Source organism: Hylobates moloch, unplaced genomic scaffold (assembly GCF_009828535.3).
Source record: "Hylobates moloch isolate HMO894 unplaced genomic scaffold, HMol_V3 SCAFFOLD_3, whole genome shotgun sequence".
Taxonomy (NCBI): Eukaryota; Metazoa; Chordata; class Mammalia; order Primates; family Hylobatidae; genus Hylobates; species Hylobates moloch.
This window is the reverse complement of record NW_026652278.1, coordinates 73,207,167-73,279,255: the sequence shown is the minus strand read 5'-3', so window position 1 is coordinate 73,279,255 and position 72,089 is coordinate 73,207,167.

Genomic DNA, 72,089 nt, shown 5'->3' with positions numbered 1-72,089 from the left:
TCCTGCCCCCTACCACCCTTTGAATCAAGTCCAAGCCCCTCCATCTGGCCAGCATGATTGGGTTTTGCCCAACCCTCCATCTTTTCTCTGGAAACTACTTCCCAGGCCTTTCAGAATGATTTCAAGCTTTTGTCCCTCTCTGTATAAATTATCTTTTTACCCCCTTTGGCTGCTTTATCATGTTTTTCTTTATCATTGGTTTCAGCAATTTGTTTATAATGCATCGTGCCTTGGTTTCCTTTGTGTTTATCCTTCCTGGGGTTCATTGACCTTTTTGGGTATGTGAGCTTATACATTTCATCAAATTTGGAAATGTTCAGCCATTATTTTATGCATTTTTTTTTTTTGCCTCTCTCCCTTTCATGCTTATGTTTAGCTGTTTGGTGTTGTCCCATAGCTCACTGAGGCTCTGCTGGTTTTTCAATATCTGTGCTTCACTTAGGATAAATCTATTCTCTAAGTCTTTAAATTTACTGAGCTTTTTCCTGGTAATATCTAATCCATTGTTAATTTAATCTAGTGAAATACTCATTTCAGATACAGCAATTTTTATCTTTGGAGGCTTCTTCTTGATTTCTCCTACTTTTGTCTTTGTTGTGTCCCTGTTTTCCTTTAGATGGTTGAACACAATAGCTGTTTCAGAGTCCTTGTCTGCCGGCTCCATCATCTCTGCTATTTCTCATCTCTTTCTTTTGACAGATTTTCCTTCTGGTTACAGTCCGCACTTTCCTGCTTCTTGGTATGTCTGGTAATTGGTAGTGGATGATGGACATGGTGACTTGTGTGTTGCTGAGTGTCTGGATTTTGTTCCGGAAAGCAGTTGAGCTGCTTATGGATTATTAGATTGCTTCCAGCCTGCTTCTGGGAGTTGCCAGGGCAGGCCTGGAGTCACCCTCACTCTTGGGATGGTTTAGGCTGAATGTTTAGGTGCAATTCCTCTGAGGCCCCACTGAATGCCCCAGGTGATCACTGAGGACTCTCCATTCTCCTTGCCAGACTTCCAGTGTCTCTCTGCCCTGTGTGAACTCTGGGAGTTGTGTGGTTTACGACTCCCCATTGGTTGTTTGCCTGGTTTTGTGGCATTTCATTCTATGCAAGCAGGCCTAGTACACATCAAGGGGATGGCTCTGCAGATTTCTGGAGCTTTTTTTTAGTTAGTTCTTCTCTTCTGGAAATATGTCCTGCAACTTCCAGCCATTTCAGCCTTCCTGAACTTCCATTTCTGTCTCTTCAATTCAGTGAGGCTATGAAGTCTGACTTCCTCCTGTGCCTCTGATCTGGAACTCATCTCTAGGCGGAAAGCGAGGGGCTCATAGCCAGAAGGCCTGGATAATTACGGGATTCACTTCTCCCCTGCCCTACTCTCAGGAATCAGTGCCCTTGTCTCATCCTAGAAAGTGTTGTTTCATATATTCGTTCCATTTTCCTAGTTGTTTACAGCAGAAGATTAAGTCTAGTCCCTGATATTCCACCCTCCCGCAATGACAGGGTTTTGGTAATATTCCCTCTGGCTAGAACGCTCTTGTTGGATTTTACCTACCCCACCCCCCCAATCATTCCCCCCAGTGACTTCAAATACACTACATCATTGGAGACCCCATCTTTAGGGACAATTCCCATCACTGGAGGGTTATGCCCAACCTGAGCTATAATCTGATTCCCAGAGTTCACCACACTCCCAGGAAGAGTTAGAGCAAGGATTGTCGCTAAAAATCTGAGCAGCATGCTACAACAGACTTTCCTGTCTTCTAAAGTTGTTTTCACAAAAGGTTTGGAAGGCAACTGAGAAACAGAGGCTCAGAAAGGCTCAGCTCCTGCTCAAGTAAGTGGCAAGATTGACTGATCAATCCCAGAGCCCGTACTTTAGGATTTGCCACCAGCAAAACTTAAGCGTCCCTGTTTCTGATCCTCTACCCCATCCCCAGGGGTGTTTGTGACAGAAGATCCCAGCAACCTCTCCTCCATCTAGTTTGCTGCTGCACAGCCTGCACTCTACCTGCCAAACCCATGAGCTTCTGTTTGTTGTGACATTATAGTTTTGTTTTGTTTTGTTTTCTGAGGCAAACAATTCTGCTATCACAGTAGCTTGTTATGACTGTGGCCGGGGAATGGGTGGTAGGAGCCCAGGAATCACTGAGGAAGGGAGCGTCTTTGGCAGGCTAGCCTGTTAAGAGCAGTCATAAAGGATCCTGCAGATGAGATGGTGGGTGGCGAGGAAAGAGCGTCCCTCTGAAGGCATAAGCATCTGTCAGTCACTCAGGTGGGCTACAGCCTCTAATGCTGCCCTGGTGTGTCTAGGGTGGATCAGAAAGCTATAGTGGTGCCTGGAATGAAGGGGATTTTTATATAAACGGGGAACATTCTCTTTATCAAGCATTCACTCTACCCCATGGCAGAAACTGTTTGAGGAACTGTATCTCCTGTCATTCTCATGGTGTTCTCTTTGGGGGAATTAAAAAAAAAATGTTACAATTGTATACGCTCACTGAGAGGAAAAAGTATGAACAACCCAACAACAAAATAAACAAATCATTTTAGGATTAAAGAAAACAACTTATCTGCATGCTATAGATCTGCTATAGTTTGGATATTTGTGCCCTGCAGATCTCATGTTGAAATGTGATCTCCAGTGTTGGAGGTGGGATCTGGCGGTGGGGGCGGTGTTTGGGTCACAGTGGTGGATCCTTCATGAGTGGCTCAGTGCCCTCCCATGGTAATATGTGAGTTTTCACTCTATTTGTTCATATGAGATTGAGATCTGATTGTTAAAAGGAGCCTGGCACCTCCTCCCTTCTCTCTCGTCCCTCTCTCGTCATGTGACCCGCCTGCTTCCCCTTCATCTTCCACCAAGAGTGAAAGCTTCCTGAGATCCTGCCCGGAAGCAGACGCCAGGGCCATGCAATTACTTTTGAACCAACCTAACACATTAGCCAAGCTCAGGTATGCCTTGATAGCAGCACAAAACAGACTACTACAGTAACCTTTCAGAAACACTTAAAAATAGCATTTGGAGGTACAATTTACATACTATAAAATCCACCCATTTTAAGGGTACAGTTGGATAGTTTTAGTAAACTTACACAGCTGGTAACTTCTTACCACAGTCAAGTTTTAGAACACTTCTATCACCTCCGAACTTTCTCTGTTTGTCCCTTTATAGTCAGTCTCAGCTCCCACACCCAGCCCCAGGCAAACACTGACCTGCTTTCTGTCTCTTTTGGTCCCTTTTCTAGAAATTCCAGGTAAATGGAATCATAAGATATAGAGGCTTTTGTACCTGGCACCTGAAGTTTCTGAGGGTCACCATGTTGTTGCATGTATCAGTAATCCATTCCCTTTTCATTGTTGAAAAGTATTCCACAGAATGAATGTACCCGTTTATCCATTCACTAGTTGATAGACATTTGGGTTGTTTCCAGTTTTGAGCTATTATGAATAATACTGTGGTGAATATTCTTGGACAAGTCTTTATGTGAACGTATGTTTTCATCCCACTTAGGTAGATGGCTAAGCACAGAATTGTTGGTTTGCATGTCAGATGCATGTTTAGGAAACTGTCAAACTGTTTCCCCAAGTGGCTGTACTGTTCTATATTCCCACAGCAATGGATGAGGGTTCCAGTTTCTCCACATTCTTTCCAAAATTTGGCATTGTCAGTCCTTTTGATTAGAGCCAGGCATGTAGTGATATCTTTTAATTTAAATGTATATATTCTTAATACTAATGATGGGAGCCTATTTTCATATGATTATTGATAGTTCATATATCTACATTGGTCAGGGGTCTGTTAAAATATTTTGCCTTTTTAAAAACTATGTTGTTTACCTTCTTATTAAGTTGTAAGAATTTTTCTTATACTCTGTATACATGTCCTTTATCAGATATGTGACTTGCAAATATTTTCTCCTAGTCTGTGGATCATATTATTTTCACAATGGTCTTTAGAAGGGCAAAAGTTTTTTATCGTGAAGTCCAGTTTAACAATTTTTCTTTTTGGAATGTCTTATGTAAATATATTTTAATAGGACTGCAAATGTACAATCATGTTTTCTCTTATTACTTTTAACTTGATAAATTATGTTAATGGATTTCAAACCTAGCATTACCATATTACACCCTACTTAATGATACTCCATGATTTTTAATATACCTCTGAAATCTGAAATATATACATATTTATTTAGCATTTTTAAATGTAAATTCACTGATGATATTATCCTACAGATTTATCTTTTTTTTTTTTTTTTGAGACAGAGTTTCACTCTTGTTGCCCAGACTGTAGTGCAATGGCGTGATCTCGGCTCACTGCAACCTCCGCCTCCCAGGTTCAAGTGATTCTCCTGCCTCAGCCTCCTGAATAGCTGAGATTACAGGCACCCACCACCATGCCCAGTTAATTTTTAAAATATTTTTAGTTGAGAAGGGGTTTCACCATGTTGGCCAGGCTGGTCTCGAACTCCTGACCTCAAGTGATCCACCCACCTCAGCCTCCCAAAGTGCTGGGATTACAGGCATGAGCCACTGCACCCGGCCGATTTATCTGGTTTATTTATGATTTTTTCAAACATGGTTGGGTTAGGCCATTCTTGCATTGCTCTAACGAAGTAGCAGAGACTGTGTAATTTACAAGAAAAGAGATTTAATTAGTTCACAGCTCCACAGGCTGTACAGAAAGCATGGCAGCATGTGCTTCTGGGGAGGCCACAGGGAGCTTTTGCTCATGGCGATGGCAAAGCAGGAGCAGGCACTTTCCATAGTGAAAGCAGGAGTGAGGCTGTGGGTGGGAGGGAGGTGCTACACACCTTTAAACGACCAGATCTCCTGAGAACTAATTCAGTATCTTGAGAACAGTGCAATGGGATGGTACTAAATCATTCATGAGAAATCTGCCCCCGTGATTCAATCACCTCCTACCCAGCCTCACCTCCGACTTTGAGGGTTACATTTCAACATGAGATTTGGGTGGGGACACAGGTCCAAACTATACCGATGGTTATTAATCATATTCTAATTTGAAAAAAGAATTGGGTTTCGTCTTTTTTAAAATATACTGTAATCGTTTATATAGCTTGAAAATTACTTATTCCCTGAAATTTTGAAGGAAAAAAAATACTCTATATAAAACTATTTGAGCCTTTTGCTTTTTTAAAAAGATGAAAATTGTTTAGAGCTGTAATTCAGTGAATTTTTCCCCCAAATTATTCCAGACTTTTGTCTGACAAAATTTTTATTTTTTAAAGTTAATTTTAACAACTTATATTTTCATAGAAAATTGTGCATTTGATTTTGACTTCAAATTTTTTACATTGTTGGTATATGTAATTCTATATTAGTCTTATAACATCCTCCATATGATACCAATGGTCATATTCCCTTTCCCAATTCTAATTTTGAGTACTGTTTTGTCTTTATTATTTTTCATAATTGGGCTAACTGGGTACTTATTTTTCTATTTTGTTGGTTTCCATTTTCTCCACTCCCTTCACCCCCACCCCGGTTTTGATCATCTCATTTGGTTTCTAAGATGGGTCAGTTGACAAAATTTTTTAATGCTAATTTCTGGAAGGCACAGCAGTACTTTCAGGCAGTTGTCATTTTGCAGATGAAGATACTGAAGTTCAGAGATGTCACAAAGCAAGGGAATTGGAGCTAGGATTGGATTCAAAGCCAGTACTTCTTCTTCCAGACCATGGCTCACCTCTGAGGAATGACGAGGTTGCTTGGGGGGTGAAATACACCACAAACACACTAGGCTATTCATAAAAAACTGTGTTAGGACAATTACCCTCATCTCAGAGGGGCACGAGAAATCCCACATCTGCCTTCCCTATGTATGGTCTCTGATGATTATCCCAGCCTTTCTCCCTGAGGCTGCAGAGCCAAGACTACTAAGTCCCCAAGCTATAAATATGCATATTGAGGCCAAGAAGTATCAGGCTGCCCTCTTTTCCCTTGCTGTGAAGGATGTGATGTGGGCATGGTGTGGGCACGTGTAAGCCTGTGTATGTAAACGGAAGGTAGAAAGCCTGTGTTGGTCCCCGTCAGGACTGCCCAGAGAAAAGACATTGACCCCATCCTTGACAAATATCATGATCTCTGAGCGATATGCTCTGGTAGGGAGAGAGAGGGGCTATACCACCAAACTCTGCCCTAGCCTGCACCTGTCTAAACCCAAGACCCCCTCCCCACAATCACATACTCCCATTCCAAGCTTAGCTAGAAACCTACCAATTACTTCTGTGTTTCCCAAGTTTTTTGACATTTGAATAATGTACATGAACAGTTGTGGAATTCTGCTCCCCACTGAGAATGAATACATAGTCCTTGGACTTCTAAAAGAGTCAGAGAATCCCCAAAGCTCCAATGCAGCCTCCTCCTTGAAGCTCTCTCAGATCCCCCAGGTGGAGAATCTCATCTCAGCCATCTTGGGGCTGTTTAGTTTTACCTTTCTGTTAACTTGCCTCAGGGTCTGCCTTGCATTCATTCGTTCATTCTTTCGTTCAACATCATTGAGCTTCAACTGTGCTATGGGACAGGCTACAACAGTGTACAAGGTGGGCACAATGCCTGCCCTCAGGGAACCTGCAGTCCAGTGGCAGAGGGAACATGAGCTAGATGACAAATTGCGATAGGTGCTCTGAGGGAAAGCAGTCGGGTGGTAGCTCTGTCAGATGAGCTGAGCTAGGAGGACCTGAAAGGTGAAGTGACACAGCCACCTGAAGCGCCGTAGGAGCCGTGCCACGTGGGAGGGCCTTTGGGGAGTGACTGACCACAGGCCCCTGTGGCTGACGTGCAGTGAGTGAGGGAGGGTAATGGGGGTGAACAGAGAGGGATGCCAAGGCCAGCTTGTAGCATGGCTGTTGGTCTTGTCCATCCTGTGGCACAACCCTGTCAACACCCAGATTTTGTTAGGAGTCCTCCCCCAACTTGAGAGTGGAAGCTCCTTTGGCACAAAAAGGGGTTCTGTGTCATCCCCCAGCCCCCAGCCCTGAGCCTGGGTCTGGATCTGAACTAGACCTCCATGAATGAATGCACAGCATCAGTGGGGATCCACCATCATGGGGATACAGGAATGATTTTCCAACCAGATTACAGACTATTTCAAGCCCAGCCAGAGCCTACTAGGCCAACATTCCCCAGGCTTGTGCCTCTCTGAGCCTCAGATTGCTCATCTGTCAAACGAGAGCAGCTCTGCTGGTGTTTCCTGCACTCTAGGGTCCTTTTTAAGCTCAGTCTCCAGCTTAGAGCGCACATTGAGAGGCTGGTGCACCCCAGAACCACATACGTGCAACAGAGGGTGGTCCAGGCCCCTTATTGGTCCCCATGGGGTTTGAGAGAGAAGCCTCCAGACCAGCTCAACTTCTCCCTCATCTCACTTAGGCCTTTGCACCCAGCTCTTAGGAGGTTGTCAGGTGACAGTGCCCATTTCTTTTCTCTTCCCCAGAAATGATGTGGGGGACACCTGCTCAGACAGGACCTTCATGAAAGCCAGGCTGCCAGGTGTGTTTGGGAATGCATAATTGATAGGCCGTCGTTCGGAGGCCCTCTTGGAGGACTAAAATATAATCAGCAGTGGCCAGCTTGATCACGACAGGAATTCCTTTTACATCCTGGTGCGGCCACAGACCTGGCAAGCAAGTCCCCCTGGTCATTAAGAAGCATCCTGACTTCAGCAGGCCACCTTAGGTCACTGCAGCCACATACATCTTTGCTGCTGGATTCGAAGTAGGCATCGGGCTTGGATTTGGGCTCTGGCATCCTTGAGGTGTGGGCGGCTGAGTGCCCAGTCCCTTACCCACTCCAGCAGGTCAGCTGGGGAAATCCATCTCTCCCACGATAAGGGAGTGCATAAGCTTCAAAATGTGAAAATGTGATATGGCTACTTTCACGATGAATTATTTACATATCAAGATGAATTATTAATCCATGCTTTGAATTAATTTTATTGGGTTTCCAAAAAAAGTGAGCATTTCAGAGGCAGGAAGGAGATGGCAGTACCCTCTCTTTTCCCCAATTATTAAGGGTGGGACACACAGGCTCCCCAATTCGCTTAGAAGATTTCATTTGTTTCTGTGTAGGAAGGTGACTCATGGGCTATACCTACAATTTTCTTTTTGACCTTAATAAGAAATTACAATAGTTCTAATTGCCCTGGAATCTTCCCTTGTGGTGGAAGTAAAAATTTCAGATGAAATGACTTGGCTTCTTCCCCGAGGTTGGCAGAGACAGCCTTGTAGACACGATCCCTTTACACTGGGACACGGAGAAAAGGATGGAGACGGATGGCCCCATCCTGCCTGGCCTGTGCACACCTGCCTCCCTGGCTCCCACTCCTCCTGGCTGGCTCCTTGACAAGTTCATTGCTGTGCTCACCAGAAAGTGGTCAGCAGAATGTTGCTTCTGGAGAAGTTAAGTGCAGACTAGCCACTCCTCAGGGGTTCAGTGGATGAAAGCCTGCAAAATAGGGTTTGGAATCGCTTCATAGACAGGGCCCATGTCTACACATATGTCAAAAGAAGTATTGTTTGGGGAAAAAAGTTGTATCAGAGGCTTTGGGAAACACAGAGAGGTTTTGCAAGAATTTAAAGCAGGACATAGGAAAGAAAGCATGCAGCCAACGTTGAGTGCATACAATGTGGTAGGCTTCCTGCTAAGCCCTTTTAAGTCACTGCTTCATTGAAGCCTTAGGAGCCTAGGGGACTGGCTACTCTTCCTAACCCACAGAGGGTAAATAAGTCTCCTGAGGCCACCCAATAGGTAGGAGAGCTGAAAATCAAACTCAGCCCTGAGTGGGCCTTGTAGCCCGTAATTTTAATCTGTGTGCAGCTCATGTCTGAGTCTGTTTAGGCTGCTATACAAAATCCTTCAGACTGGGGAATTTGTAAACAATGGAAATGCATTGCTCACAGTTCTGGAACTGGGAAGTCTGAAGTCAAGCCGCCAGCAGATTTGGTGTGTGGTGAGGGTTCACTTTCCTCCCCAAAGGTGGTGCTTTCTATGTGTCCTCACCTGGCAGAAGTGGGGAGCAGGCTGCCTCTGGCCTCTTTGCAAGGATTCTAATCCCATTCTCCTAATCACCTCCCAAAGTTCCCACCTCTTAATATGATTACACTGGGAATTCAGTTACAACATACGAATTTTGGAGAGAGGCAAACATTCAGAACATAGAGATCATAAGGATTTGTAGAGAGGAACATGATGCAGTCCACACTAACTGCAATAACGACAATCAAGAACAAAGAACAATAAAGCCTGGAGCCCTAGATTCATGTCCCCACCCTCTCACCAGCTCCCTGGAACACTTTGCAAGGGTCCCTTTGCTGCCTTCGTTTTCTCATTAGTAAGACGGTAGATTGACATACAAGACCCGTTAGGCCCAATCCTGTAAACTTCTCCTTTCCCCAGTCCACCAATGAAGACAGTTGGCTCAGGAACAGGGTCACAGAATTTTGGGGCCAATCTGGTCTAACAAATCACAGGGAACTTGAAGTCCCTTGACAGCACACTCAGAAACCTCAAGCCTGCTGTTAAGGTCCCCTACATGGAAATGAATTAGGCCCTAGGCTGCTCGTGCCACCTTCAGAGAGGGCTGAAACAAAGTCGGCTCCCCGCTAGCCTGGAGCACTGTTGGTGTTCGATACTTATTTATTGAGCAAGTGAAATATTTTTAGCATGACTTCCCTAAGTCCTTGCCACATGCCAGCACTGGCAGCTGCACTGAATTCCTGCTTGTCCGCGTTGAATTCTCTCCATCCAGAGTCACTGGGATACTCTTTGACTCCTACAGGCTTGGCCATCTCTGCCCAGGAGATGAGGGGATTCAGAGGAAGACTTGACTCAGTTTGGTGGAAAGAAACTTATTTCTATCAGTAAACAGTTGGAGGGAGCGGAAGAGTGTAAGACAGAATAAATTGCATGCAATACAGTGCCTAGTCATTTGAATAGATTCTGACACTTATTGGCTGTGTGATTCTAGACAAAACCCCTAACATCTATATCTCTTGGTTTTCCTCTCTGAATAATAGAGATATTAAAATCTAGCTTGTGGAATCAAAGCACCCAAAAGGAAGAGTGTGTGTGTGTGTTCAGGGATGCTTATTACACCATTGTCTGTCATGGGGTAGGAGCTGAGCTAGCAAGGTGAGTGCCCAGCAGAAGGGGAATGGGTGTAATCCCAGTTGAACCTCTATTCTATAGTGTGGAAGGCTCTGCTACCATTCAAAAAGCATGCACCAGTTGACCTGGAGAGAGGGGTTTCTAACGCAAAGAAGGGTGTAAAATATGATCCCATTTCACAAAAACAAGAGTAGAGGTACATTTATATATGACGGTATATGAGCCTTGAGGATGGCATGTGGAGGACAGACTTCAGGTTATTAGTACTGGTGGCCTGGGCTTTGGAGAGATGTATTACAAGGCAAAGTCAGAAAGCAGGAGGAAAGGAGAGATGTCGGAGACAGAAATAAGTAAAAGGGGAAAAGTGAATTAAGGTGTCCATAAGCAAAACAGCATGTTTGTTACAGAATTTGCATGCATATATGCACAGAGGGATGGATGAAAGAATGCTTGATAAAACGTGACTCTCCTAAGTAGGCTGCTAATAATGCCTGTCTTAGAGGGTTGTCATGAGGGTCAGATGATGTCATCATATGTCAGGATGAGAGAACTGTCCAAAGTCACATCGTGAGAGGACATGAAAGACTTAAATTCTAGTCTGCCGACATCCAAGTTTATGTTTTTCCTTCAAGCTGCAACTGCCTTGCTAAATAATCGTGAACAAGACATAGCTCAGTGATTGACTTGTTGAACAAGAGACATTGATTATTAGTCATCCTCTCAGGCTAAGAGCGTGAATCCAAACAGATGACAATCCCCTCACTTTAGGTGGGAGAGTTTCACCCAATCAACCACGAGCACTATAATCAAGATGTCAATGCAGCAATCACATTTCAGCGTAAAAATAACTGGGAATGCCCACTTGAAGTAAACATGTGACAAGTGTGAAGCTAACAGGTAGTACCAGTTGGATGATTTTTGACATAAAGCTGTAGTCAAACACGTGGACTCATGCCTGTGAGAGCCAGAATATAGTGGACTTGTGCTAGGTGTTTATTTTGTGCAAAGCATTTTGCATACATTATTTGAACGAACACTACTGAGAACCCCATATTAGCTTCCCATTTTACAGATCAGGAAACTGAGGCTCAGGGAGGTTGCGTAACTTACTCAAGGTTTAAAAACAGGTATATGGTAAGATCAGGGTATATGGTGAGATCAGGGTTAAAATCCAGGACTCCAGTACCCACAATTTTAATCCTACACTACGGTGGTGCAGCTCCAAATTGGGAGACTGTTCAGGCTTTGTTAATCTAGATTGCTGTGTGTGTCCATAGCGTTTCCAACATAGGTTTTCAAGCCACCAGTGGTAGCTTAATTATGGCATGCCTTTTGATATGGCTGGAATATGACATTATTCGATGTATTCATCTGCAATGGGATATGACTCGTAGGTGTAATTTATGTGTCTTTTGGTGTGTTATTAATGTGTGCTCTCAAGGGAGGTTTAATTTTGGAAATGGTTTTCTGTATCATGGTGAAGACTTGAGAGATAGTGGGAGTGGCACCCCTTGAAATGAAAAGCGCCCTGCTGCTCTCTCAAAGGTCACCAGCGACCCCTGAGATGCCAGACCAGTGGACTAGTCTCATTCTACTTCCTCCTCCACTTCCTTGCTGCACAGGACACTGTGGCAGTCTCCTCCTCCTACTGTCATCTCTCCCCCTCCCACCTTGGGTCTTCTGGGAATGAACTTGTCATAGAGACTCAGATGTGTGGAGGCAAATGGGATCTTGGTATAGTCATGACTTCTCATCACTCAGCCAATGTTCAAGCCTCCTTGAGAAAACCTCTGATAAGCTGGTGTCCAACATCTGCTGGGATACCTCTGCTTGTGGGGAACTCACTTCCGCATTTCCTTCCAATGCAGTTGTTCCAACTCTGGGCAGCTGTACTCTTGTTCTTTGGCTCAAAATATGGAAAGACACAAAATAAGGAGGATTTGATGCTAATTTTAACCCTTGGGCAGAAGACACTGTGTTTACTGCCTTTCACTTGAGAGTCCTTTAAATAGTTGAAAATAGGAATCATGAACCTTCTGAATTTTGTTCAAGCAGAGCAGCAAAGCTCCCTTCTACTCTTGTAATTATATCTGAGTATGTTTGAGATTGTCAGTTTTCTTTCTCAATATTAGAGCTGAGAATTGAATACAAGACTCAGGTGAGGCCTGACTAGGAAGTCCTTTAATGGAAAGTTGACCTTCTTTGTTCCACACTCTCTACTTCTGTTAATGCAACCTCAAGTTGCTTCCACCCCAGGAAAAGCTAGAGAACAATGTTTGTAGGTACTGAACAGCTGATGACCAAAACTCTCTTCTCTTGCTCAGGCTGCTCCCAAGACATAGCTCTCTCACCCTGTGCTTATATAATAAAGGTTATTGGACACAATTGCAGACCTTTTTCCCCATTATGTTTTTTTTTTTTTCCTTATAAGTTTTGTTGCATCACCACAGCCCACTGAGGGCTTTGGGATTGGAATTCTCCCATCTGCCTGGTTTGTTGTCCCCTCCCAGTTCAGTGGCATTCACAGATTTGATAAAGAACTTTCTATGCCTTCATTCAAGTATTCGTAAAATTTGTTTTAACAGGAGAGAGTCAAGGACAAAGCCTTATCTCAGGCCCCTGGAGAGCTCCTGAACTGACAAGCCGAACAGGAATGAATTAATCAGCAAGCCCTGAGTACGATTCTTGAAGTGGTTATAAGTCCACCTTCCTGAATGTATTATTACCTTAGCTAGAATTTTTCATGTTACCCAAAAGGATATCATGAAAACTTTAATATATACTTTCTTGAAATCCAAATAGCCTGTGCCCAATTGCATTTTCCTGCTCTATGTGATAGTTATAACCCACACACACACACACACACACTCGTGCATGTGCAAAAAAAGGAAGGAAGGAAGAAAGAACAAAAGGAATAAGGAATGAAGAGAAAATCAGATTTCTGCAGCAGGATGAGTCTTTACATGGACACTGTGATAGCTAGAAACCAACAGAAGGTCATGGACAATGGAAAACCATTACTTTAATTGCTGTATGATTGCTCAGGAACAACACCTGACATGACTGTTTAAGTGTTGCCCTCATGTCATTTTTGAAATCTAGAATAGGTTGGCTCATCTTCATTCATTCCTCAAAATTTTTCAGGGACCTGCTCACTACCTGGCACTGGGCCAACAGCCAGGGTTCGGAGGAAAGAGAATTCATGGGCCTGCATCATGATACTCAGTGTCTTCCTTTCTCTCTCATTTCACAACTCCTTCAACATCTCCAGCCAAGGATGAGTGACTCCATGTTCAAGCTCTCCTTTTGCCCAGTGGTTGGAGGTCTCGAATTAACATCAGGCTGTCAGTTGAGTTCCTCTTACCTCTGCAGAATGCTGAGCTCTCCTTTCAGTTCAAACGGCATCATCTGGACTGGAAAGACAAAGGTCATTTCCATCATCGTGATTGCATTATCTTGTTGATCTAGAAAAGCAGGTTAATTTCTTCTTCATCCTTCTTGCTCTTAGTATAAATTTAAAAATTATTTCTGGCAGGGAGCAGTGGTCATGCCTGTAATGCCAGCACTTTGAGGGGCCGATGCTGGTGGATCACTTGAGCCCAGTAGTTCAAGACCAGCTTGGCCAACATAGTGAGACCCCATCTCTACAAAAAGTACAAAAGATTGGCTCAGTGTGGTGCTGTGTGCTTGTAGTCCCAGCTACTGGGGAGGCTGAGGTGAGAGGATTGCTTGAGCCCAGGAGGTCAGGCTGCAGTGAGCCATGACTGTGCCACTGCACTCTAGCCTGGGCAACAGAGCAAGAAAGACACTGTCTCAGAAATAAATAAAATAGGCCAGGTGCGGTGGCTCACGCCTGTAATCCCAGCACTTTGGGAGGCTGAGGCTGGCAGATCACGAGGTCAGGAGATCGAGACCATCCTGGCTAACATGGTGAAACCCTGTCTCTACAAAAAAAATACAAAAAAATTAGCTGGGCGTGGTGGTGGGCACCTGTAGTCCCAGCTACTGGGGAGGCTGAGGCAGGAGAATGGCATGAATCCAGGAGGCAGAGCTTGCAGTGAGCCAAGATCGCACCACTGCACCTCTAGCCTGGGCGGCAGAGCAAGACTCCGTCCCAAAAAAATAAAAAAATAAAAAAAAAATAAAATTCATATTCTCCAGATCTCATTCTACTCTGGGCTGTGGCCCTTCTGATGCTAGTGTATTTGGATACTTTTATTTGCAATGATAGAGAACCAAATGCAAACTAGCTAAAGCAAAACAGGTAATTAATTGGCTCTCATAACTGAAAAGTCTGAGGACAGACCAATCTTCAGAAATTGTCTTGTTCAGGGATGCACACATCATCATCAGCAACCAGTCATTCATTCTATTTATCTGTTCTCCTTGGCTTTATTCTTAGAGAGCATCTTTGACCTCCAAGAAGCCCTAGGCTTATATTCTTCACTGCTGTAGAGCACAAAAGAAAAGCCTCCTTCCAGAGCCTGTAAGTGAAAGTTCCAGGGTTAGCACTGATTGGAGCCTTGGCTTGGGTCATATGCCTGCTCCTGAACCAAGCACTCTTGCAAGGCAGTGCTAAGCTCTGATTGGCCAGGAAGAGTCACATGTCCACTCCTGGAGCTGGGGTAAGGGCCAGCTCCACTTGAACTGAGTATGGCAGGTTTCCAGAGGATGATTTGGGGACTGCTGCTGAAAGAAAGAGAATAAATGCTGAGTTGCAAAAACAAAAACAAAAAACAAACAAAAAAACATAGAAGAGCACCTCAGTGGTGGTAAGGTATCTGACATAGAGTAGTTATTCCATAAATCTCTGCTGAATGATTTAAAAACTACTGGCATCCATGATATGCTTCTTCCATGCCCATCTTTCGCTAATGTTTTTACCAAAGGTGCCAAAGTTGATGCTTGTGGTTTTCTACAAAAGAACCATTTTCCCTTTCTTGCTTATAAATAAAACCTGATTTAGATGAGATATTAAGGGCTCTGCACATCAGGGAAGAGGATGCCTGGGGGAAAACCAGAGCAATCTGAACTCATGGTTCTCAAACTTCAGTGATCTCAGACACACCTCGAGGGCTCATTATAACACAAATTGCTTCCCAGCACAGGGGTCATGTTTTGCAAATCATGTTCTAGAGAGACCAGTCTCGTGCAAGGATGGAGGACAGCTAGAAGGTGCAGAGGGCTTTAAGTGGGAAAACCAGATAAGAGGCCATCATCACAAGGTTCAAAGTGAGGGGAAGGAGAAGCAAACCAGAATACTGGCCACGGCATGAACTGAGGGCCATGTGGAAGATTCCTGTCTTAGAGACAGGGGCAGTTAGACTTGTCAAAGGATTAGCTATGGAAACTGAGAAAGGAAACAAAGATGACCCCCAAATGTCCACCTTGGGGAAAGGGGAATGGAGAAGCTCACAGAAATAGGGAGCAGAGAGGGAAGAGAACTTTCCATAGAGGTGAGCTCAACTCTATATATAGAATGTGTAGTGCTGGCTGCCATATCAGTGGAGTTGTCCAGTGGACACTTGGATAAGTGGAGGAGAGTATTTGTTCTGATGCTGCTAATAAAGACATTCCCAAGACTGGGTAATTTATAAAGGAAAGAGGTTTAATTGACTTACAGTTCCACATGACTGGGGAGGCCTCTCAATCATGGCAGAAGGTGAAGGGGAAGCAAGACACATCTTACATGGCAGCAGGCAAGAGAGAGCTTGTGCAGGGGAACTCCCATTTATAAAACCATCAGATCTCATGAGACTTGTTCACTATCATGAGAACAGTACGGGGGAAACCATCCCCATGATTCAATTATCTCCGCCCGGCCCTCCCGCCCCTTGACGTGTGGGGATTATTACACTTCAAGGTGAGATTTGGATGGGGACACAGGCACACCATATCAAGGAGAGAGGCCCAGGTCAGATAGATCGATGTAGTGCCAGCAGCCTGTAAATAGCCACTGGGAGGCAGAGATGTTTGAAAGAACAAGAAAGGGTTGAAAAGAAAGAAGAGGACACAGAATAAAGCAGCAGTGGTTAAGCAGCAATAAAGCAAACCATAGAGTGTATATTGTGCCTATGAGGATGGCTTCAGCTACAAGCAGCAGAAAACAAGGTCTGAATGGGCTTGAACAATAAGGCACAGTCATTGCCTCCCATGCTAAGTCCGTGGGCTGGGATTTGCAGGGATGGCTGATTTCATGTCTCTGTGCCACCATCAAGGATCCAGGTGCTTTCCAGATTTTTTGCTCAGTGAGCTGACTTAGTCCTGCTTGTTCCCCTCACAGCTGCAAGATGGCTTTAGCAGTTCCAGGTGTCATATCAGACATGAAAATCTCCAGCGGGGAGAAAGCACCATCTCCTCCTTGGTTCTCTTCTTTAATACTGAGAGATCCTTTCCAGAAGCCTGCAGCAGACTTCCCACATTGCATGTGCCCCTCCTAATCTCATCACTGGTAAGTGGACTGGGAATTCCATGTAGTATTCTCCAAGAGTGGCCACAGACCAGTGGTACCAGCAGCACCTGGGGACTTTGTAGGAATGAGAATTCTCTGGCCCCACCCCAGACACATTGAATCAGAGTTGCTGGGGTTGGGGCTTTCTAGCTGATTCTGGTGCAGGCTAAAGTTTGGGAACCTCTGCCCTGGAAAAGTCAAACAAGCCAACAAACAAAAAAACCTGAATTGGATGGTGCTAATATGTCTCGGCTAAGAAAAGCTCAGCAATAGCCCTTATGCAGTCACAAAATAAAACCCCACTTTTCTTCACGAGGCTTTCGTGGCCATAGCTTATCTTTTAGCTCCAGCCTCCCCCATATCCCTGGCATCTCTTTTTCCCTGGCCATGTAGAACCTTGATTTCATGGATTTATGCCTTTGCTAGAGTTCTGGCCCATCTTGTTCATCCACTTATCCTTCAAGGTGAATCTTTCCTGAGAATTCCACCCTGACTCCCTGCGACAGGAACCAGGGATCTGCCCCTCTCCTGTGAAATGCTTAAATAGCCAAACCACACACTGCATCATCGTGGTATGTCTCTCTGTCTGGGACTCGGCTTCTGGGGGCAGAAACACCTGCTCTTCTCCTCATAACCCAGCTCCTAGGGCAGTACCCAGCACTAAGCTAGCCCATACTGGAGATAACTTGAATGAATTAAGTTCCCCTAGAAATAATGTCTTTCATCTGTATACGCTTCACCCTCCTGAGAATAAAAAGCCCTATACAAACAGTGGCTCATAAATAAGGCATCCGAATGGCCACCAAACATCTAAACTTATGTCAGGAATTCCAAGGCCAAGAGCTTAATTGTGAACATCAGACAAAACAGTATTTGATCCTGGCTCTGCCTGGTTACTAGCTGTGCAACCTTGGGCCAATTGTCTAATTTTGCTAAGTATTGCTATTCTCATCTGTAAGTTGGGAATATTAATAGCATCCAAATCAGTCTTATGATAATGTGAGTTGAGGCACTGATATGGGTTGGCTGTGTCCCCACCCAAATCTCACCTTGAATTCCCAAGTGTTGTGGGAGGGGCCAGGTGAGAGGTAACTGAATCATGGGAGCAGGTCTTTCCTGTGCTATTCTCGTGATAGTGAATAAATCTCATGAGATCTGATGGTTTTATAAAGGCGAGTTTCCTTGCGCAAGCTCTCTTCTCTTGTCTGCTACCATGTGAGACATGTCTTTCACCTTCCACCATGATTGTGAGGCCTCCCCAGCCACGTGGAACTGTGAGTCCATCAAACCTCTCTCTTTTGTAAATTTCCCAGTCTCGGGTATGTCTTTATCAGCAGTGTGAAAAGATACTAATACTGGCACCATGCTTGCCATGTATTAAGGCTCTAAAAATGCTGGCTCTTATTATTATTGGCTTCTGACAACCGTTCAAGTATTGCAAGCAAACAGGTGCAGCGACTTGGTCAGTTCTGGTTTCAGTTGCCTCATTTCTAGGAGGCAATCAGCAGAAGATGATAAGGGGGCTCACATAATGTGGCTAGAGGCCTCTGAAGCTGCCTGATGTAGCCAGCTGGACCCAAATAAGAAATTTCAATGTGCTTCCCAAATTTGTTCTAGGCAATCTCCTTGTGTGTGTGTGTTAGGGAAGAGAAGGAACAAGCCACCAAGGAACAAAGACACCTGCTCTATGGAGACCCCTTCTGTCTGCTTGACAAGCTCTTCTTCATCCCTCAAAATGTAATCCAGACATTCTCTTTCTCCAGAAGCTGTCCCTGTGTCCTGAGTGGTCACTCAGCTTCAATGTCTCTTCTGCCCCTGGCTCTGACACTTGCTTTAGCCTTGTTGCACTGTGTGCCATGGTTGCTGACCCATCTGTCTTCAGCAGTAGACTATGAGCTCCCTGGGCCTAGCCCAAGGCCTGGCACAGAGGAGGGTGCAAAGTTAATGGTCTTTCTCCTTCTCTAAAGAGTGTTATGTCTCTTTGGAGGAGCCTCAATTGACCTACAAAACAACCACAGCAAGCTTTCAGTATGGTGCTTACGACCTCAGCCTGGGCTCAAGGGACCTCAATCCTGTCATCAGTACCCTGTGGATGATGGGGCTCACAACATGGGTGGTCAGAGGAGTTGGGCAGCCAAAGGATGAATGCATTTATGGTGAGATAGGAGTCGGCACAGCCAGGAAGACAGGACAGCCCAAGAGAGGGCAGGGAAGGGATCCACAGAATGGTGAGAGCCTTGGCATTGTGCCCCAGTGAGGCTGTCCCAGACTCTTATCACAGCCTCAGGGCAATCAAGGCACCTATTCCTGCAACATCCCCCAACCCCATCCCACATGGCCAGAGCACAAATCCTAGTTAAAAATCCCCATGGACTTTGTTTACTGGGCTCCAGCTCTGGCTCTGGCATCAGCAGTTTTCATCTCTGATTAGCAACATTCTTATGATTTCTGTCCTACATCGGAAATGTAACAGCAATGTGGCAAGGATGGAGGCGGCCCCCCACCCCTCCCCGTGTCTGAAAGCTTCCTCAGTGCTCGGTGGTGTTGCTGCTTCTGCATGTTAACTCTTCATCCTACAGGTCTGGACAGCGAGGGTGTGCATACAGAAGGAGGAAGGAGAACCAGGAAGGAGTTTCTTACCATGGCAGATCATAATATACACACCTGAGCCTTTTCCTTAATCCTTCATGCCCTAGTTCGTCCTTCATTTTCATTTCTAATACTCATGGCTTACTCAAAATGCCAGAAGTCCACACTGCCATAAAAACCAAGAAAAGGAAACAGAAAAACAAGCCATTTCTTCTTTCTTATCAACTCAACAATCCCATGATTCACTGTATGTGTTTTTAGGGAAAGGATCACAGAGGTCAATCCACATATCAGTGATCCTGATGTTTCTATCAAATGAATCATTTGAAATGGGATCTTCAGTTTATTTGAGCAGAATCACATCAGCGCTGCTCACAGTGAAAAGTGTCTAGGCCATGTGTTTGGATGTGAAGAAGTTTTTATCACAGCGAAAGTATAAAGGCTTGTATTACAACCTGGTATTCTCAGTGGCTTCCAGCTTTTGGCTTAGTTGGAGTCAACTTTGCTTAAATAGAGGAAACCTATGTATAGTCAACCTAATAAATGAAAGTAGCCCAGCCCAGTTTCCAAGGTGGTAAAGCAATACACCCACAAGCCACAAAACCCCACTCTGGGAAAAAATGAGGCAGACTTTTGGCCTATTGTGATTTTTATCCTTTTCTTTCCACCCCTCTTTCTTTCCCACACACCAGGGGGGTGAAAGACACAGTGTCATTTGTACGGATCAAGCTCTCTTCTTGTAAGTTTCCAGTTAAACATTCTCTTGTAGCTGACACCTATTAATAATTTAAAGTGCTTGCTCTTTTGAACAATGATCAAAATTAAGCTATTACCCACAGGGGGATATTTACATACAGTTAGTCAGCAGCTGTTTAACAGCCTTTTCCATTCAAGATTTCTTGTGACCCTCTCTATCATTACTAAGCAGAAGAATATTTGATGATTGTATGATTTTTTTCTTCTGTATATTTGACAAATGACCACTGGGAATCACTTAGGAAGTAAATAAGGTAATTCTTTGTGATTTCTGCAGGCTGCTGAAGTTATGAAAGAAGGGCAATTACTTTTAGATCCATCTACATGCAATTTACTAATAAGCCACAGAAGGCAGAAACATGTAATTAGTAATTACTATAGTATGTAGTGATTCGAGGCTTACCCAGTCAGTCTATAGGCCTATAATCTAGTAGTAGAAAATGAAATGAGTTAGTTCACACAAGCAAGCCCCAGTATATTTAAAGCAAGTTGCTGACAATAAAGCTAACTGATGTTTATAGAGACCATGGCAGTACATCACACGTTGCTACATCCAGCCTCTTGCCTCACCCCTACCCCTGGGCTGATGTAAAATAGCCTCCTTGCCTCCATTTTTAATGAGGCCAGACTCAAAATGTGTTGAGGGGTTTCCTGAGATCACAGGCTAATGAGGGGTGGGCCCGGATCCTGAGTTTCAGGTTGCGGGCCCATTGCTGTCCACAACATCATGATGTCACCTAGTCATGCTGCCAGATCGGTGACTCACATCCTAGGAGTCAGACATATACAGGACTCAGAAACCAAAGGTGCATATTTATGATGGAGTTAGAGGCTGTGAAGAGAAGGAAGAAGAACAATGGACATGAGACAAGCGCCTAGTTTTGAGGGCGGGACACTGGATGCTTAATGCATATTATCTTCTTGACAATAGCTAGGCATTATTGTGCCTATATTACCTCCTATATTTACAGGAGAGGAAATCAAGCTTCAGTGGGGTCACTTGGTCAGGATCTCTCAAAGTGTTAAGTGGCGGAGCTGAACTATGATGCTGGGTTAAGTCTGATTTCAATAGCAGCAATCTCTCTCCCTCACACCTGGTGGGTGTGACTCCTTATTCCAGCAAACGAAGTGTATCTTCATCAAGTATCTCAAAAAGAGTAATTTGGAGCAAATAAGCAAGCTCACAGATAGCAGGATCTTAAAGCTGACTGTTTTGTCCCAGAAATCTCAATTTTAGGAATCTATCCTAAAAAAAAAAAAAAGGCAATCCAAAAAAAAAAAAAAAAAAAAAACACTGCAGATAAGAGTTTATGTGAAGAGATGTTCAACAAAGATGCTATTTATAACAACAAAACCTTGGAAAAGAATTCAAACACCCGGTAACACAGTAATAGAGAATTAAGTTATAGTTGTAACTATATGATGGAATATTAGTCAACTGTGAACAATAATATCAATGAAGTGTTTGTAATAACACTGAAGAGCCTTAAAACCTAATGGAAAGTAAGGCAAGATACAAACGTCTATATAAGTTAGAACTCATTTATGTAAAATAATATTTATGGAAAGAGAGATGTAGACTGAAATTGTATATGGTAGCTTCATGGGTATCATATTTTTAAAATAACAGCTTAATTGAGATATAATTCACATACCCAAAAAATCCACCCTTTTAATGTATAATATTTTTGAGTTTTAGTATATTCACAGAGCTGTAAAAGCTGTAAGATCATCACCACTCTCTAGTTTTAGGAAGATCCCATAATCCTGTACCTATTCACAGTTGTTCTCATTCTTCCCACACCCAGCCCCTGGTAAATACTGATGTATTTTCTGTCTCTATAAATCTGCCTGTTTTGGACATTTCACATAAATGGAATCATACAATATGTGTCCCTTTGTAATGGGCTTTTTTCACTTAGCATGATGTTTTCAAGGTTCATCCATGTTGAAGTGTGTATCAGTACTTCATTCCTTTTTAAGGCTGAGTAATATTCCATTGTATGGATATAACACATTGTGGTTATTCATGGATAAGTTGATAGACAGCTGGGTTGTCTCCACTTTTTGGCTATTATGAATATTGTTGATATGAACATTGATGTACAATGTTTTCAGATTCTCTTGGGCATATGCTGAGAAGAGAAATTACTAATAACTCTATGTTTAATATTTTGAGGAAATGTCAAACTGTTTTCCAAAGTGCCTGCACTATTCTACATTCTCACCAGTAAAAAATGGGATTACAAGTTGTCTATGTCCTTCCCAAAACTTGTCATTATCTCCCTTTTTCTTTTTCACCACACCAGTGGATGTGAAGTGGTATGTCATTATGGGTTTGATTTGCATTTCCTAATACCTTACCACTAGCCATGTTGAGCATCTTTTCATACGTTTATTGAAAATTTGTGCATTTTATTTGGATAAATGTCTATTGAAATTCTTTGCTCATTTTTAAATAGGGTTATTTGTCTTTTTGTTATTGAGTTGTGTGAGTTCTTTATGTATTCTGGATACTAATGTCTTATCAAATATATTATTTGCAAACATTTTCTTCCATTCTATAGGTTTTGTTCTCACTTTCTTGATAATATTGCTGACAGCACTTAAGTTTTTAATTTTGAAGAAGCTCAATTTATTTATTTTTCCTTTTGTTGCTTGTGTTTTTGATGTCACATATAAGAAACAATTGCCTAACCCAAAGTCTTGAAGATTTATTCATATAATTTCCTCTAAGAGTTTTATGGCTTCAGGTTTTACATTTTCATCCATAATCCATTTGCATATAACATGAGGTGGGAGTCCAACTTCATTCTTTGGCATGTGGATATTCAGTTGTCCTAGTGCTATTAGTTGATTTAACTGTTATTTCCCAATTGAATTGTCTTGACATATTTGTCAAAAATCGATTGACCATAAATGTAAGGGTTTTATTTATGGACTCTGAACTTTATTCCATGATCTATATATCTATCCTTGTGCCAATACCACACTGTCTTGAATACTGCAGCTTTGTAGTAATTTTTGAAATCAGGAAGTGAGAGTTCTCCAACTTGTTTCTTCTTTTTAAAGGTCTTTTTGGTTATTTTGAGTTCCTTGCAATTCCATGTGAATTTTAGGATTGGCTTCTCAATTTTCACAAAAAGGCAGCTGGGATTTTGATAAGGATTGCACTGAATCTGCAGATCTGTTTGTTAGGGATTGCCATCCTGCGAAGGAAATGATGGTGGTGCCTACTTTAAATCCCGTGGCTTATTCTGTGCTGTAAGTGAATGCCTTCTTCGACTGGCAAGAGCAGTGCAGCTCCATAACGTTAAGGCGGGCTTGGAAATGACATCTCTCTGGAGAAGACTTATTAGGGCACAGCATCTGCTCCCCTGAGGCCAGTTCTCGGCCACTCCATACACCACACATTTTCTATTACTTAGTCCAGCAAGGCTTTAAATACCTCAGGGCACCCCCTCTGCCATTTCCTGTGGAATACTATTTCACAGTCTAATAGATCTTCCTAAGGGAATTTCCCTGTTACTTTGCCCACATTTCCTTTTAAGTTTAAGTCCATTGCTTTCTCAGGACCACGCCATTCCAGCCTGATCTGCCTACTTGGGATTCCCATATTTCATCGCCCCAGAGGTCATATTCTTTCCAGGATGTTGGGTAAACTCTGAGTTTGATAGCTGTGGGCTTGAAGAGGAGGTCTCTGGTGAAGGCTAACATGGGGTCCCCTTAGGCTCATGAAGCCCAGAGCAAATATGGCCGATCCAAAGAAACCCAGGGGCCAAGGCCCTCCTGGCCAAAAACTGGAAGAGCCCTCTCTGCAGATTAGGGAAGAATGATGTGCCCCAACTTTTGTTGTATGAAAGCTGGGGTTCTAGCTCTCCCCGGGCTCCAGCAAGAAGGGCAAGGTACAGGTGCCAGCCAAGTGCCTGCTTGGTAAGCTCACAGGAAAGCCAGCCCCCAGGGCTGCAGGGGCTTCCCTCATCACTGTAGAGGGAAGACAAGGGAGAATTAGAAGGAAACTCAGAAGAGAGAGGAGCCAGACAGGACAAGGTGAGGAATGAGCACGTCTGAGTGCCTCCCGTGTCCAAGATCAGTGTCTGTGTCTTTCCTGCATTATCCACTCGATCCTGCATCAGCCCATCTGGCCTGGGGGTCCTAAGGAGGAACTGTGATGCAGAGATGAAGCCACCAGCCTGAGCCATGCAGCAAGCAAGGGAGCAGGCCAGGGGCTCAGACCCACATTGGTTTTTCTCCAAAATCTACATTACTTCTGGTGCATAGCTGCGCCTCAGTTTCTTCATCTATGAAATGGAGTTGATGCAATATCACAGAGCTGCTTAGAGGACTGAGTGAGAAAATCTAGATAAAAAAATTCGAGCTTGATAAATGTTATATTGCTTTCTTCCTTTCTTGCTTCTGGATGGCTGATCAGGGCCATTTCTCCAAGCAATTTAGCAAGGTGAGTGTCTGCGGTCCCTCTCCTCCCCGCCTCCTGCCCTGCACTGGTAAGTTTTATTAGCAAAGAGGGAAGGGATTTTCTATGACCAAATTTCTTCTGAGCTTTTCAGGAGAAATTGATGGAGCTGGCTGGTCCCTTGGCTGGCACTTCATCCTGGCGGGATTTCCTGGCCTGAGGGGGGCGGGGCGAGGGCTACAAAACCTGTCTGGCTTGAGGAGGGAGGGCCGGACAATATTATTCTTCCGAAGGGGAAAATCATCATTTGGATTCTTGGGTTTATGTACCCTGGGCGCCAGGGAAGCAGCTGGAATTTGCCTGGAAACCACAGTGCTGTCTGTTTGGTTCTCAATGGGCAGTTGGGGACTGCATTTGACAGTTTCTCACCTGCCTTTCTGTTCTGCATAATAAGAACCAGTTCTCGGGGCGTCTCAGTGGCTCTGCTGAGCTGGGGCTGCTGCTGGGTTTCCTGAAAAGGGCTTGTGTGTGTGGGGAGACATGTATGTGCCTGTATATGTATGTACATATGTGGGTATGGGTAAGTATGTGTTTGTGGGCATGTGTGTGTATGGATACGCATGTGCCTGTGTGTGTGAGTGTGCATGTATGTGTTTGTGTGTGTCAGTGTGTGGGTGTGTCTGTGTTGGGAGCACAAGTATGTGTGAGTATACATGTGTGTTACCTAAATGTGTTGATGTGTGTGTGTGTGTGTGTGTGGATGTGCATTTGTTTCTGTTTCCACTAAATGCCAGATGTGGGTCCCAGGAATGCCCATCGGGATGCCCCACTCAACCAGTTACCTCAACCTCCCTTGAGAAGCAGTGGGTGCCCTGGAAGCCGCCTACTCTGAGTCTTGTTCTGCCTCATACCAGTCATGTGTCCCACCAAGGCCTTCTGTACCCTCACCCTTGATCCCACAAGTTCACTCACTCATTCTTGAAGGTTCAACTCATGTCATTCTCTACCTCCTCCTGGAAGCACTCTCATTCTGACTCTCTCCCCATACCTGAGTTGAAATCCTTTCTCTGAGCGTCCACCTGTGTCAGCACTGAAATCTACTGTCTTCAGTAGATTCTACCCTGGGTAGCACATGACTCTCTACACATCAGCTTCCCACCCTGGACCGTGAGCTCCCTAGGAAGGGGCTAGTGGTTGGTTCTCCTCTGTCTCCTGGAGTCTAGTACTATAAGACACCTCTTAGACATTCAATTCATGTATGTGGAATGAGAAAATGAATGAATATTCCTCATGTCTCAGTGCTCTCACCTGTAAATTGCAGGAACAATATTTCACATGGTTCCTTGGAGGATCACATGAGATGAAATGTATGAAAGCATGTTTTAAAATGTCAAGCAACACAGCAATGCAGCTCTCTTGGGATCAGGGACACCCAACAGTTGAACAGGATAGCAGGCAACAGGCATGGTACAGAGAGAGCTGACTTTGGAGTCAGAAGGTCCTGTTTCAAATTCTGGCTCCACTATTCAGCATCTGATTGACTCTGGATGAGTTACTCACTCTCAGCCTTCATTTGTACAACTGTAGGAAGGAGCTATTTATACTTTTCTTATTGGCATAAGAAACAGCCTATGCAAAGGGCATAGCACCCTGTGACATCCAGTGAGAGTTGGTTAAGCAGAAGAATACTCACAAGGCCATGGGCACCGACAGCAGAGGTGGTGTGTGTGCAGGAGGTCCCAGGACCTCGAGCAGTTGGCAATGAGTGTGCCCTAGAGGCGGGAGTCTGGAGCCGGGCTCAGGGAATGGGGCTATGACAAAGCAGGAGGGGCTCTGCGGGGTGAGTCGGAGTGGGTACAGGATGGAAGAGAATGGCTATGTGAATTGGGGGTTGTATTCTATTCATTTGCTGTTGCTGCTTAACAAACTCCCAGAAACTGAGTGGCTAAAAACAACATTTGTCTGCAAAATCTCATACTTAAGGTCAGAAGTCTGTACAGGGCTCAGCTGGGCTTCCCAGTAAGGGTCTCATAAGGCTGAAATCAAGGTGTCAGCCAGGCTGCATTCTCCCCTGGAGGCTCAACTTGGGAGAGATTTGCTTCCAACTGTCCTTAGGTTGTTGGAAAAAGTCTGCTTGCAACTCTGGAAGTGAGGTTTCCATTTCCTTGCTGGCAGCTGGCCAGGGATCTCTCTCACCTCGTAGAAGCTGCCATTAGATTCTAGTCTCATGTCTCTCTCCCAACGGAGCAGCCAACCTCTTCCTTCCTGCTTACTCACGTCCTCTTTCAGGAGGGGCCAAGTCCTTCTAGCAAGCACCTACACCTGCTTTAGCTAGGCCCACCCAGGATTATCTCCCTTTTGATTAACACAAAGTCAACTGGTTTGGGACTTTAATTACATAAAAAAGTCCATTCACCTTAGCCAAATATAGCCTAATTGTAGAAGTAAGAGCCCAACATATTCGCAGGTTCTCTTTTAGAAAGAAAGGAGATCATACAAGTCTTGTGTACTGGGGGGGTGGGAGGTAGGGGGAAGCGGCCCTCTTGTAATTCTATGCACCAGAGGGTTATCAAGCTGTTTTTTCTGGCTGTGCTGTGAGGCTAGAATTCCATGAAGGAGGGTTTTGCTGTCTGTTCTCTATCCACCCTCACAGCTGACAAGACCAGCAGCGGAAGGGTGACCATATGTCCCTGCTGGCTTACATAGTCCTGGTTTACGCCTGGTTTTTTGGGTGTGATTATCAACAGTACCCCCTTTCACTCTCACAACTGAACCAGATTGGAGGAAAAAGTATGTTGTCATTGGGGTTAAAGGAAGCAGCTGCTCTCCAGAGTGTCCCAGGATCTTTGGGGAGAAGGAAGTTGGAGGCGTGTAAGCTGTTGTCATGGGCAACATGAGTGAAACTGCCCCAGCCAAGGAAAAACCTTAAAGGAGAAGGTCCAAGGAGATCAGTGCGTGCAGAGGCCGTGCTTCATGCCAGGTGATTGGGATAAGGTCTCTTATTGTGTTCTAACAACGATCATATGGAAACGACAGTATTGCCCCAAATTTATGGCTGAGGAAACTGAGGCTCAGAAGATAACATTGAGCACAGCAAGGTCCCAGGTCACACCACCAGGAAGTGGAAGGCCTGGAATTCAAGTTGACTCACCAGGACCTCACATCAAGTTAGCGGCACCTGTACCCACAAGCCACCTCCCTCTCTGGGGCCGTCCCAACAACACACACTGGGTACCCGTCTTATGGTCATCTGTTTCTTTCCACAGTGACATTTTCCCCTGACTGACAAACAACAAGTTACAAGGCTGATTTCTGGGAAGTGATAAACTCATATCGTGGGTGCTGGGATCTGTTCATCCATGGGAAAAAATCAACCAGCTCTCAAGCATTTGATTTTCTCCTGAGAGTGATGTCAACAGACTCTCTGTACCTTAGAATGGGCCTCGAATGCCAGCTCCACAGGAGGGAAAGCTATGTCTTCTTCATCGCTGCCTCCCCGATGTCTAGCAATGCTCTGGTATAGTACATGGTTCTCACTAAATATTTGTTCAAAGGATGAGTGAATAAACCCTTGACTCAGGGGAAACTTAATTTTAATATCAAAGCCAACTTATCTCTTTGAAAACGCATTTCCACAAAGAATCGGGAGTGAGGTCCTGGAGTCCAGTGTGGGGGAATGTGCCCAACAATTCTTCTACCTGTCTGGCTAAATCTTCTGTTCATAAGACCCAGTGCCATGGGAATGCAATAATACACGTTTTAAAATAACAGCTAAGACCATCGATTTACATGCATTCTCCATGTCTAAGAGTGAATTAACCATCAGTGACCACATCCATCAACTCATGGGGGATTAGCGTGAGAGATTTGCACAGTTTTCTGAACAACACACATGGGTGTGCTAGGTTTGTGCTGACTCAGAAGGCATCACAGTTTGTGTAGTGAGGTCCACATCAAGCTGGAAAACCTGATGGAGGGACTCTGTCTGGGGCAAAGCAATGGTGCTGATTACTCACCTGGCCTTTGAGTTAGCACAGGTTGTCCTGATTGATTGCAGGACGGTGCGGACTAGAGCAGAAGCTTCCTCCTCTGCTGAAGGGGGATGGCGGGGCATCTGATGGCATTTCCCACAACATCCCTTCTGATTCATCAGGTTGCTTTCTCTGGAGAGAAATCTGCCTTGAATGGAGTTATCCTAAACTCCGACGCCCAATGCAAGTAGACTTTTCAGAAAGTGGGTGCCGCTCCTGCAAAGCCAGGCTTTTTTGTGCTGAGAAACACACTTTGTGAGAAGAAAATGGCTGCAGAACAAAGACAAGAAAGCAAGAAAAAGAAAAGCTAAAGGAATTCTACTTCCTGTGCTCAGGGGTTGGGGAAGCCTGTGGAAAAGGCTCAAGGTTTCTTGTCAAGGCGATTTTATGTCAGGGCAAATGCATAATTGTTGAGCTCTCCTAGGCCCAGGCTTGACGCTATTTCTACCACCTATTAGCTGTGTGACCTTACAGAGAGCTGTAAATGCTCTGAGCTTCTGTTTCCTCATTTGTTACAGGGGGAAAATAATAACTACCCAACTCTTAGGGTTTTTGTAGGATGGGATCCTATGCCAAGATGCCTATGCCTCCTCATTTTGGGGTTTGAATGAATGTTAAAGTCTTCACCCATCAGGCAAACCCATACAGCAGTAACAAAAGGCATATGTAGTCTGACAAAGACTATTTTAGAAAATGGTTCTAAATACATTTGTAGGAAAAGTCTTATAGAGGTACACAGATGAACTCACATTGAACATGTTATTTTTATCGAAAATAACAGAGTTTTACAAAACATTCAGAGATCCAGGACACATAGGGCTTCCCAGCTCACATGGACCGCTCTTCTCATGCTGTGGCCATGTGCTCTCAGACCAATGTCTCAGACATAAGTGAGCCAGCCTTCACCTTTAGCAAAGCCAAACTGGGGTGCAACCAGGCCCTGGGCATTTACACCTGAAAATCTTGCCTAGCTTCAGCGAAGAGGCAGCAATCAGAACAGGTTCAGGCTCTTCGGCAGGGCTACCCAGCCTCCACGTTGAAGTCTTTTTCCTCTTGCTTCCCAGTCCCCACTTCTCAGCCAGTTGCTGCTGTCTTCCATTTGTGACCCTCTGCCTTCTTGCCTTGAATGTCCCCTTCCTTCTCTGTACTTGACCTTAGCTCTGCCCCTTGGAATACTGCTGCCTCTGGTCCTTTGAGAACTCTGTATCCTCCATTCAAGGAGAGGAATCAAATAATCAAGGGGTTGTGTATCCCTGAAAAGAAAAAAAAAGCATGTTGCTTTCTGCATTGATCACAGGTCAGCACCTTCTCTTTCATAAGATGGATGAAGCACAGGTCCAAAACCAAAGGAGCCCAGAGAAGCAGCAGGCTCTGTAAAAGGCAGAGTCCCTCCTGGCCCCAGAATATTCACAGCTAAGCCACCCAGATGCCTGCCAAGCAACGGAGTATTTTTTAATCATTATTTCTCTCTTATAGGTGGGGGGAAAGAGTCATTTGTAGCCTGGCAACAGAGATCAGCATGTTCTCCCTCCATGTCAAGCTGTAAACACAGCCTTCCCTCTGTTCAGCCTAATGATGCTAAAAGGCCGGTGACCAGGAGAAATTAGGGTGATGGTGTTGATGGTTGCAGGCGTGGGTGGTGCAAACAGGCCAGTAGTGAGTGTCGCAGAATTGGCACTGTGACCCAGGGGCTTTCAGTAGAACCCAAGAGCTCGTTGGAAAAGTCCCACAAGAAGGGCAAGGAGTTCCTTCTAAACTCAAGGCTGTTTCCTGCACTGGTCAGGGATGAGGTCCTGGAGTCCAGTGCAGGGGAAGTGTGCTATGGGGAAGGGCTGTAGGTGGTGGGGTCAGCCTTGCTGCTCCCTCCTGGGGCACCCTCACTGGTCCCTGCCGATGCCACCTCCTACCTGTCCCCCATGTACTTCTCCTCTGCGTTTTCCTCCGGTCCAGGCACAAACTCTTCTCAGTGTGCTACAGCAGGCTTGAATGGGTCCAAGGAACAGGTTCCTGAAACAAAGGAAAAAACAGGCCAGAAACACTAACTCAGGTGAGTGTACCCCCATCCCACCCCCCAGCCCCACCCCCTTCCCACCCCCTCCCCACTGGCATCACCTTAGAAAGATTATATGAAGGAGTGGCTAAGAAGGTGGCTCTGGGGACAGACTGCCTGGATGCAAATTCTAATTACCAGCTGTGTAGCATGGCAAATGACTGACTTCTGTGCCTTGGATTTCTCCTCTGGGAGGTCCAGGTAGAAAATGACGAGTTAATGGGTGCAGCACACCAACATGGCACATGGATTCATATGTAACAAACCTGCACATTGTGCACATGTACCCTAAAACTTAAAGTACAATAATAAAAAAGAAATAGAAGTTCATGTAAAGCACTGAAAACAGAGCCTAGCGATAGGAGATAAGTGCTAAAAGGATGTTAGCCATTATTATTATTGTTGTTGTTATTACTGCTATTTCTGAAACATCTGACTGTAGGCAAGTAACATATTCATTCAGTTTTCTCCTATCAGTGTTGTGGTCAGGTTTAAATGAGCTTATGCACTGGGCTCATTGAGTACAGTTCCTGGCACCGAGTTGGTTCTGCAATCACTGTTTTCTATGGGTTCCCTCTGTGGGCTGAGCCTGTGAGAGATGTGGCTGTGCCTGCCTGGCAAACCATTGGCCTCTGTTCCCCACACAGAGCCAGGCACACAGCAGGTGCTCAGGAGGACACGTTGTTAGTCTACGAGTCTGTCCTTACCAGTAACTTACTCAGCACAAAGGGAGAAACAGTGATTTCACAGTAGAGAGGCCAAGCAGACACCACCCTAACCAAGGGGTCAAAGCAAACAGGGCCAACATCAGGACAGACCTGCATGACGTGCCCTGCAATGAGATAACTGAGAAGGACACAACAGAACTGCAGTGGGATTCCCTCCTGCCACAGACGTGGAGCTCGAACCCCATCTCGAGAAACGACCAGAGGAACTCAACTGAGGCACCTCTTACAAAGCAGCTGACCTGTCCTCAGAAATGTCAAGGTCAAGAAACAAAAAGGAAGACTAAGGAACTGTTCCAGATCAAAGGAGATTAAAAGATGTGATAATGGAATGCAATGCATAAACCTGGACTGAACTTGGGCTGGATCCACAACTGGGAAAAAAAATGGGTATCACCAACATTATTGGGATAACTGATGAAATTAGAATGTGGGCTGTGGGTTAAATCATATTATTATATTAATGTTACATTTTCTGATTTTGATCACTGAACTGTGGTTATATAAGACACAGTCGTCTTAGAAAATAAACATTAAAATATTTAGATATATACTGAAATATTTAGGTATAAAGGGTCAGGAGTTCTCAAATTCTTGAACAGTTCAGAAAATTGTATATACATATACACACACATATATGTACACATACAGTTAACGCTTGAACAACATGGATTTGAACTGCACAGGTTCACTTTTATAACCAAACATGGATAAAAAATACAGTACTTTCAGATGTGAAACCTGAATATATGAGGAGCTGACTTACTGGAAATGGAGGTTTTGTAGGGTGGACTGCAGGACTGAGTATACCCAGATTTTGGTGTATGTGGGGGTGAAAGAGGGTCCTGGAATCAATCCCTTCCAGTTATCAAGGGATATAATTTATATATAATTAATACATCCTTTTTTTCTAAAGCATATATTTAGTTCAGAATATATATATATATGTATTCTGTGTGTGTATTACATATAGTTTTTTCCAAACCATATATATAATTTTCTCTGAACCATATATATTGTGTGTATATATATGTGTGTGTGTGATACACACACCCCCCCCCCATACACACACACTTATAGAGAAAGAGAGAGGCTATTTCATCCCAGCTATTATTTTCTTAAGGTTATCGTCCTTCTTTGAGCTTTTTCAGTTTTGCTTGTTTTCGGACTTTATTTAAATGAGATCACACTGGATGTATTCTTTGTATCTTATTTCTTTCTTTCTTTCTTTCTTTTTTTTTTTTTTTACAGAATCTGTTGTCCAGGCTGGAGTGCAGTGGCACGATCTTGGCTCACTGCAGCCTCTGCCTCCCAGGTTCAAGTGATTCTCCTGCCTCAGCTTCCCGAGTAGCTGGGATTACAGGTGTGCACCGCCATGCCTGGCTAATTTTTGTATTTTTTAGTAGAGATATGGTTTCACCATGTTGGCTAGGCTAGTCTCAAACTCCTGACCTCAAGTGATCCTCCTGCCTCGGCCTCCCAAAGAGCTGGGATTACAGGTGTGAGCCAACATGCCCAGCCTATATCAGATTTCTTGGCTCAGCATTACAGTTCTGAGATTCATCTGTGTTTCTGTGTAGAGAAGTGATTTGTTCATTTCCACTGCTATACAGAATTCCATTTTTTCTGTATCCGTTCTCCCATTGGTGTGCATTTTGGTTGTTTTCTCTTTTTAGCTATTATGAATGACGTAGCTGTGAACATTCTTGCACATTTTTGGTGAACAAGGTATACATTTATGCTGTGTTGATTCATACGAGTGGAACTGTTGATTTATATGGTATACACGTGTTCCACTTTAGTAGATACTGACAATTTGTTAAGTTTCTTGGACACTTTATACTTCCACCAGTGGTGTATAAGCATTCTGGTTGCTGCACATCCTCGTCAACACTTGGTATTGTCAGCCATTTGAATTTTAGTCATTCTAACAGGTATATCTTATTGTGGGGTTAATTCACATTTCTCTAACGACTATTGAAAGTGAGCCCCTTATGTTTATTGGCCATTTAAATACACTGTTTTCTGAAGTATTTATTCTAATCCTTTGCCCATTTTTTTCTGTGGGCTATCATTTCTCATTGATTTGGAAGAGTCCTTTATATATTCTAGATAGAAGGCCTTTGTCAGATATGCTTATTGTGAATGCTTTCTCCTGCTCTGTGGCTTGGCTTTTCAGGCTTTTCATAGTGTCTCTTGATAAGGAGAAGGTTTCATTTTTATGAGGTCCACATTTCCACTTTTTTCATAAACTCATATTCCAACCTTTATTCTCTTAAAGAATTAAACTGAAAAGACTGTGAAGGTGAAGGGTAAAATCAGGAAGATTCCAATTCTAGGTTCCAGATAGAAGGTCCTGCCCAGGAGGTCCCAAGTTAAACTAGCTCACCCTCCTTCCTCCTCAGGCCCTGCCAGGTATGTGTGTGGTATCGAGGAGTGAGGTGCTTAGGGAAGACTGGTGGTGAGAGGAACAACTCCTCCAGGCAGCACATAAAATCTGGGATTCAGAAGTCCAGGCTCCTTCTCCCCTGACTCCCCCATCCCAGGGCTCCAGGACCATTCTTTCCAGGCTCAGGCACAGTCCTCCCAGAGGGATACCTCAGCATGGACAGAGATGCAGTATTGCAGTTCATGTCTGAGGGTCATCTGCAAAGGTGGGTGCTAAGTGGCTTGGGACCCAGAGGATGAGAAATCACTCTACAGGAGTAGATCAGTGAAGGCTTCACAGAGGAGGGGATTGTTGGGATTGGTTTTGATGCGTGTACAGGAACCTGCCAGATAGACAAGAGGAAGAAGGGCATTCCAGGTAGACAAGCATCCAGGACCCAGAAGGAGTTAAGACACTTGGGGAAACTGTAGGGTCTAAAACAGGGTGTGAGGAAGGTGGCAGCCATGGCCCTCAATTTTCCCATCTGCACATGGGATGTTTGAATCAGCTGATCTCCCTGCTGACACATTGTTCATTCTTCATTGGTGAGTGTGATGGATGTGGAGAAGACTCAGATATAGGCTCCATCTTTGACAAGGAGAAAGGGAGGGGCACAGATAAGAGGTCTGAGAGTTGAGGAGGTAGAATCCTGGAAGGTTGCACTGGAGCTAGGCCTTGAAAACTCTCCTATCCCCTCGGCTGTGAAGGATGCATCAGAGGGTCTTGAAAATCAGAGGGTCACTAGAAAATTCTGAGCTGGTCCCCAGTGTGGCAGTTAGGGCTTGGGACTCTCTTCCTGATTCAAAGTCCCCAAGTGGGGACCCAGTGGAGCAGGGGAGAAGTCTGGGTCAGGTGGGGGAGCTGACCTCTGCTCCTCGAAGAGGACACACCCATGGACTATGCAGCCCTCCTCATGGGCCGTGCAGAAGACGCTTGTATAAATTGCCTGTGCAAAAAGGTAGCATAGGGTTCTAGGTGCTTGGTAGAGAGCTTGCTGCATGGACCCATTCTGATATGCCTCTCACCCCTGAGCAGGGAGGCTTCATGCAGGTCAGTAAAAGCAAGCTCTCTCTGTAGAAGTCAAATACCAAGTTTTCCTGCAGAACACAGTGCCCCACACCTATGTGTGCAAGTGTGCACAGACACAAATATGCACACGCACCTTGCACAGTGTTTCTTCTCCAAGCTTCCTTAAGCAAATAAAGCTTGAAATTGAAGTTGGAATTGAAGGCTACAATGCTTTATCACCCTCTCACCTCTATCTCCTAATGAAGTTGGGTTTAAATTTTTTTTTTTTTTTACCGTTTTAACAACTCATTTTCAGATGTACATCCTCCTAGCAGAGTGTACTTGTCTGTTTCTCTCTCCTTCTTTCTCTTCCTGTGTGTGTCTCCCTCTTTCTTTCTGGTTTCCCTCCAGGTAGTGGGGACAGGACCTGGTCCTGTTGCAGGTGTGTGATGGGGCTGGCTCATTCAGATTTGTGAGAGCACTTCTTTCAACTCCATAGTCGGCAACATAAAGCCCAATAGTGAAAGTGTTTACACCACAGAAATTGGCAAATGTTATGAATCCAGCCTTTTTGTTTTTCTGGGACAGCTCATTGTACAAAGTTTACCACCTGGCTGGGCTGTCACCTATATAACTGGCAGCAGAAGCTGGGCCCTGGTTTGAGGTCTACCCCTCTGTTCCCTTATGTGTTGCCACCCCAGATATTTTGGGTTGGCCACAGATCTTCGTGACATCTATTTACTATAACCACGAGTGTCTCATAGGCAGAGGTTGAATATGCGAGGGAGGGAGTCTGGGTGTGACTGATCTTATGGAAGCCCGATTCCCCGGACACCTCCCTGAGCCAATTGAGAAATCCAGGCAGGTCATAAGTAGTGTAATTTCACACCAGTGCTTTTCAAATATTGACCTAATGGGAATTTGGAGGCAAGGTATAACTCTGTAGGGCAGAGAATGCAGGGTGAAGAAGACAGAGGTTGCATTAGTTTTTGGAACTCTCTTGCCTCGTTTTCAGCTCTGGTCCAAACTTGCACACTCCCCTTAGCAGTCATAAATTCTGCTGCTAGTGCTGTGCTGGCCCTCCTTAGAAGGCAGGGGAGCGAGGGTATGTGACTACCCAGGCCTACCCTGGGGGCTCTCTCTGCTCCAACTCCCCACTGCTCACAGGTGCTCAAAGTTATCTTCCCAAACCACAGGCACTAGCCCCAGGGAGAAGTCCAGGGAGCAGTATTTCCTCTATCTTGTTGCATTCCCAGGGATGGCTTAGGGCTCCTCACAGATTGGCACTCTATGCTGTTGTCCAGCTGGCCTGGCTTTCAAACCTCCCTGTAGTCTCAGAATGGCTGGAGTGGCCTTGCCCTCTCTGATTGAGCCTTTGAATCAGGCCAGCTGACCTGAGGCTGTACCTTTCCTCCCTAACTCTTACTTCCCACTCCATCTTCCGTCTACCCACTCTACCCTGCCGGTCCTCCCTGGATTTGTTGACAATGTCAAACATGGCTGGGAAAAGCTCCAATCCTGGCAATCCCAGTCCTGATCAGGCCCTTAGGCTGGGCCATTTGGCAGATGTCCCAAAACTACATTTCCTGACCCCTGTGTCACCTTGGTGCCAGGGAAACAACCCAGTGTGATGAGGACACCCATAGGAGTGATCGGAACTCAAGGGTCACCATGGCTTAGATTTGAGCCTCAGGAGCTGACTATACACTGTGGGCAAGACACCTTACCTCCCCGAATCTTAGTTTTCCCATCTGCAAAGTGGGGCTGCTAATTCACCTCTTTGGTTTACCAAGAGTCTTAGACAAAATTATGGCCTAAAGCTGTCTACTCTTTTATTTAATCAATATTTTGGGGCAGCTCTACGTGCCAGGCCCTGAGCCAGGAGCACAGTAGGTACCTAGCTGATAATTTGCTTTCCTACGTCCCTTCCTTTCATACAAAAAAGACTACAGAGATTGCAAGAAGGAGCTGACAAAATGCATCTGCATTCTGGTCTTCTGGACAGTGCCGGAGGGAAAATTGTGTCCAGCATAGCTTTGGTGCCACCGCCACAAGAGCAAGTGTACATAGCAAAATCTTAGGCCAGCACTGTCAGGCAAGGCATCCCTTGGGTGGCCCAAGCCTCTGGTCTCAGCAGCCAGCCACTGGGTTGCAATAAGGCAGGGAAAACAGCCTCAAATTCCTTGAAAGTCTAAACCCTCAGCCAGTGCTTTACCAGCAGGTTAAGATCTGGCCTAAGTTCAGAATGGAAAGTCTAGGCAGGTTCCTGGGCTTGAAGGCTTGAGGGCAGGGCCTGGTGGGACAGAAGATAGGTGAGCAGGGTAGTGGTGCATGAAACATATCAGCGCCACTCATGGGGTTTCTAAACAGTCCTGGGGCCCAGGCTGCAAGGGGTGGGAACATTTACTGTGCTCTGTACTTTCTGCACGCTATTATAGCTAATCATGAGCCCATTTTACAGATAGAAAAACTGAGGATCATCTGGAGTCAACAGCTTGCCTGACATCACCTTGAGTGGCAGAGATGTAATAACTCAAGTTGGCCAGCTCTTCTTCCTATTCAGCACTGAACCAGGCCATTGGCAAGTGTTCCATCAGCACCTTAACAAAAACTGGACTCTGAGCCAAAACCTAGAACTATCCATAGCTAGTGAAACAATGAGAACAGAACCAGCCCTTGTCCCTCCCCCACAGCCCAATTAATGTGTACAGACAAGAACCGCTGCACATCACTTATTATTTAACTGGCGTATAAGTACTATCAAAGGTGCCATAGTTGGGCATGGTGGCTCACACCTGTAATCTGAGCACTTTGGGAGGCCGAGGTGGGAGGATCACCTGGGGTCAGGAGTTCGAGACCAGCCTGGCCAACATGGTGAAACACCATCTCTACTAAAAATACAAAAATTAGCTGGGTGTGGTGGCCAGTGCCTGTAGTCCCAGATATTTGGGAGCCTGAGGCAGAAGAATCACTTGAACCTGGGAGGCGGAGGTTGCAGTGAGACGAGATTGCACCACTGCACTCCAGGCTGGGTGACAAGAGCGAATCTCGGTCTCAAAAAAAAAAAAAATTCCCCTGTTCCCCAAATAGCTGAGGTCAAGTCGGTTGGGCTGACATGAGCTCTTAAGAGAATGATCCTGGGGTTGGGTTTGTGGAAAGAAATCCCAGAGGAAGGAATGTGAGGGGACAGTGTGCACACGGCAGGGTTGCTAGGCTCAGAACTAACCAGATCTGGGCTCCAAATTGGAGCACTGTTATCAGGAAGTTGAAACCCCTGTCGCCCAGGCTTTCTGTACCAAGTTGGGCACCAGCGTTTTTGTTTAAAGAAAATCACCAGAATGGGCTGCTCCCCAAACCTATCCCCTAATGCACACTCAATCTCAGAGCCAGCCTGGGGCCCCTCTGCCTGGCCCAGAGCCGCCTGGGGCTGCACAGATTTCCTAGCCCCATCGCCTGCTGATGCTGGCACCACTGGCTGGCAGTGGCTCTAGAACTGGAAATCCCAGGAGGATCCAGGATCTGCAGCCTGAAGACAAAACGTTCTCAGGGCTGTTCCCTAGCAACCCGAGCTGCTCACAATAGCTCCAGTTTCCACAGCTGACGCCCTTCTATCCATTTGCACTGAGGCGTTTGGTTTTAGGTGCTCCGGGATGCTTCCTAATGTCCCTTCAATGATCCACGAAGCCATTTGCTTATAAAATCTTCCTTCCTCCCTCCTCCCGCCCTCACCCCCGCCCTTCTGCCAGCATTTAGTGCAGTGAACCCTCTGCGGCAGAGGCAGCAAACAGAACCCTGGGTGGCTTGTTGAACAAAGCCCTCATTCCATGGTGGCAGCAGCAGCATGGGGTGACGTCCCTTGCGGTGATGCTGCCCGCCGTGGGCTGTGTGGGGAGGGGCGGGAGGGGATGGATGGGATCCAGAAGACAAGAAGCAAAACAAGCCCAGCACCAGGAAGAGGTGGAGGGGAGAGGGGAGGAGGGAGAACCAGGGAGGAGGGAGAGGAGGAGGGAAGAGGGGGAGGAGGAGGAAGGAGAGGAGAGGGAAAGGAGGAGGAGAGGCCACTTCGTTTATTTATTATGATGCCAGTTGTAGTGTTGGTCTCGTGTGGGGAGCAGACTGTATTTTATGTTTTAATCCTCCAAGCTGTGTGTGTGGGCTGGGGATAATCACATTGAGAAATGTGTATAATATGCGGAAGGTTCTTTTTGTGGAGAACGGGAATGCTCCAGTGGAATATCTTCCTCATGGCAACCAGTGCCTTTTCCATAAGCCACTCAGAAGGTGCCCGTAATTGGGAGTGCAGTAGAAGGGTGAGGCCAGCCCCCCAGTCTGGCCAAGTCCTCCTCCATTGTAGGGGAGGCCTGGGCATCTGAGGAGCAGGGCTGGCACCTTCCCTTTGCCCCTGCCTGCCCGCTGCTTGGGTGGATGACAGGCAAGATACAAATGGGATGTCTGATTGTTTTCTTGGCCACAGCCTTGGGGCCTGCCATGGAAGAATGCAGGGAGGAGCTGATAGGCAGGCTGCTAGGAGACAGAGCAGCCATGTGTGCATGCTGTCCTGAGTGGCACACATGCACACATGGGTGTGCACACACTCTCAGGGACACAGGCATGCAGCTCCTGCCCACACACACCCTCACAAATCTACACAATACACATGTGCATGTGTACACACACCTTCACACATGCAATATACCCATATGTGCATGTCCACACTTACACCCACTCATACACACACCCATGTGCACGTGCACACACTCACACTTTCACACACAATACATAAACAGGCACACACTCAAATGCTCACATTCACATTCATACACACACACACGCACATGCACTCACATACCCACTAACTCACTGTCACAATCACAAACGTACAGAAATCCACATATCTATTGTGCATGCGTATATACATGCCTTTTCATTCTCTCTCTCTCACACACACACCCTTGTATGTATGCACACACAAGCACACACACTTTTGCTTGCATGGGCTGACACTTGTGAAGTGATATCAGAAATATTTTTAGTGATATTTTTATTTGGAATTTTAAAAAAAGAAATTGACATCTCCTTCCTTAAAAGGTCACAAGAGTATCTTCAACCCAGACATCTTAAATGTTTATTTTTTAGCACACGTGCTTTACTGACTGCACCACTCACTTAATTTAAGCCACATGACGAGTGTGCAAACTTTCCTTCGGCTCATGCCGAATGTTGATTTGATGCCTGTTTACCCAGAAACTGCAGATCCAGTGGAAAAAATACTCCAAGCTATGGAGATACCAATTAGTCTCTCTTCCCATGGTGGGCCAGCTTCTTCACAGGATGAAATCCACAGGACAGACAGTGAGGTCCTTGGAAACCCCAGCTGTGATGAATAGGGCTTCTGGCTCCCTTGGGACTCGGCTGGTTATTTTGTAGGAAATTGAATTTCTTGGTAAGTTAGAAGACGTGCTAATGAGCCCTAATGTGGGGCCGAGAGGGCTGGGGGTGGACTCCAGTCTAGGCATCAGCTGGGTCAGCTTCCACTTTTGCCTCTGTGACCCGTGGATCCTCCTCTCCCTTCCTCCATCTCCAGGCTCTGACAACCAAACTGGCACAATTCCACAACCCTGGCATGCTCTTCTCCCCAGGCACTGCCGCCTTGCTCCAGTCCAGACCCTCCTGTCTCTCTCCAGAGAGTCTATGTTGACCCCGAACTTCTCTCCTTTCCTCTGACAACACCCAAACCTTCCATGGGCAGAAGCATTTGAGACAACATATGGCCTACAGGATTCAGCAGGAATTTCTCAGCCTGGTGCTAAGGCTTCTTCTCTGTGGCCAGCCTGTCTAGCATCAACTTCCACTAGTTCTCTGCTGTGGCCTCTTTGCTGATCCAACAGCACTGGTCGTTGTTTCCTGAGCTTGCCCTGGTCCCGCACCTTGGCCTACCCACCAGTGGATCTGAGAAGTTTCCACACTCTCCATTAGCTCCCACTGCAGGGAAGAGGGGTCCATGTACCTGCGGGATGGGGGCTCTGCAAGGCCTAATGGCTTTGGCCTCCTGGCTGCTCCGAGTTGCCTCTGTTTGTGTCCCTGTTTGTCCACTTGCTTCAGCCACACTGGCTGCCCTCAAATGCTCCAGGCACACCCCCAGAACAGGGCCTTCGCACTTGCTCTTCTTAATGCCTGGAAAGTTCTCCACCCAGGGTCCACATGCCTCACTTCCCACCTTGCTAGGTCATCCCTGAAAAGTCACCTCCGTGAGGCCGTGCTTGACCACATTGTTGAAAGTGGCACCCTGCCCCTGGTTCCTGGCCCTCCACATCCTCCTCCTCTGGAGCCCTTGTCACCACTGACCCTGACCCTGACCCTGACCCACACCCACTGTGCGTGCTACTAGAGAGTGAGCTTCAGGAAGGCAAATGCTGGGGCTGTTTTGGTCACTGCTGTATCTCCTGAACCCAACAGAAACCAGGGACTTAGAAGCTACTCCACTTCCAGGCCCATCTCCAAAACATCCTATTCCCAAGTCCATCTTAGGCTGGCAAAAGGAGCTGAACGCTTTTTCGTTTGTACTCCAAACATGTGTTGAGGGTTCTTGCTGCATGTTGACCCAGATAACAAACCCAGATTTCTTTTTTATTGAGCATATTGAACTTCTCATGTGCTCTTAAAGTATTTTACATGCATTATCTGATTTGCTGCTCACAAAAAAATGCAATGAAGTTAGAAGACGTGCTAATTAGCCCTCATGTGGGGCCGGGAGGGCTGGGAGTGAGCTCCAGCCTAGGCATCAGCTGGGTCAGCTTCCACTTATGCCTCTGTGACGCCTGGATTTGGTGGGGGGGTCTACAAGGCCTTCTAGGGGTAAAAATAGGTACTATTTTTATCCTTGTTTGATAGATGAGCAAACTGAAGCTCAGAGAGGTAAAGTGACTCACCGGGGTCACACAGCCTCTACCTTCCTGCGCCCTTTCTGCTAGACCCCACCACCTGCACTATTTATACCCTCTCTCCCTAGCGGGTGGTGATCTCTGTTTCTTAGCAAGCACCCAGTTTTTTGCAACCAACCTAGGCCATGTCTGAAGTGTGAGTCATAAGCACAAAGGCCCTGCTTGTCGGCCAAGAGAGCATCATCACATTCGACACCCGAGGAGAGACTTCAATCCCACCGAAGAGTGGATTTTCACAGGAGGATCTCTCATCTGGCACTTCCTGACCAGGTGACCTGGGGCATATTGTTTTACCCTTTGAGCCTCTGAATCCATGTCTATAAAATGGGGTTAATATCTACCTCCAAGATAGCTGTGAAACAGCACAGTTGATTTGTTCCAGCCTACAAATAATCTTTCTGTAAATAATTTATAAATTCCTGACTCAGGGAACTCCAACTCACCAATCGAGCCTTTATCGCCCCCCAGGATTCGTTTTGCTTTACTAGGCAGTCGCCCTGCGCTACAGCCCCACGGGGATTTAGCAGTCAAAGAAAAGTGCCACACCTTTTCCCTAGAAGCTGTCCCATAGCACGGTTGATTTCCCACCCTGGAAGTGGCTGCTGGGTTTGGGGATCCAATCAGAGGATTCCACAACATCCCCAAAGAAGGCTGTGTGGGGTGGTGATGGGGTTGGAATAAAACCCCAACAGAAGGAGGGGGCTCCAGGACCAAATCCAAGCCACAATGGGAAGGCAGCTGCAGGGAAAGCTTGTCCTGGGGGGCAGGCAAAGGGGCCCCCTCCAACAGGGAGAAGGTAGAGGGCTCAGGGATGAAAGCTGGCGGGAGGTGTATGCCTTCCCAGCCTTGTGCCGGGTTCCCTGGACGTTTTCATGCAGCAGCCTCCCAGCCACTGTGGCGCAAACAAAGCCAGAGGTGCTGCTGCAGACATCGCACGGCGGCTGGGAAACAGGGGCCGTCTGTACCTTTCAATGCTCTCATCTCATTAATCTTGTACCTCTGCAGTCCTTCTGAAGAGCGCACTCACAGCAGCTCATTCATTACGGCTCTAATAACAGCGGCAGGCATCAAAGCACCAGGCTGCAGAGGAACTGGCCTCTGCAGCTGCAGAAAGCCAATACCTTTTTAAATACATTTACACAGCAATAAATAAAAGTGGTCTCAGTTTACCTCTTTATTAAACTCTATTTGCTCGTCGGAGTTAAGGGCGGCGTTTGTGTCTTGCTATTCAAATTTATTTGTACGCGTCTCCTAGGCTGGTCACATTTATTCCTTCATGCAATAATGGTGGCTGGAGCTTAAGGGGGCCTTTCATCACCAAGCAGCCCTCATTAAGGGCTCTGCTTCAGGCTCCTGGGCTCAATTTGGCCACCACGAAGACCACCCCCATTATCCAGAGGGGCAAAAGAAGGCAGAGAACGAACATGCCTTCATTAGTCTCACTCAGCAACCAGCCAGCTGATGACCGGAGGCTGATGAGAGATCAGTGTCCCCCAAACTCTAGTGTGGAGAGATGACCCCCTAAAGGGGTTGCTGCACCTGACACACCCCATCCCACCCCCTAGCTCCACAGTATTGAAAAGTCATGGCATGTTAGCATAGTAAAGACCCTGAGAAAGCAGGGAATCTGTTCAAACTTGTTTTGACCTTGGATCTCCTCTCTCTCTCTCTCTCTCTCTCCGTCTCAACACCTGGTCTGTTTCAAAGAATCAACATTCTGTATTTTAGTTTGTGCAAAGTGTGGGATTTACCAATCTGGAAAGTTTCCCCCATTTGATGTATCTTGACTATTCCCATCATGGGCAATTTCTTGCTTCCACAGGCTGTTCAGAGATTGAGATTCTACCTGTCTTCCTTTATTAAGGGCTTATCTTCTTTGAGAATCCTGGATTTCCTAAAAAGACCCCAGTGGATGGGCAGCACAGTTGCTGGCAACATACACCTGTCCTGAAGCTCATGGGGTGTCTATACTCTTCTGATTTTTGTGCCCAAAGGCCTCAGGGCCTAGGCCACGGTCCTTAGACTCAGGCTAAAGCAAGTGGGTAGTAGGGTGCTGGCTGGTAATGACCAGAAAACCCAGGTGGGGTGGGACTCCCTAGGCAGGTAACGGCCATAGGGTTTTGTGGCAGCAGAGTAGTAAGAGCCCCAGGATGGTCACTTTAGGGTGCCTGGATATGTGGACCTGGCCACATGTGGAGACCAGTGGTGTCTTAACCTCCAGCAAGAGCCAGCAGTGAATGAACTGCTCCCCAATTCACCGGGGGAGTTCTTTCTCACCAGGGTTCACTGCAATGGCTCACCTGTACTGAGAAAGCAGATATGCCACGAATGCATTACCTCCCATGGGACACCAGACCCACGAGGCAACAGGACTTCTTCCACATTTCATGGACGGACAAAGTAGGCACAGAGAAGTTGCATGGCTTGCCCAAGGTCACACAGCTAGTCAGGATTCCAACTCAAGGAATCCACTCTGATTCCAACTCTCTGCACTGCTGTCTCTCCAGAAAGAGTTTCAGGAACCATCTTGGCACAAACGGCCTCCAGGAGCCTCTGAGGGATTCCTATGTTAGAGAGTGAGGGGTGCTCTGTGGAGTCGGGGTGCTCTGTGGAGTCAGAGTGCTGAAGGGCCCTCAAAGTCCTGCAGCTAGTTCATACCTCCAAATTATATTAAATGGTAGAGTCCTCTTTCCCCAGGATTTTCTGCTTCCTGCCCCTTCCCTTCCATTCCTCCCACATCACATTCCCAAGAGTCACCTGTCCTGGCCGTGGTGGAATGAACAAGGATCAGGAGACTGGCAGGAGAGGATTCTGGCCTAAGATTTGTGGATTTCTGGCTGCACCGCTCTAAGCCTGTTGGAGTCAGAGCTTGAATCCATTTTTCCTACATTATCCCAAACCTGGTGCTGTGCTGTCTTTCAAAAGAAAGCACAGGGGATGGCCTCAGGCTGGCCTTGAGTCCTGGCTTGGTGACTTACAAGCTGTGTTGTTTCAGGCAGGCCACTTCTCTCTGGGTCCCATTTCCCACATGTGGAGAAAGGCTGAGAGAAGGCACACTTCACATACACACAGCATCTATGTAAGGACTAGACACACAGGAGACACCCAGTGAACAGTAGGGGCACAATAAACGTAATGAGTTTGTTCCCTTTCTTCATCTTAATTTCTGGGCAGCTAGGGCAGGGAAGGGAGTCAGTTCTTTTAAGTTCAGGGAGAGAGGAGGGCAGCCTATCCATTTACTGACAGCATCAGAACCCAGATGTAACCAGGTCATGCCAGCTAAGTCACTGAGAGTACTGACTGCTAACTGCACTATGAGAGAAGCCAGGCTGTCTTCTCACACTTCTTTCCCCAGTCCTCGAGCTGTGGGCTGGGAGACACTATTCAATAGTTGCTCAAATTCACTCTCAGTCCCCTTTTCCTGTATGTGTAAGAAATCAAAGCCCTGACATTCCTAGTTGTCCTTGCAGCCGCAAGTGGCCACAGGATCAAGTGTTGGCCAATGAAATATAAATTAAAAATTTTAAAAAAATCTGCAGAGTTGGGGGTGGGATTCTGGAAAAGATTTTGTGGAGGTAAAGAATTCACTCACCATCTTGATTGTGGTGATGGCTTCATGTGTGCATATGTGTATCAAAACTGATCAAACTGCATACTTTAATATGTGTAGTTTGTTGTATGTCAATTATATCTCAGTGATGCTGTTTTAAAAAACCCTGCCCAGTCTCTGGGGAAGACTGGTTTTCCTAATCAAAGGAAGCTTCACAGAATGCCTGAAGTCTGGTGGCTCCCTGATAACCAAGAGTAACAAGTACGTTGGCAAGTTCAAGAGAGTTCCTGAGATGTTGACTCTAACCCAGCCAGAAGTCACCTTCTTGCTATAGGAGGAAAATAAACACCTATTTATTTGAACCCCTGCAAATGAGGTTTTGGATTCCTTGCAGCCCAAAGCTTTCCTACATTTACTTGGGTGCTCAATCGATATTTGTTAAATAAATGCATCAAGGATTTGATAAACCAATGAGATAACAGGAAGGAGCAGTCTCTCTGGGCTGGAGTGACCAAGAAGTCTTCTCATTTGGGTCTGGAACTACAGCTAGCCCTGGCAGGATGGGTGGAATTTGGCTAGCAAGAGAAGGTGCAAGGAAGGGTTCAAGGCAGGGAGGGCAGCAGAAGCCAGACACCCCTGCCCAGGTACACCCGCCCTCTGAAGCAGCGGCAGGCGTCCTGCCTCCCTCCATCTTAGCTAATAAGCCAGCCCATAGTTTACTTTCCTCCGCACATTCTTTTTTTTTCAGTGGCAGAAAATTACAGCTGACAAGTGGCAATTGATCTCTTCACATTATTTTGAAGCAATTATATTGAAACAGGAAACAATGCTTCCAGGAAAGAGCCCGATAACAGAGCCGAACACAAAGCTCCCTCTAAGACAGATAGGGGAGGCCAATTTGCATTGCATAGAAACTGACCAAATTTCCTTCCCATGAAACTACAGTTAATTATTGCCTGGAAATCTTCAAAGATAACTTCTACTTCTATCCAAGGCATGGAGGACAGGCCCGAGTCCCCAGGTGCCCTAAAGAGGGGTAAAGTGCCTTGGGCCTGCCGGCACCCCCCAACAGGGAGCCCTTAAACTCCCACATATCAAGAGGGGATCTATGGACTCGAGTCTGGGCACAGGAAACCAACTTGTGCAGAAGGCATTAGGCTATAATTCTCCAAAGTTAGAACAGCCTAGGATCCTTAAAAGAAACAGATTCCTGCAGACCCCAATATTGACTTAATGATTGTATTTGAATACTACTTAAATTTTTACAAACCAAAGGTAGGAATAAACTTCCTTTGCTTATAGTTATATATAATGGGAAACAAAAACATCATTCCAGATATAAAAATAAGCCATAAAACCAGCAAAAGCAAATTAACATCAATTCAATGCAAAATATTTAATGCGGCTTTGCTGCACCAAATTTGCACCTGTGACCTGGGTATGATGCCATCTCCACAGAGCCAATCTCTGTGTGTTTTTCATGGCCTGTCACTGTGGCAGTGTGGCCAGGGCAATTTCTTGTCACCCCTCTCTTCTGTCTCCTGGAACTTTTGTTCACGTGGCATGCCTGGAGAGGGAGGCTTCAAAGAGCCTATCTTGACTCTTTCCTCATGAGTCTGCAGCAGCTTATCTGGTGCCAGCATGACTGTAACACAAACAGGACATGAATGTGTAAGGGGACACTTTGGGGGCAAGGTGTCCTCTGGGTGAGTGGCTCTCAGACTCCGTAGTAGAGTGGAATCACTTGGAGCGACTTTAAAAATGCCCATGCTCAGCCATACTCCAGACCAATTAAGCTGGAATCTTTTAAAACACTCCCTGGGTAATTCTGAGGGACAGCCAAGTTGAGAGTGAATGATCTAGATCCATTTCTCAAGCTTAAGCGTGCCTCAGAACCCATGGAGAATGTGTTTAAACCCAGAGGGCTGGGCCCCAGCCCCAGAATTTCTGATTGTGTGGTTTTGGGGTTGGGGGAGCCTGAACAATCGGCGTTTCTCACAGGCTCCCAGGTGGTGCTGATGCTGCTGGTCAGATGACCACATTTTGAGAACCATCAACTTAAATGATCAGAATAAGCTTATATTCACTTGCTACAGATTATCATAGAAATTTAAGCCTTTGCATTATGAACTCATGGATTCCAGAGAATGTATCTGAGAACCCCAGCATAAGAATGTCCGTGTGGTGACCCTGGCAGGACTCAAATCCCTCCTCTACTTATATATAACTATGTGGTCTCTGGTAAACCATTCACCACTCTTTGAGCCTCGGTCTTTGATGTAGTGAGATGGGTGTAACATCCATCTCACAGATAAGCTTGGAAAATGCAGTAAGGTGCAATTGAAAGTCAGACATTGGTAGGTCGGGGAAAAGGCTGGGGTTTTGGTTCCAGCTCCACTGCTTGCTGACTGTGTGGCTTTGGCCACTGTGCTTATTAGCATGGTAAAGATGAAAAAATGGCTAATAACAGCTGGCAGGCTTGTTATGAGGCATATATATATATGAAAGCACTTTTTAAACTGCAAAGCACTAAATGGCTTATTTCATAAATTAAGACCTATTTCAGAGGTAGGTAGAGACACCTGTGAACCTGGCTAGAAAGGAACTGGCCACACTTATCCATCTCTTCTCTCCACCTTTAGGGTGGGTTTCCCTAAAGGGGGACCTAACAAGCAGTTTGCTGAGAAGCCCCCTGTGTTTGCAAAGCTGGAAAACGATATGAATCCCAAAGATGGGTGCCAGTAGGTGACCCAAAAAAGGGAGCCTATTTGATCTCCCAGCATTTACTCTCAATGGAAGCAGTAGGAATGAGCTCCTCTTCACTATCTAGCTTTCAGAGGAAACACAGCTTCTAGTTGGCTCACATGGTGTCAGGGGAAAACAAGATTTTTTAAAATGAGGAAAAGTAGAAGGTAGGCAAGGAGAGAGTTACTGGAAGGAGACCTCCCTGAAAGGACAGAGCTGTCGGGCCCTCCCTTCTCTGCCCACTTGTAGTCCCTGTCCATCTTCGTCCCAGCCCTCAGTCAGGATCATAACAACGGTAACAGCTTTGCTGTCCCAACACCACAAACTCTTTGAAGGCAGCTCTATGCCTCACCCACTCACAGCCCAGCTCTTTGCTTTGTGCTTGATTTGTAACTGATGCTCATTACAAGTTGAGTGAACGCTTGAATGGATGAAACCAATACAAAATTGTAAAGACGTCCCTGCATAACGCGGTTAACTCACAGCTCACAATTTTGCTGATGATTCAGCATTAGTAAGACAGCAAAGCGGAGGGCATTTTATGTATGAGGAAACCAAGAGGAGGCTTGGAAAACTGAGTAATTGACAGCATTTGAATTTTGGCCTAAGGGAACAATTTATTATTTACTTTTCTTCGACTAAGTTCCGGGGATACAGTGCAGGATGTGCAGGTTTGTTACATAGGTAAATATGTGCCGTGGTGGTTTGCTGCACAGATCAACTCATCGCCTAGATATTAAACTCAGCATCCATTAGCTATTCTTCCTGATGCTCTCCCTCCTGCCTTGCCCCCTGCCAGGCCCCAGTGTGTGTTGTTCCCCCACCATGTGTCCATGTGGTCTCATTGTTCAGCTCCCACTTGTAAGTGAGAACACATGGTGTTTGGTTTTCTGTTTCTACATTAGTTTGCTGAGGATCACGGCTTCTAGTTCCATCCATGTCCCTGCAAAGGACATGATCTTGTCCTTTTTTATGGCTGCATAGTATTCCATGGTATATATGTACCACATTTTCTTTTTTCCATATTTTATTTATTTATGTATTTACTTACTTATTTTTATTATACTTTAAGTTCTGGGATGTATGTGCAGAACATGCAAGTTTGTTACATAGGTATATATGTGCCATGGTGGTTTGCTGCACCCATTGCCCCACCATGTACACTAGGTATTTCTCCTAATTCTATCCCTCCCCTAACCCCCCACTCCCTGACAGGCCCCGGTGTGTGATGTTCCCCTCCCTGTGTCCATGTGTTCTCACTATTCAACTCCCACTTATGAGTGAGAATATGTGGTGTTTGGTTTTCTGTTCCTGTGTTAGTTTGCTGAGATGATGGTTTCCAGCTTCATTCATGTCCCTGCAAAGGACATGAACTCATCCTTTTTTATGGCTGCGTAGTATTCCATGGTGTGTATGTGCCACATTTTTTTTTAATCCAGTCTATCATTGATGGGCATTTGGGTTGGTTCCAAGTCTTTGCTATTGTGAACAGTGCTGTAATAAACATACATGTGCATGTGTCTTTATAGTAGAATGATTTATAATACTTTGGGTATATACCCAGCAATGGGATTGCTAGGTCAAATGATATTTCTGACTCTAGATCCTTGAGGAATCCTCACACTGTCTTCCACAATGGTTGAACTAATTTACACTCCCACCAACAGTGTAAAAGTGTTCCTATTTCTCCACATGCTCTCCAGCATCTGTTGTTTCCTGACTTTTTAATGATCACCATTCTGACTGGCATGAGATGGTATCTCATTGTGGTTTTGATTTGCATTTATCTAATGACCAGTGATGATAAGCTTTGTTTCATAAGTTTGTTGGTGGCATAATTGTCTTCTTTTGAGAAGTGTCTGTTCATATCCTTCACCCACTTTTTGATGGGGTTGTTTGCTTTCTTTTCTTGTAAATTTGTTTAAGGTCCTTGTAGATTTTGAATATTAGCCCTTTGTCAGATGAATAGATTGCAAAAATTTTCTCCCATCCTGTAGGTTCACTCTGAAGATAGTTTATTTTGCTGTGCAGAAGCTCTTTAGTTTGATTAGATCCCACTTGTCAACTTTGGCTTTTGTTGCCATTGCTTTTGGTGTTTTAGTCATGAAGTCCTTGCCCATGCCTATGTCCTGAATGGTATTGCCTAGGTTTTCTTCTAGAGTTTTTATGGTTTTAGGTCTTACATTTAAGTCTTTAATCCATCTTGAGTTAATTTTTGTATAAGGTTTAAGGAAGGGGTCCAGTTTCAGTTTTCTTTCTACATATGGCTAGCCAGTTTTCCCAACACCATTTATTAAATAGGGAATCCTTTCCCCATTGCTTGTTTTTGTCAGGTTTGTCAAAGACCAGATGGTTGTAGGTGTGTGGTGTTATTTATAAGGCCTCTGTTCTGTTCCATTGGTCTATATATCTGTTTTGGTATCAGTACCATGCTGTTTTGGTTACTGTAGCCTTGTAGTATAGTTTGAAGTCAGGTAGTATGATGCCTCCAGCTTTGTTCTTTTTGCTTAGGACTGTCTTGGCTATACAGGCTCTTTTTTGGTTCCATATGAAATTTAAAGTAATTTTTTCTAATTCTGTGAAGAAAGTCAACAGTAGCTTGATGTGGATAGCATTGAATCTATAAATTACTTTGGGCAGTATGGCTATTTTCATGATACCGATTCTTCCTATCCATGAGCATGGAATGTTTTTCCATTTGTTTGTGTCCTCTCTTATTTCCTCGAGCAGTGGTTTTTAGTTCTCCTTGAAGAGGTCCTTCACATCCCTTGTAAGGTATATTCCTAGGTATTTTATTCTCTTTGTAGCAATTGTGAATGGGAGTTCACTCACGATTTGGCTCTCTGTTTGTCTATTATTGGCGTATAGGAATGCTTGCGATTTTTGCACGCTGATTTTGCATGCTGAAACTTTGCTGAAGTTGCCTATCAGCTTAAGGAGATTTAGGGCTGAGATGATGGAGTTTTCTAATTATACAATCATGTCATCTGCAAACAGAGACAATTTGACTTCCTCTCTTCCTATTTGAATATCCTTTATTTCTTCCTTCTTGCCTGATTGCTCTGGCCAGAACTTCCAATACTATGTTGAATAGGAGTGGTGAGAGAGGGCATCCTTGTCTTGTGCCGGTTTTCAAAGGGAATGCTTCCAGTGTTTGCCCATTCAGTATGATATTGGCTGTGGGTTTGTCATAAATAGCTCTTATTATTTTGAAATATGTTCCATCAATACCTGGTTTATTGAGAGTTTTTAGCATCGAGGGGTGTTGAATTTTATCGAAGGCCTTTTCTGTGTCTATTGAGATAATCATGTGGTTTTTGTCATTGGCTTTGTTTATGTGATGGATTATGTTTATTGATTTGCATATGTTGAGCCAGCCTTGCATCCCAGGAATGAAGCTGACTTGATCATGGTGGATACATTTTTGTGCTGCTGGATTTCAGTTTGCCAGTATTTTATTGAGGATTTTTGTATCGATGTTCATCAGGGATGCTGGCCTGAAATTTTCTTTTTTTGTTGTGTCTCTGCCAGGTTTCAGTATTAGGATGATGCTGGCCTCATAAAATGAGTTAGGGAGGAGTCGCTCTTTTTCTATTATTTGGAATAGTTTCAGAAGGAATGGTACCAGCTCCTCTTTGTACCTCTGGTAGAATTTGGCTGTGAATCCATCTGGTCCTGGGCTTTTTTTTTTGTTTGGTAGGCTATTAATTACTGCCTCAATTTCAGAACTTCTTATCGGTCTATTCAGGGATTTGACTTCTTGCTGGTTTAGTCTTAGGAGGGTGTATGTGTCCAGGAATTTATCCATTTCTTCTATATTTTCTAGTTTATTTGTATAGAGGTGTATATAGTATTCTCTGATGGTAGTTTGTATTTCTGTGGGATCAGTGGTGATATCCCTTTCATCATTTTTTTTACTGTGTCTATTTGATTCTTCTCTCTTCTTTATCAGTATGGCTAGTGGTCTATCTATTTTGTTAATCTTTTCAAACAACCAGTTCTTGGATTCACTGATTTTTTTTGAAGGATTTTTTGTGTCTCTATCTCCTTCGGTTCTGCTCTGATCTTAGTTATTTCTTGTCTTCGGTTAGCTTTTGAATTTATTTGCTCCTGCTTCTCCAGTTCTTTTAATTTTGATGTTAGGGTGTTGATTTTAGATCTCTCCTGCTTTCTTCTGTGGGCATTTAGTGCTATAAATTTCCCTCTACACACTGCTTTAGCTGTGTCCCAGAGATTCTGGTATGTTGTGTCTTTGTTCTTATTGGTTTCAAAGAACTTACTCATTTCTGCCCTAATTTTGTTATTTACCCAGTAGTCATTCAGGAGCAGATTCCATGTAGTTGTGCAGTTTTGAGTGAGTTTCTTAATCCTGAGTTCTAATTTGACTGTACTGTGGTCTGAGAGACTGTTTGTTATGATTTCCATTCTTTTGCATTTGCTGAGGAGTACTTTACTTCCAATTATGTGGTCAATTTTAGATTAAGTGCAATGTGGTGCTGAGAAGAATGTATATTCTGTTGATTTGGGGTGGAGAGTTCTGTAGATGTCTATTAGGTCCACTTGGTCCAGAGCTGAGTTCAAATTCTAAATATCCTTGTTAATTTTCTGTCTCTTTGATCTGTCTAGTATTGACAGTGGAGTGTTAAAGTATGAAAGTCTCTTTGTAGGTCTCTAAGAACTTTATTTATGAATCTGCATGCTCTTGTATTGGGTGCATATATATTTAGGATAGTTAGCTCTTTTTGTTGCATTGATCCGTTTATCACTATGTAATGCTCTTCTTTTTCTCTTTTGATCTTTGTTGGTTTAAAGTCTGTTTTATCAGAGACTAGGATTGAAACCTCTACTTTTTTTTTTTTTTTTGCTTTCCATTTGCTTGGTAAATATTCCTCCATCCCTTTATTTTCAGCCATGTGTGTCTTTGCACCTTAGGTGGCTATTGTGCTCCTGAATACAGCACACCAATTGGTCTTGACTCTTTATCCAATTTGCTTGTCTGTGTCTTTTAATTGGGGCATTTAGCCTATTTACATTTAAGGTTAATATTGTTATGTGAGAATTTGATCCTATCATTATGATGCTAGCTGGTTATTTTGCCCATTAGTTGATGCTGTTTCTTCATAGTGTCGATGGTCTTTACACTTTGGTATGTTTTTGCAGTGGCTGGTACCAGTTTTTCCTTTCTATAATTAGTGCTTCCTTCAGGAGCTCTTGTAAGGCAGGCCTGGTGGTGACAAAATCTCTCAGCATTTGCTTGTCTGTAAAGGATTTTATTTCTCCTTCACTTATGAAGCTTAGTTTGGCTGGATATAAAATTCTGGGTTGAAAATTATTTTCTTTGAGAATGTTGAATATTGGCCCCCACTCTCTTCTGGCTTGTGGGGTTTCTGCCAAGAGATCCACTGTTAGTCTGATGGGCTTCCCTTTGTGAGTAACTCGACCTTTCTCTCTGGCTGTGCTTAACATTTTTTCTGTCATTTCAACCTCAGTGAATCTGATGATTATGTGTCTTGGGGTTGCTCTTCTCGAGGAATATCTTTGTGCTGTTCCCTGTATTTCTTGAATTTGAATGTTGCCCTGTCTTGCTAGGTTGGGGAAGTTCTCCTGGATGATATCCTGAAGAGTGTTTTCCAACTTGGTTCCACTCTCCCTGTCACTTTCAGGTACACCAATAAAATGTAGGTTTGGTCTTTGCTCATAGTCCCATATTTCTTGGAGGCTTTGTTTGTTCCTTTTCATTCTTTTTTCTCTAATCTTGTCTTCACGCTTTATTTCATTAAGTTGATCTGCAATCTCTGGTATCCTTTCTTCCACTTGATCGATTCAGCTATTCATACTTGTGTATGCTTCACGAAGTTCTCAGGCTGTGTTTTTCAGCTCCTTCAGGTCATTTATGTTCTTCTCTAAAATGGTTATTCTAGTTAGGAATTCCTCTAACCTTTTTTCAAGGTTCTTAGCTTCCTTGCATTGGGTTAGAACATGCTCCTTTAGCTCAGAGGAATTTGTTATTACCCACCTTCTGAAGTCTACTTCTGTCAATTCGTCAAACTCATCCTCCATCCAGTTTCATTACCTTGCAGGTGAGGAGTTTTGATCCTTTGGAGGAGAAGAGCATTCTGGTTTTTGGAAGTTTCAGCCTTTTACGCTGGTTTTTCCTCATCTTCGTAGATTTATCTACTTTCGGTTTTTGATTTTGGTAACCTTCAGATGGGGTTTCTGTGTGGACGTCCTTTTTGTTGATGTTGATGCTATTCCTCTCTGTTTGTTAGTTTTCCTTCTAACAGTCAAGCCCCTCTGCTGAAGGTCTGCTGGAGTTAGCTGAAGGTCCACACCAGGCCCTGTTTGCCTGGGTATCACCAGTGGAGGCTCAGTTGGAAATGCAGAAATCACCTGCCTTCTGTGTTGATCGCACTGGGAGCTGGAGACCAGAGCTGTTCCTACTCAGTCATCTTGCCAGCCACCTATATGTACCACATTTTCTTTTTCCAACCTACCATTGATGGGCATTTGGGTTGATTTTATGTGTTTGCTATTGTGAACAGTGCTGTAATGAACATATGCATGCATGTATCTTTATAATAGAATGATTTACATTTCTTTGAGTATAAGCCCAGTGATAGGATTGCTGGGTCAAATGGTATTTCTGCTTCTAGATCTTTCTGGAATTGCCACGCTGTCTTCCATGATGGTTGAACTAATTTACAGTCCCAGCAGTAGTGTAAAAGCTTTCTTTTTTCTCTGTAACCTTGCCAGCATCTGTTGTTTCTTGACTTTTTAGTAATCACCATTCTGACTGGTGTGAGATAGTATCTCATTGTGGTTTTGATTCGCATTTCTCTAATGATCAGTGATGAGCTTTTTTTCATGTTTGTTGGCTGCATGAATGTTTTCTTTTGAGAAGTGTCTGTTCATGTCATTTGCCCACTTTTTTATGGGGTTGTTTATTTCTTGTAAATTTGTTTTAAGTTTAAGGGAACAATTCAAAGTGTTTGCAAGAACTGATGGATTTTGAATTAGTTATAACCTTTGAGGGAAAAAAAGAGAAAAGATCTTGATGTTACTTTGGACAACTCACAACTCAATGAAAAAGCCAGAACACAGTGGCCAATTTCATAATTAAAATGTTCAGCCTGATTGAGGAAGGGAAAAAGGAGATGGAAAATATTTTAATATCAGCATGAGAAGTCCATTGAGAGAGGGCCCCCGATCATCTCCTCCCAGAGATACTGGGACCTAAACCAAAAGGGGAGAGAGTCAAGTCCCAGGTTTGTGAATAGCAGCAGGTTCAAAGAGTTTCCCCCTTTTTAGAAAACTGAGAAATAACAGCTGGGAACAGAGTGAGGGGAATCCGAATCAGGAGCTCCCATTTATCTTATTCCATTGGGCAGAAGCCAACAGTCACTCAGCATGAAAAGCCTAAAATTTAAGGCAGAAAGAGGGAAATCGCTTTTTCTGGGCTATGTCTAATTAACCCTTGGAGCAACATGGCAATTTTGTTTTACTGCAATTTTTCACTTAGGAAGACTCCAAAATAAAGATTAAATATGGAGTGTTCATGAGTGGTTATTCTCACCAGGATGTAACAGCAGAGGCCATCAATCCTCCTGCCCAAAGAAGCCAACTGGGGCCAACCAGAACATCTCTGCTACTTGCTAAGGGAATGAGTTTGTTTTCTGGAGCTGCTGCCTGTGATTGCAGTGGAGAAAGATGATCTGAAATGTCAGCCATGAACTTATTGCTGCCCATTCTCCAAAGTAAATAAGAGTTTCCTTTGTCTGGTGTATCCTGACTGTTGACCCTGAAGCTCCCAAAACTAGACCTTGTAAGTAGACACTCACTTTCTTAAGGTTGTCTTTCTGTCTTTCTTGAGGTTTAAGGAAGAGTTTCTTAAATTGTTGGAAAAGCTATTTGAAGAAAAAAAAAGGAAAGAAGAGAAAGAAATCCTTAGCCCACAGATGATCAATTACACTGGGCAAAAACCCATTTGAAAGTCTTCTCAAATAAGCTGTGGAGCTGGTTTGAATGTTTAAACAGACATGACAGCCCAACTTTCTGATGAAAGATCTGCTTTGGCTCCTAGTATAAATAGCTGCATTAGCACCAGGCAGAGAATAACACAATCTCCACCTTGAATATGCCAAATGTCCTCATTATTCAAAAGGCACGCAAACTGGCCAGGTGCTCTGTTTAAATGAAGAGACACTGTGCTACATGAGAGTCAGTGACAGGCATTCTTCAGTTTAAGCACATTAGTTTTACAAAATGTCTAATTTTCAGATGTGATAAGGCATGGAACTACTTATAAGGCTTATCTGGACAAAATGATCTTAAAGACCTCTTCTACCCTTAGTATTAGCCCATGATTGTTTGGACTTCAGGCTGTGTGTATCACGTATCAGAAAGTGGCCTCTACTGGTGAGGTATGATATTGCAGCCCAGCTCAAGTAGTCGTGGTAATTACAGCAAGCGTGTTAAGGGGAGTACTTCATATGATATCAAAATATTTGGTTGAGAATAAAAAGTAAACCCCAAAAAGTCTATGCTGAAACAATCCTTAAATGAGAGATATGCTAAGGTCTGTAGAGTTCTGAAAAGGTGACAAAACATAAACAGCACACCATGACTCAACTTACCACAACTTCCCACACACCAGAGAGAGTAAATGCTGATACAAACACATAAAATATCTTTGATTCAGTATTTTGAGATATGCACTATATCTAATTTTGTAATGAAAGCCAATGGAAAAGTGATTTGTTTGGTTATATTCTTATACAACCAACTTAAAAATGTTTCTGTTGCATGTAACAATCACACTGTGTCCTCTGAGTTTTAAAGAACATACAGTTGGCTTCCAAAGAAAAAAGTCTGACCTGCCAAGATACTTTAAAACCTTGAGTCAGAAGGATGAGGTGTGATGCACAGAAACAGCATATCAGAGTTGGGAGGATCCTAGAAGGCCGTCTCACTCAATTTCCTCATTGTACAGATGGAGAAACTGAGGGCAGAGAGGGGTGATAATGTTCCAAGAGCCTTTCAGTGAGAGGTTAACCTAGTCATGAGTAGATTCAAAGCTTATTGCTACCAGCCCAGGGCTCCTTATAATTTCATAGCCCAGCTCCTGGATTTTCCAATGAAGTTTCTATTTAAATGGATTGTCCTATAATTTCTGGAAAAGATGATTTTCTATTGGAAATTCCATAAGTTCTGCACCAAATTATATTTCCCAGACTGTCCCTACCCCCAGGAAGTGGAAATTGTAGTTATGGGAACATCACACCCCTCTAATCATATTAATCCAGATAACTGTGTCAACATGGCAAGGTGGAAGACCAGGCAAACAAAAGCACTAGAAGGAGGAGCCTATCCTAGCCCACTTTCAGTCCTCTTCTAGTAGGAGAAGCAGCTACCGCTGCCCAGCTTCCAGAACCTCTTCTAGGAGAGAACTTCAGTGCCCTTCAAGAGACAATTACAGTCATCTTAAGGAAAGCAGAATTAGAGGGAACGAGCCTCCATGGACTCCAGAGTTTCTCCCCTCCCAACATCCCTTATGTTCCTCATAATGAATCCTTTCTTTAAACATTACACCCCTCAATTAGCTCATAATTGCTGTCCGTGCCATATGAATTATGCATTGTGCGATGCAAATTCAGGTTCCCTGGCACTAGACAAATCACAAGCTGTTGAAGAAGCTGGAGTAATTACCAAAACAATCCCAGGAGCCCTGGGGAAAATGGACATTATCTGGTCGACAGCCTGTTCTTCTGCCTTGTCTTCCCCACTTTCAGCTTGGTTCACCCCCGACCCCACTCAGCTTCAATACATAGTTGCTGGGTTTTGAGCAAGGACTGCATGCCAACCAAGGTGCTAGCTGACATACATCATGCTTTAACATTTATAGTCTTCAAACTCCTGTGGGGCAGGGGCTACAATTCTACATATCACATGACTTCATTTGAAATACCCTCTCCTCCTGGAATTTCTGAGTTTCACCATGCTGGGGCTTGGGTGAGGTTCACCTTTGCGGTATAAATGGAAAAGAGGGATTATTTCAGCAAGTGACAAATGTCAAGAAAAAGGATGGCTTAAAACTCTAAAAAAAAAAGAAAAGACAAAGAGGGCACTTCAGAAGCACTCAATGTGTTAATTACAAGGCAAATTACATTTATTGAAACTACTTCTTGAAAACCTCTAAAGCAGGGTTAAGATATACATCCAAAAGCATTAAAATCACACTTCCTCCCATATATTCAAATTCACTCATGCAGATTCTCAACAGTCTAACCTTTCATACAATTTTCTCAAAGCAGTTGGTTAATACTGTACATACACAGCATCATATACGTGTGTGTAATGATTATATAGAGTTTAATGGTTATATCAACTTTAATGGTAAGAAGAGGACATGTGTCCTTCCATGATTCCTACCTTCCTTCCACCACCATTTCTATTTTCTAATTTGAAGAGTAACACATCACTGCAATTATGCTCATATCTAGGCTGTTTCAACAAGATATATACAGATTTTTATATCCTAAGCATTTGCAGCAAAACAAATTATTCTCTACAAGTTCATTCAGCTTAAGGAGGCAAATGTTTCTCTCTAGCCACTATGAGTTTTTGAGATAAATGTATAGCCTTGTCTTCTTTGCCCTGCCCATCTTTCATGAAAATCATGCTATGCTAACTGCTGCTTCAAACTTTTAATTATTGTGAATTTCCTCATTAATTTATTCATCCTTTAAATGTTTATTTAGGACCTATTATGTGACAACACATTGAGCTAGGAACTGGTGTTGCCAAAGATAAATAAGGCATATGTGGTCTTGTTTGTTTGTTTCTTTCTTTCTTTATTTCTTTGATGGAGCTTCACTCCTGTCACCCAGGCTGAAGTACAGTGGCACAATCTCGGCTCACTGCAACCTCTGCCTCCTGAGTTCAAGTGATTCTCCTGCCTCACCCTCCTGACCAGATGGGATTACAGGCACCTGCCACCATGCCTCGCTAAATTTTGTATTTTTAGTAGAGACAGGGCTTCATGAAGTTGGCTAGGCTGGTCTTGAACTCCTGACCTCAGGTGATCCACTTGCCTTGGCCTCCCAAAGTGCTGGGATTACAGATGTGTGATCTTGTTTCTAAATAGCTCAGGGTCTAGAGCTTATAGAAGGCCACTTTAGCTTGAACCAATTACATGTGTTTAGGGTTCAGGAAAGTAAAGGGCTCTGAAGAGCCTGGCTTGAGTTCAAGTCCTAGAGGCACTACTTACTAATTATAAGGCTCAGTTTCCTCATCTGTAAAATGGGAGTAAGTGACAGTATAAACATGTGGTGTAATGAGCACTCTTTGCATAACATTTTGGAATCCTTTTATGCTTCTTGAATGTCATGCATGTACCAATTTAAATTTTTACTTTAAAAAATGAACAAGCAGACACTATTTTGAAATGAATGCTGACATGGAATGGATCCCAGGGACTCCTTTTTCCTCCTGCTCTCTGTCCAAGGACAATTCACCTAGCTTGTCTGATTCCCACTCTCTTCATCAGACAAAAGGTAAAATTGAACAAGTGGCCTTTAAGGTAGCTTTGATATTGAAAAGTCAATGATTTTATTTGTAGGTAACAAATCATAAACCCCTCTGGTGGTCTTCCTATGGGCAGGAAATCTGATTGGGGTCAGCTCAACGGGGTAGAAGAAGGGTTATGATGGGTGGGCGTTGCCTAGCGGCTTGTGAGTGATGTGTCCTAGAGAGGTGCCAAGAGAGGGAGCCAAGGCCAGGAATTGAGAGACATAAGATCATGTATCAAACTTGACGGGTGAAATAGAGTTTAAATAGAAGAGCAACATCACAGTTGGTAGCACAGGAGCTCAAGAGATTGATGTAGGGTCCAGGCAGATGAAGCCTGTTTCTTCACATGGAAATTTGTTCATTCATTCACTCATCCAACAAATAGTTAGTGCCTATTTAGCCAGTCCATGCGAAGTATTTGGCAAGCGGTATGAACAAACAGGCATGGCCTTTGTCCTCATGAGGTTGACAGTCTAGTGAGAGAATCAGACATTTACAAAGAAACACTTAGGACTATATAATTATCAGCCCTAATGACTGCTCTCACAGACTATCCCAGGCTGTCCTAGAAGCAGAAAAAGCAGACTAGATCTAGTCTGCAGGCAGGGAACCAGTCCAGGAGGAAGTGACATATAAGCTGTGATATAAAGGATGCACTGGAATTAACTAAGTCAAGTCAAGTGACATGAATGACATGTCCAGTGAGACTCTATTGTGTATAGATTTGGGTGTTTCCAGCTTAGAGTGGAAAGGAGTGGGGAAATTCCTTAAAAGGGCTAATCAAAACATAAATGTGACACATTTTGTTTTCATCAATAAATGGGCTTATATAAATAAACAGAGAGCATCAAAATATTTATTGTATCAAAGTTTCCAAGACTGTTGGAGCAATGACTATTTCTTGTGGAGAAAATCAGAGTTGATCCAGGTTCTTGCTTTTCATGAGTGGACTCTCCCAGCATTTTAAGAGCAGTGGGTGAGTTGGTCTTCCAAGCAGAAGCTGGACATGAGCCCTGGTTAACCTTAAATGGACTCTCTCCCCTCATCCCCTCTCCCTGCCCATGACCCTTCCTGAGGGCCACTGTTTCTCTGCTCACAGAGAGGATAGAAGGCAAGACACGAGGGAGATGCAGATTCATAAACTTTACAATTATGCTAGTGCTTTCCAAGTGTGTTAAATAGCAAAGTCATTTCATTAAATGTTAATAAGTGTTACGTGGGTTCAGAATGCAATAATTCTGGCAAATGTATTAAACAGTTATGCAAGCTTTTGTCGCAGGTCTTATCAGAGCCTTTGATATTTTGTAATGTGCACTGTAAGTCTCTAATTGAGGATACAACCTGTAATATTTTCCAAACATATTTGACCACAAAACATGCTTTCCCTGGAATATTTCTTGGGTGTGTCATTCTTCAGAATTCATTTTGGTAAATACTGTTCAAATGAGTAACTGAAAGTTAGGGTTTAAAAGTCAAATGGATTGGGCCAGGCACGGTGGCTCATGCCTGTAATCCCAGCACTTTGGGAGGCTGAGGCAGGCGGATTGCGAGGTCAGGAGTTCGAGACCAGCCTGGCCAACAGGGTGAAACCCCGTCTCTACCAAAAATACAAAAATTAGCTGGGCATGGAGGCGTGCACCTGCAATCCCAGCTACTCAGGAGGCTGAGGCAGGAGAATTGCTTGAACTCGGGAGGCAGAGGTTGCAGTGAGCCAAGATGGCGCCACTCTATTCCAGCCTAGGTGACAAGAGCGAGACTCCATCTCAAAAAAAAAAAAGGTGAACTGGATCTTAGAGGCCACCTTGTCTGAACTTCCACCTAGAGAGGAATATGAATAAAAACCCACTGAGCTAAGTTCATTTCTTTGACATTTTTCCAGGCATATCTCTTACACTGTGAATGTCGTTAAGTTGTAGGAGAGAACAGTGCTGTAAAGGAATAAGGAAATCCCTGCACTTTACCAGGTAACTATGGGCAAGTCCCTACTCTGGCCTTCAGTTTCTCTAGAGGTTCAATGAATACCATGCATCTTTGGGTTGCTGAAGATTCAATGCTGTATGAAAAGCACCTGATACTGAGCAAGTTACTAGATTTCCCCCTTCCCACCCTGAAAAATAAGCATCATGCTTTACATAAATACTGCACGCAAATATTCTATATGCAATATGCAAATATTCAAGACATTTTTTATAATGATGGGTTTTGTCCTTGTCCCTAAGGGAACATATTAATGCAAAGTAAAACACTCTGTTCAATTCTGCTGGTTTAGATGATGCCTCGTACTCCCAGGAAGCTCTTCTATTTTATAACCTGGTGTTAAACTTCATTAAATACAAATACTCTGGAGTTTATCATCCTTTATAGGAACCTAAGCTTCAGAATTAGAGCATTTCAAAGTTTGGGCTCCCTTATGTTTTAGAAAAGTAGAAATAGACTGTACAAGGGGAAGTGACTTGTGAAAGGTTACCACATGAGCTAGAAGCAATTGCAGCCCCAGGTAAGCTAGTCATGTCTAGCCTGGGGCCTTTTCTCCAAATAAGCAACTCCTCATTTCTTTTCTTGGAAACTTAAGCTCCAACATGCTGAAGTGTTTGCTCTTGAATTCTCTTACCTGTGGAAACCAGGAAACTCAGAGGGATTTTTGTCTTCTCACTTATTTGAGAAGATGCAGTTTGTTGAAAAGAGAATATATATCAACAATCTGAGTTGGGTGTTTTATGCCAAACAGAGGATTCAGCATGTTTTAGTGGGGTTTGAACTGGAGTCCAAGCTGGGCACAGACCTCTCTCTTTCCGCAACTAATGAGAAAGGAAGCAAAACACGCTTGACTGTAGGCGAAAGTCTCCTTTCTGTTGTACACATAGGGGAACAGGTGCCAGGCCATGGCCCTGACAGTTATGCAAATCAGTTGTGCAGATTTTAAAAACAAAAACAAAGGTAAACTGACTCTATCTGAGCATAACATTTTATGCAACATGAGCATAAATAACAAGATTCTTCGCTTCTTACTCTCTGGTACTCATGCAGGTGACAGCTTGGGCAGCGCTGTGGGTGGAGCCGTAATAGACTGGAGCTTGTGGGTCCAGCTTCTAAAGTTGCTCCTCGTGTGACCTTGGACAAGTCACACTTCCTCCTCTCTGATTCCTCATCTGCTTTGTGGGGGATGTAGCTGCTTGCCTTTTTACAAAAATTAAATGAAAGCCTGGAACCAAACATTCACTCCAATATCTTTTGCTACTCCAAGGCAGGAACCAGGCTCAGTGCTGTAGATGAATGTGATGGTCCTTTGCCCACAAGGGACTCCCCTCCCCCACCTCAGCTGTACTGGGCACTCTCACTCCAGATTCTGTAGTAGGTGTGCTCATCATGAATCCCAGCAAAGTCCTTGCAAAACAGCACAGATGTGCAATGCAGGCATTTGCGATTCACTGAGATGAGGTGTTTGTTTGTTCTGGGCCCACATCGGAGACCTGGGTTTTGCAGCCATTGTGTTCTGGGGTCCATGAGCTGAAGAAGGGATTCTGTGAGTGATAGTCTGGTTTGCTTGAGCAAAGATCCGAGAATCTGCCAGGTAAGGTTTCAGACAGATTCCTGAAACTATTTTTAAGAAGGAACTACTCTGGTGGTAAATGCTAAGTGAGTGTGTCTCCAGTGGGCAGGTCCTGGGATTGGCCTCCAAATGTGACAAGGAGACTTCAAGAGGCTATCAGGGGACATAGGGTTACAGTTAACATAAGCAGTACAGTGTTAGAGGATCTTGAAAGGCCCAGGCCTCCTCACTTCTATGGTGACACCAGAGAAGGCAACCAGGTTTAGACATCTCAGAGATCAAATGGTTCTATAATCACCCCCAAAAGGTGGCTAGAATATTTTCTTCCAACCTGGAAAGTAAAATCCTAAATTCAGAAAAGACACCCCCTCTCCCCGCCCCACCCAGAGGCATCAGAACAGGCTTGGGATGGGCTGTAGATGTCATCTTGACCATCTCTAATGTTCCAGGTGAGGAAACTGAGGAAGGAGGACTTGCAAGAGGACACACAGTGAGTTAGTAGCAGGGCTGGTTCTGAAACCCAAACTTGATTCTGGAGACAAGCTGGAGAGAGTCAACACCTGGAGACTGAGCTCTCTGAACACCAGCCAGTAGGGGGAGCTCCGTCTCACGGGTGGTGCTCAGAGTGTCTCCTGGCAGGTGACACAGTGCCCTGGTTAGGAAGTGGGTTGAAGGCGCATCTGTAAATCCAAGGCTGACAGAGGAGGCTCTGTTGTCCTATATTTCTCCTCTGTAAAAGCCCCTGCCCACCCACCCCAACGAGTTCCTCCTGGGTCCCTGGGAGCCATGAAAATTGTCCTGTCCAAGTTGAAGGCATAGAAGTGCCTCCTGAAACTTGTACGTGAGTTTGTTACTCTCTGCTGGAACAATGATGGGGCAATTACCTGTCTAAATACTCTCAGGGAGAGCATTGGCAGAGTGGCTTCCGGGGTACGGGTAGGTGGAATTCAGAGTGGGCATGGGAGAGCATTTTTAACCAGAGAAATGTGTCCATTCACCTTTGCAGACATTTACTGAGCACCTACTATGTGCCGGGCACAGGACGTTCACCATCCCAGACATCTAATCAATGCCACGGCAGATAACCTTCTTTCTGAATGTCAGCCGCCCAATCCTGGGCTTTGTGCTGGCTCTCTTTCTTCCTCACTCTCTTTCTTTCTTTCTTAAGCCACCAACAAAACTCTGACCTCTCCCCACACACACAATGCAGGCAGTCACTCATGCATTAACAACCACCAGGCCCCAAAGGTCGTTTCTATGACAACCCCGGGGTCCTTAATGACCCTGGCAGGCCAATGATTTTGTTTTGTTTGAGAGCGAAGGAATAATAAGTCAGTCCACCTCGCTCGGGCGCTCGCCTCTCTCCCCGTCGCCCCCCTCCGCCGCCTCCGCTGATATACTGTTCATTATCTGGCTGCTGCATCAGCCCCAGAGACGGGGCGGCAGCCAGCTCTGAAAGACAAGAGCCTGGCTGCAGACAAAGAGCTGTAAAGGACCGAGTGTGCCCTGCAACCAGGGCTTCCCCGGGGTTCATTAATTCCATCGCCCGCTAGAAAGGAGAGTGGGAGCAAGGGCCCTGGGGTCCTTGGTTCCTAGAGTCCAATGGCACCCGCATGAACCCCAAATCTCCGAGCAGCTCTTTAGAAAGAAGCGTGTGTAGGGCCCTATTGGGAGACCTCTCTACCCAGGAGGTGTGCCCAAGTCGCCGCCAGCTAGCACGGCTCCCTAAGGCGAGACGTATCATTTTAATGATGGGATGAACAAGGCAATTAATGTGCAGCCCCACCAGCTTCCGTATGGATCATCAGTAACTCGGGAGGCTGGGCCTGATCACCCAGACAAAGGAGGGCAGCATGGCGTCGCAGCTGATTCCCGTCCACTGGCCCCGGTGGGGCGTTGTCCTCTGGGTTCTCCAGTTCCGGATTTCTGGTTCTACCCTGAGAAATTTCCTGGGAAGGAAGCTTTCACTGTCTTCTGATCTTGGGGCAAACAGGCCTCCAGCTTGTCACATTAATTTTCAAACATGATGTTCGGCAGCCTGGGATTTTGCTAGCAGACACTTGGAATTATTTTTGTTGTGTGTGCACAACTGAAATCCCCTAGAATAAGTCATTATCCTCTTTAAAAAAAAAAAAATCAGCTCCTACTGGCTGCCTGGTGGCCCAATCAGCTGACTCATTTTCCATGCTTTCCCTGAAGTAATTAGCGTTTTCATTTTTCCCAGCCTGCCTATTAGATAAACTCCAGGATCCCATTCGGTGGAAGCACATTTTTGTGAGTTGACTTGCCTCAGCCTCTCCCCAAGAAACGAAAGAAGAAATCTGGAGAAGGGCACAAAGAGATGTGTGATTTAGGCTCCTGTTCTCTGACGCGGACTGTTTATTAATCAAGGAGATCGATAAAGGGGGGTGTGCTGTGGCCAGGGTAGGGGGGCACCGTGAGTGGACACCAGCATCAGCTGTTGACCCTAGCACAATATTGGGAAAGGGTATTTGGTCATTCAGTAAACAGTTACTGAGCACCTCTTGGAGCTCACAAACCCCGGGGTGCAGAAACACGGTGCTCCTTTTAACAGTGGCAGCACCCGCTCATACCATGCCCTCTCTAGGGTTCATTTCTCCTCTGTTGAGTGAGGGGCTGGCTCTAGATGAGAAGTGGAAAACTCTGGGGTCGCGTGGGCCAGGAGACAGTGTCAATGGGGGTGTGCAGTGGGCCTAGGCGTGAGGACTTGGGCAGGCTGGAGGGCATTGAACCTGTCTAAAATGGGCAGCCACGGGTCAGCTCCAGCACTTGCTGTGTTCCAGCATGTAGGAGCAGGATGGCCACAGCTCCTGAGGGTTTCAAGAGAAGACAGAATTTGGAATTATTAAAACGTGAAATCTGCACATTTTTAGATGTTTTCAAGTGTATCTAATTTTTTAGAAGATTATGCTGATCAAAGAAACACATTTGGATGAAGCAAGTGGTGCCAGGACCACCAGTTAGTTGCTGTGCTCTAGACTTTTGTGATTTCAAGTGCGGTTGAGTGAGCAGGTATAGCAGCAGCTGCTGGAAGCTTGTGAGGCATGAGGATTCTCAGCCCTTGCCCCAGATCCCCTAAATCATAAACTGGATTATCCCTATGCACGTTAAAGTTTGGGAGGCAATGCAGTGAACCCTCAAGGTCTTTGAAATGGGCTGAGACATCTCTAGCATTTTCTCTGAGTACAGATTTGCTCACTGTACCTCCTGTGCACACCTTTCGTCGTAATCCAGGAAAGAAAAGAGTCCCGTCAGAGTATGAGACCAAAGTGTGTGGGCTCAGCCGAGGGGCCCTGGGGGCTTGTCTGTTAGAACCTCTTCCTCAGCAGGGGGAGAGTTCAGCTGTCCAGTACTGAGAGCTGTTTATTCTCTTCTCCAGGAATGTGGCTGCTGAGTCTCATCATAAATGTAATATTTTTTCTTTCCTCATTTCCTAGAATTTGCAGTCATTGGCACAACTGACCATGGTTCTTTCCTGAAATTCCCTCCTCCAGTGGGTCCCTCCTCCAATGGTCCCTAAACATTATCCTGGTTTGTAGCCCAATTATTCTAAAGCCTTCAGTCTCCTCTTATGTTTCTCCTTCCTTCTCTAACATTCTAAATGCAGGCTGTTCCCCAGATCTTCTGAGGTCTTTTTCTGTCTCCATCACAAGAGTGTTCCTCTAAGCACTTGGACTTCCAAATCCACTCTCTTGGCTTCCATCGCTCTGAGAGGCAGTGGTACTTTTCAACTGCTTGGTCCCATTTCAGGCTGAAATAATCTAGAAGGAAAACATCACCCTTGCCCTAGAGCTCATTCTACTCCTGGTTGCATGCTCACTTTTAGTAGCCCAATCACTCAGGTTCCAGACTGGACAACAGCCAGGCATAACAGAAGGAAGTGAAGTCTTTGCCTGGTGCCAACCATTCAACCTAAGTTTCACATGGACTATTCTGGGAGTAAGTGATCTACAAACTGACAAATCAGCAAGTTGATTTTATGAGCTTACCTTGTTTTCAACTCTCTTATTATTAACATTTATTTTCCACCTTTCTCTGGTCCAAATCCAAAAGTTGCCAAATGTGGTTGATCCGACCTCCTGGATCTCCCTTGCCACATGCCACCTCTGTTGCCCCAGGCTGCATCCTCACCTGCGTTGCTGCAATCACTTCTAGGGTTGAGCCTGTCCAGGAACCTCCAGGTTACTCTGCCCAAGGAATAGTGCTAAATGAAACTCTGCTTGTTTAAAACCACCAATGTGCCCTCATGCCCCCTCAAGGAAGCCGAGTCTTCATCTTGATTTTCAAAGCCCTACACAACAGGACCTCAATGTGTCCTGCATGCTTCTGCATCACACATGCCAGATCCTCCAGACAAGTGAAAGCTGGGAGTTTTCGTGCTACTAACTAGCCCAGGACACTTCCAATAGCTGGAATGTTCTTCTATCAAGTTCACCTAAACACCTGCAAGTTGGTTCTGGCTCCCCCAGGCAGCAGGTATCTCCACTCCTCTAAGTTCGGTGCTACTTTGTTCCTTCCCTCTGTGTCACATCATGGCTATTGGTATTAGTCAGCTCAGGCTGCTATAACCTAAATACCGCAGACTGGGTGAGTTAAACAGCAGGGGTTAATTTTCTCACATCTGGAAGCTGGTAGTCCAAGAACAAGGTTCCAGTCAGTTCAGTGTCTGGTGAGGCTCTCTTCCTGACTTGCAGACAGCCACCATCTCACTTTCCTCAGTGCATGCTCAGTTTGGGGTGTGGGCTAGGGAGCACTCTCTGGTGCCTCTTCTTACAAGGACACTAATCCTGTGGGATCAGAGCCCCACCCTTATGGCCTCAATTAATTTTATTTATTTCCTTAGAGCCTTCATCTCCAAATACAACCACACTGGGGGTTAGGGCTTCAACATATGAATTTGAGGGAAGCATAAACATTCAGTCTGTAACAGGTATCTTGCTTTAGTTGTTTGTGTGTGCATCTTATTTCCCCTTCTAAGTCCTAAGCTTTCCAAGGACAGCGTCTGTGTCTTGTGTATTCAATGATACCATTCATATAACAGGTGCTCAGCAAATATTTGTTAGATGAATTTGCCAACAAAGTCTCCACCACCCTCTTCTGCATCATCTGAACCCAATAGTAACCTGAATGGCGCCGGGGCTTTTTACTTCAGTGCCTTTCCCATTATGCACCTTCTCTGTTCACCTGGAATGCAGGAGTTAGCTCATCCAATACTTCTTTTAGAAACTCTACCTGACTCTGTCAAGTACATTGAGGGATTCTCATCAGCCTGGTGAGCACCTGCATCTCTGTATTTATTGCTTATATGCAATATATGATCCATCTCTTCAGTTGAGTTCCTTAAGAGCAGAGATTGGGGCTTTTTATTCTTGTGTACCCAGAGCCTGGCATGTTGCTTGACAGCGAATAATAGCACAATTAAATACTCATTGAAAGAAGGAGTGAATGAAAACAGGAAGTTTAAAAAAGATTTTCCTATCATTCCTATAACCTACTTGAAATTGCCTTTTAAAAGCAAATTTATTATAACATTTCAGACAATTGCTTTACATGGATGTTCACAAGATATTCTTATTTCAGATCCCATGACAATGGGAAAAATGATTAGTATACAGAGAAGATGAAAGAAGGGAAATTGGAGATGTATATTAAATTTGAAAAGAAAATTTTCCAGTAACAGTAGCTCCTTGCCATTCTTGAGAAATATGTTACAAAACCATCATAAATACTCAAGTTCACTTATTCCAGTGCAGCATGTAGTTTTCATCCAGAAGATTGTGGGTAAAATGTATGTGACTCCATCAGCTCCATAACAGTTCTATTAAGAGTAACCATAAAAGATAATATTAACACTTGTGCTAGGCAGTCTGCTAAGCCCGATTAACGTATTCTCATTTAATGTCCACGACTGTCATGAAAGGTCAAAATGATTATTATTCCCATTTTCCAGTTGAAGCAACTGAGATCTGAAGAGGTCAAGTAACTTGCCCAAGAACATGAAGCTTATACATAGCAAGGGTGACCAACCATCTCAGTTTGTCCAGGATATGGAACTTTTGGTGCTAAAATTGGGAAAGTCACAATGTAGGTGACAGAGGATGAGTTAAAAGCCAGTGTCTGATGTCAGATCTTGAGCTATTAATAGCTATTGAATATCTGTTTGGTAAATATTTCAGCTACCGTGTTTATAAACTAAGATGAAATTTTTGAAGAGACCGGTTCAAAAGTGCTATCTTGCATTGTAAAGTATACAAGTTTACATGCTGAGACTGGAAGTTCCCTGAGGGCGGGGACTCTGTCTTGTTTCTCCTCCTTTATTTCATCGTCCCAATATGAGACCTTGCACAGAGCAAGTGTTTAAGAAGAACTTATTCAATGTGAAGTTCTTTCCCTACCACCAAAAGACAAAAACCCCAACCCATCACTTGGCTCATGTGCCATACTCCATTTCTGTTCTTTCTCTCTCTCGACTTTTCTCCCAATGTGCACACTCAAACTGCTGCTTTTCTGCTCATTATTCCCCCAGGTTCCCCAGCTTCTCAGCTACACTGAAGAACATAGCCCCCAGAGCAAGATTCCACCCTCACTTTGCCCCTTTCCATTTTAACTCTGTCCTATAAACTCCCTTTCAAGTCCTAGCTTCCTCTTTGCCCTCCCAGACCCCTCTAATGGGGAATTATTTATTTGGTGTGCCCACTCTGGGTGCCAGAAACTTCATAGCAATTGCCAATTAGCGTGCAGGTCAATACATGATGATGTCTTTGTGTTTTCCCTTATTTAGGACTTTGTGACTTAGGATTAGTCAACATGTCAGACTACTAATTGTTCAAGATCCATTTCCCCTTCTCCCACTGGATTAGAATGTTTATTAGGGTGTGTGGCTGCTCTGAATCAGGACTATGCTTCCCAGTCATATTGCGTGGCCATGTGACTAAGTCCCAGTCAGTGGGAGGTTAGCAGAAGTGCCTGTCCTGTGATAACTTCCAGGTCCTTTCCTTGAGAGACCTGGAGTGCACCCTTTACCTCTTTCTTCATCATTTTCTCTCTCCTGGAACATAAATGCCTTGGACTATGAGAGCAAGGGCCACACTGCAGAGATGGTGAGATAGAGATCTAGAAAGTTCCTGGGTCCCTGACCCAATGGGACCCAATATTGGCCCTTGATTTGCCTGCCCAGACTTCTATATAAAAAACAAACAAGCTTTTCTCTTATGTAAGCCATAGTCTTATTTTACCTTCCAGTTAGCTGCAGTTTTAATCCCCACTAAAATAGTTGAGAATGATGGAGGATGCTGTGTGAGATGGAGTATGTGTTCCCTTGTGTTCAATTGCACAGAGGAAACACAGAAACATTGACAGCTCCGGGGTTAATGTTGTAGAGACAGAAAAACAAAAGACCTTGGGATGGCCATGGGATTGTCTGCTTCCCATCTTTGGTTTGGTGTCATCTTCTCATCCCCTGTACCCCTCGCTGTCCCATGTTCCCCAATGCCTTGTGTTGGAATGGCCATGTCTGGGTTTTTATTCCAACTGCAGATGGCGTCTTCAGCTATCATCACACACAGTTTACACATTAGATGGAAATTCTCCACCAACTCCTTGTTTCTAACCCTGGCTATCCCCATTCCTACTGGTCAGCATGCGTCATGACCATCAGATGCTGGAACTGAGAAGACTTACCCTTTGCGACACAGTTCACTGAGTGCATATGCGAGGAGCAATTTCTCTGGCTGAGCCCCTCTCCATTCTCCACTGGCACTCTGCTGCACTTCCGAGCTACATTACAGCAGAAGATAAGATGTTTGTAGCTCCTGATTTTTTAATGTTTCCCCTTGGGAAAGAAGGAATTTCCAAGGTAAATACTACCTGAAAAGGCCTTCTGAAGGTGCTGCAGTAAAAAAAATCTGCCCTCCATCCACCAAATCATCCTGGACTGGTGGATTCTGTTCCAAGCCCATGTAAGTGACCCAAGTTCCAGATGACAATAGCCTGGCCTCTAGGAGTATCGAGCACGCAGCCAAGTGAGCTGCCTCCGAGTCAGGGCTTGGATCCTGACTATTATCCTGTCTCTCATTTCTCCTCTCTTGGGCACATGCTGTCTCTTACCCTTTATAATATAAAGCTTATATTAGCTTTAACCAGTAGTTTGTTATGTAAAATGTTCCACATGACAGCTCAGCTTTGCCCTAATTCCCCCATTTCCTGCAACCTCTTAAAGATCTTTCTTAATGTCCTTGCTCTGTAATCCATTAATTTCTATTTTATGAGTAGAGACTTCCCTTGATATTTCTTTGCCACTAATCTTTTTTCCCCTTCTTTCTTGGTCTTTTTTTTCCCCTTGTCTTGACATCCTCTTTATCAAGCTCTGCTCCATATTTGATCCAAACCTCTCTTGTTTTCATTGAGGTCTGTTGCTCAACATTTCATCCTCCTTGGAAATGAACAAAGCAAATGATCAGGATGGCCTTCCCAGAAACAAACCAAAAGCCAAGGAAAATTTTCTTCCTAAAGCCTGAGCTCAGGGTGGGACCCAGCTAAAAATGCCCACTTCACTTTCTCATACCTTTTTCCTTCCCATGCCTCCCGTGAACTCCATGACCCTCTTTGTCCCTCTCTCCTGGCGCCGATAATGTGGATCGAATTTAATCAGGTTCTCCCTTCACCTCCCCTACTGTGCATTGAGCTCTGTGTAATCAGGCATCATGTCTTGTGCTTTTTTCTCCTTGGGGCCAAGCAGTTCCTGGCACATAGTAGGCTTGGCATAAACATTGAATTATTAGATACTGTAAGCCACTCAGCTTTCTTTCTTTTAAATCAATAATCTTATAGTTATGACATAATAAGCTGATAAATGGAACTTCAGCAAAATTAAAAACTCCTGCTCTTTTTCTTAATAAAATGAAAAAAAGGAAAACAAGGCACTCACTTGGAGGAAATATAGAACTTGTATCCAAATATTTGAAGAACTTCCAAAAATCAATAATAAGGAAACAACCCAATAAAAACCTGAGCAAAATATCTGAATAGAGGCTTTACCAAAGAAGATGTATGAACGGAAAACAAATACATGAAAAGATGCTCATCATCATTAGTAACTAGGGAAATGCAAATTAAAACCATAATAAGATACTGCTATTTATTAGAGT